This window comes from Nansenia antarctica (assembly GCF_963989245.1).
Source record: "Nansenia antarctica genome assembly, chromosome: 7".
Taxonomy (NCBI): domain Eukaryota; kingdom Metazoa; phylum Chordata; class Actinopteri; order Argentiniformes; family Microstomatidae; genus Nansenia; species Nansenia antarctica.
The window spans coordinates 33,021,493-33,093,581 of NC_137677.1; the positions used below are offsets into that span (position 1 = coordinate 33,021,493).

The 72,089-nt window shown below is 44.2% G+C and overlaps 2 protein-coding genes across 2 annotated transcripts in view; one reads left to right on the forward strand and one right to left on the reverse strand.

Moving 5' to 3' along the window:
- Window positions 1-18,398: 18,398 nt before the first annotated feature.
- LOC308162528 (beta-1,4 N-acetylgalactosaminyltransferase 1-like) lies at window positions 18,399-33,780 on the forward strand (the record flags this gene model as incomplete). The annotated part of the gene is made up of 10 exons (XM_080536675.1): window positions 18,399-18,508; window positions 18,950-19,093; window positions 19,525-19,631; window positions 19,891-19,928; window positions 22,368-22,545; window positions 30,618-30,704; window positions 31,555-31,736; window positions 31,917-32,060; window positions 33,155-33,383; window positions 33,596-33,780. 10 exons carry the CDS (start codon window positions 18,399-18,401, stop codon window positions 33,778-33,780), a joined length of 1,404 nt encoding a protein of 467 aa, XP_080392801.1.
- Window positions 33,781-69,781: 36,001 nt separating this feature from the next.
- Window positions 69,782-72,089, reverse strand: part of LOC308162529 (CMP-N-acetylneuraminate-beta-galactosamide-alpha-2,3-sialyltransferase 2-like) — a gene marked incomplete at both ends in the record, with an annotated part of 2,838 nt that continues 530 nt past the window's right edge. The window contains one exon of the mRNA XM_080536676.1: window positions 69,782-69,932. Within this exon, the coding sequence (XP_080392802.1) occupies window positions 69,782-69,932 (151 nt within the window). The remainder of the gene's footprint in view (window positions 69,933-72,089) is intronic.

A 72,089-nucleotide genomic window follows, 5' to 3' on the forward strand; every position in this document is an offset into this window, starting at 1 on the left:
AGGCTCAGAGACGTTTAATGTGACAGGCTCAGAGACGCTCGTTTAATGTGACAGGCTCAGAGACGCTCGTTTAATGTGACAGGCTCAGAGACGCTCGTTTAATGTGACAGGCTCAGAGACGTTTAATGTGACAGGCTCAGAGACGTTTAATGTGACAGGCTCAGAGACGCTCGTTTAATGTGACAGGCTCAGAGACGCTCGTTTAATGTGACAGGCTCAGAGACGCTCGTTTAATGTGACAGGCTCAGAGACGCTCGTTTAATGTGACAGGCTCAGAGACGTTTAATGTGACAGGCTCAGAGACGCTCGTTTAATGTGACAGGCTCAGAGACGCTCGTTTAATGTGACAGGCTCAGAGACGTTTAATGTGACAGGCTCAGAGACGCTCTTTTAATGTGACAGGCTCAGAGACGCTCGTTTAATGTGACAGGCTCAGAGACGCTCGTTTAATGTGACAGGCTCAGAGACGCTCGTTTAATGTGACAGGCTCAGAGACGTTTAATGTGACAGGCTCAGAGACGTTTAATGTGACAGGCTCAGAGACACTCGTTTAATGTGACAGGCTCAGAGACGCTCGTTTAATGTGACAGGCTCAGAGACACTCGTTTAATGTGACAGGCTCAGAGACGCTTGTTTAATGTGACAGGCTCAGAGACGCTCGTTTAATGTGACAGGCTCAGAGACGCTCGTTTAATGTGACAGGCTCAGAGACGCTCGTTTAATGTGACAGGCTCAGAGACGCTCGTTTAATGTGACAGGCTCAGAGACGCTCGTTTAATGTGACAGGCTCAGAGACGCTCGTTTAATGTGACAGGCTCAGAGACGCAATCGGAGGACCGCCGATCCCGTCGGAGGGGCCGTCGCAGGGCTCCAGATCTTTTCAAACATGTTTCATTTTATCGGCCAACGGAATCTACAATCTGCTAGTCTGACATGGGCAACGACCCGTGTGGACAGCACAGCCAATGAGAGGTCGAGGAAATGCAGCGCGGAGGAGGCGTGAAAGTAGAAATGGCTATTTATATAATAGTAAATAGCCTATTATATAAATAGCCATATATGTATATATATGTATATATTACATATAGTAATATGGCTATTTTCTAGTAGAAATTAGCTCCATCTTTTTTTGACAGCTGTCAACGTCTCGTCATCATGTGCTGATATCGCGACACTACAGCTTGGCGAATCGTCCTGACCAAGTGAAGAATCTTGTAGTCTGTGAGCCCCCGTCGTTGCCACATCCTGTAGTGTGCGCGCCGCTGCAACGCGGACACCAGCACGACGAGAAGGGTCCAGCTGCAGGCATCAAATCCATCACCCGGAAATGTGATGTACCATACGTCATCATACCGCGCCTGCATATTTGCATAGACTACGTCATCGCCTTACTACGGTGGAAACTACGGTGGAAACCATGAATCGCCTTACTACGGTGGAAACTACGGTGGAAACCATGAACACATTTCCAGCAATGGATTTGGTCACAGACAGAATTTGTGTTATTAGTGTGATCACGATATCCGACCTCATGTACAATCCTCATAGCTTTTTTCTGTAGTGTAATCAATGGGTTTAAAGTGCTTTTATATTCATTTCCCCATATCTCCACACAGTAACTCAAATAGGGTAAGACAAGACAACAATATAGAGTATACAACATCCTCTGTTCCAGAATATGTTTTGCCCTGCACAATACTGCAATACTCCTTGATACTTTGGATCTAACGTATCTTATATGAGATTTCCAACAGAATTTACTGGGCTTAAAGTGCAGACTCTCAGCTTTAGGTTAAGGGTATTCACATCCAAATTGAAGGAAGGGTTTATGAATTATAGCTCTTATATATAATAACCAAAAGTAATTAGACAATTGACTCAAAAGCTGTTTCATGGGCCAGTGTGGGCTATTTATTCCTTCATTATTTCTTTATCAATTAAGCAGGTAAAAGGTCTGAGTTGATTCCAAGTGTGGCATTTGCATTTGGAGGCTGTTGCTGTATACGCACAACATGCAGTCAACAGAGCTCTCAATGCAACTGAAACAGGCCATCCTTAGGCTGTAAAAACAAAACAAAAATCCATCAGAGAGATAGTGGGAACATTAATACTGGCCAAATTAACTGTTTGGTACATTCTTAGAAAAAAAGAATGCCCTGGTGAGTGTGATGACATGGACATGCATGGCTTCCAATGGCACTGGGTCACTAGTGTTTATTGATGATGTGAAGACAGAAGCAGACAGATGAATTCTGAAGTGTTTAGGGATATTCTGTCTGCTCAGATTCAGACAAATTCAGCAAAGTTGATTGGATGGTGCTTCACAATACAGATGGACAATGACCCAAAATATAGTGTGTAAGCAACCCAGGACTTTTTTTAAGGCAAAGAAGTGGAATATTCTGCAATGGCCCGAGTCAATCACCTGATCTCAACCCAATCAAGCATGCATTTCACTTGCTGAAGACAAAACTAAAGGCAGAAAGACCCACGAACAAACAACAACTGAAGACTGCTGCAGTAAAGGCCTGACAAAGCACCACAAAGGAGGAAACCCAGCATTTGGTGATGTCCATGTGTTCCAGACTTCAGGCAGTCATTGCCTGCAAAGGATTCTCGACAAAGTATTAAAAATGAACATTTTACTTACTGTATGATTGTTAATTTGTCCAATTACTTTTGAGCTCCTGAAAATAGGGGACTGTGTATAAAAATGGTTGCAATTCCTAAATGTTTCATACAATATTTTTGTACAACCCCTTGAATTAAAGCTGAAAGTCTGCACTTCAATTACATCTTGATTGTTTCATTACAAATCCTTTGTGGTGGCATACAGAGCCCAAATTATGGAAATTGTGTCACTGTCCAAATACCTCCAGACCTAACTGTATATAAATAAAAGAATGTCAATGACCCCAGGTGTGGGACTTTATTAGGTCAAACAGGTTTGAGGGGTCAGGCAAAGGACTTGGTAGAGTCAGGCAAGGGTCAGGCGATCATCGTTGTAATCCATGGAGCAGGGCAGGATCCGTGGTGCAAGGTGCTGGGCTGGAGGTGTCCATGGTGCTGAGTGCCCACTGATGAGCTAAATAAAACATTATATTTCTGATGAGTCAACAGCACTAGGGCTCCTTCACAAAACCCTTACTGGAATCTTCATACACTCTGTGAATTAGTCTTTACTTTCTGATGAGTCAACAGCACTAACCCCATCCAGTGCGACATGTAGATAGCATATATTTAGAATATGTAAAATGCAAACACCAGAAATGCAAGAAAGTTTGAGGTATACCAAATGGAATTAATAACAAGTGTTATGACCCTTCTGTCTAGAGTAAAATAAGGGCCTAGGGTAGAGTGCACAATGTACAGGTGTGTTGCAACACAAATGCCCCAAAAAGTGTACAAGGGATCAAATCAATTCAAGTTTTATTTGTATAGCGCATTTCTTACAAGATGCGACTCAATGCGCTTCACGTAATGACAGATGTTCAGTGTCCAGTGTAGTGTAGTGTTCAGTGTTGTGTCCAGTGTCCAGTGTAGTGTTCAGTGTTGTGTCCAGTGTAGTGTAGTGTAGTGTTCAGTGTTGTGTCCAGTGTCCAGTGTAGTGTTCAGTGTTGTGTCCAGTGTCCAGTAGTGTTCAGTGTTGTGTCCAGTGTAGTGTAGTGTTCAGTGTTGTGTCCAGTGTCCAGTGTAGTGTAGTGTTCAGTGTTGTGTCCAGTGTCCAGTGTAGTGTAGTGTTCAGTGTTGTGTCCAGTGTAGTGTTCAGTGTTGTGTCCAGTGTCCAGTGTAGTGTAGTGTTCAGTGTTGTGTCCAGTGTCCAGTGTAGTGTTCAGTGTTGTGTCCAGTGTCCAGTAGTGTTCAGTGTTGTGTCCAGTGTCCAGTGTCGTGTAGTGTTCAGTGTTGTGTCCAGTGTCCAGTGTAGTGTAGTGTTCAGTGTTGTGTCCAGTGTAGTGTTCAGTGTTGTGTCCAGTGTAGTGTAGTGTTCAGTGTTGTGTAGTGTTCAGTGTTGTGTCCAGTGTCCAGTGTAGTGTAGTGTTCAGTGTTGTGTCCAACCCACAGTGGTCAGACACGGACAGCTCCGTTGGTGGCCAGTCGTCCCTCTGCTCGGGACCACAGCTCGGCGCCTGCAAAAAGTCAGCTCTCAAAAACAAGAAAACAAGCAATAAAAATAGGGGGATAAGTAATCGGTAGACATCTGAGAATGTATCTATTGTGAACTTTTAAATTACATTAAGTGGTTGAAGACAACGCAGCATTTTTTAGCCCTGCCAGCTGTACATCATTACCTTTACCTGTCACTATTTGCACTTCTGGTTATATGCATAACTGCATTTTGTTGTTGGTACTTGTACTCAGCAATGACAATAAAGTTGAATCTAATCTAATATCTCTCTAATATCTCTGATAACGCTAAACCACATAGGATTACCCAATTAGCCAAGCCAGATGAACAAAACTACGTGCGAAACAGCCGCGTAACACATGCAACAACCTAAATAATAAATACACATCTGAAAACTATAACATGTTCATTAATAATATTTCGAAATTCTCACCTGAGCTGCATTTGCCATTGTATTTGTAATTCTTCTTCTTCTTCTTCTTCTTCTTCTTCTTCTTCTTTTCTTCTTCTTCTTCTTCTTCTTCTTCTTATCAATTGCGTGTTCAAATTATTGTTCGTTAAAAATGCCCTATAAAATGTCGCCGTGTTTTTAGGATAAGATCCTTCAAAATCTCGCGGTTTCTCGCGGTTACTTACCGACGCGCTTACGATGACGCGCTCCAACCAAATGGTACATCACGTTTCCGGGTGATGGATTTGATGTCTGCAGCTGGACCCTTCTCCAAAAATCTGCCTCTGTTACTCGACAAACGCTCCGAAGCGTCGGCTTCATCTCGCCATCACTATTGAAAAGTCGTCTAGTGTGTAGCCGCCTTAACAGGCGCGCCCCTGCGCTTTCAGAACGAGCTACCCCAATCTCACGTCGGAATTCGACGTTTGGATGCGATGGACAAACATCGAATTCTGACGTCTGCCGTGTGAGACCAGGTTGGTGTGTGAGGGAGAGGGAGAGAGGGAGAGGGAGAGAGGGAGAGGGAGAGAGGGAGAGGGAGAGAGGGAGAGGGAGAGAGGGAGAGGGAGAGAGGGAGAGGGAGAGGGAGAGGGAGAGAGGGAGAGAGGGAGAGGGAGAGAGGGAGAGGGGGAGAGGGAGAGGGAGAGGGAGAGGGAGAGGGAGAGGGAGAGGGAGAGCCCGCATGTATGATGTGTCTCTTTCTGGTTCCCCAATCATCTTTTTTGGCTCTCAGTCTCCGACTGCCCTAGCAGGATCCGGGTCTCATATCCTTCTCACCTTTTTCACCCCGACCTGTTTTCATGCCTGCTATTGCAATGGCTCACGCTACTAAAGAGAAATATCAAAAGAAATGCAGTTCTTGTGGATATGTGCTACCAAATGCATTAAAGCAATGCGAATTCTGCAAAACAATGCAACCCTTTAAAAAATATCACAAATTGAGAGCCAAGGCTCTGGATAAAAATGTAGGGAGTTGGGCTGAAGCAACTACGAAGCACGGCAATATAGCCCGATTTTTGGATTCTATATTTTTGATGGTAAGTGAAGTCCAGTGTTCTTACTTTGTTCATCTTGGTAGTGATATTTAACTATTGTATTTTTTAATATTGCTATTATTGCACTTGCCTTTGCTAATATTGCTCTAAGACCTAGGTGATGCTTTTAGTCACTTTTTTTTAAAAAGGAGATGCACTTGTGTGTTCTTCTGGCAAATAGTAGGCTAGTAGCCTATATTGGATTTCCCCACATTAAATGCAATTACAGTCGCTTTGGATAAAAGCGTCAGCTAAAAGTCTGTAATGTAGGCCTAATGTAACGTATGTAGTTCCGTATGCTTTCACAATCAACGCTAGAACCACAATCATTGCTAGAACCAAATGCAAGAAATTCAGGGACCTTCATTGACGTTACATGTTTAACAATTAGCTAATTCTAACGTTATAGTGGCCATTAGACTGTTACAGGCACCAGCTATTCGGTTAAGTCTGACGTCAAACGTGACGTTTAGCAATTTCCGGGTCCAAACCAGAAATTCCCAGTACCAGAGTACCAGTGTACTAAAGCACCAGAGTACCAGTGTACTAATGCACCAGAGTACCAGTGTTCTACAGCGGTAGAATGACAGTTCAATCGTTTTTTAGACTGGGATCTATTCATACAACAAGGGACACAGAGCAGCACTTTCCAGTTTTTCCCATATTTGTCAGCGTCTTTGAGCCTCGGAAAAGCGCTATACAAATATAATGAATTATTATTATTACTGAGGCATTTCGAAGAGAGCGCCTCAGCCAACTTTGGACCCGGAAACACGTCACGACTTAACAACCGAATAGGCAACAAGTGATCCGACAGCACTTCCGTATTCCGAAGTTGCTAAAGTAGTGGTGGTCTATAGTGAGTTGGACTTGTGATCGGAAGGTTGTGAGTTCAAATCCTGCCTGAAACCACACCACTCCTAGTGTGCCCTTGAGTAAGGCACTTAGCCCTCAGTTACTCCAGGGGGAATGTCCCTGTAATTCGTAATTGTAAATGGCTTTGGATTAAAAGCATCTGCTAAATGGCAAAATTTAATAAAAAATTAAGTCATTGGTTTTGTTTGTGTGCACCTCTGTTTTTTTTAATGTGATATGTTCTTTTTTATTTGTTTATTCAAATGGTCTCTCAGTGTGGACATTTTGCCTTTTTAATTCTTCTTTAGCAAAGGAAACTCCATGCCCTGGGATTCCAAAACATATTACTTGTAGGGAAGAAGACACGTGGGGGAAACTGGGCAGCAGATGTTGTGTCCCCCATGGAACCTCAGCCAGGGCTAGAAACGGAGTGCCACCAGAAGCTAAAGCTTTGCTACGAGGACCTCGTCAAGAGTATGTATATTCCTCTTTGAATCATACAGCTCATTTAGTTCTGTAATAGATAGGCTATTATACAAAAAGTGCTCTTATATGTCAGTGTTCACTCAACTGTGAGTTTGTATTTTCGGATTCTAAACTGCCATTACAGGCATGTGTTGAAATGTTTTCTTTATTTTGATATTTAACAGATGTCCCTGCAAGACAGTTCACTGCGGAAGCAGCCAACCAGGAGCCAGAAGGAGACGAGGCTCAGCACGGAGGAGGACGAGAGGAAGTTGGGGAGGAAGCCCAGCACGGAGGAGGACGAGAGGAAGTTGGGGAGGAAGCCCAGCATGGAGGTGGAAGTGAGGAAGTTGGGGAGGAAGCCCAGCACGGAGGTGGAAGTGAGGAAGTTGGGGAGGATCAGCATTTCTTCACCCTGAATCGGTGTCCGATTCAGATTGAGAGAGGTAAGAAAACAATATTGTTTGATGTTGGTCTTATTTGGTTAATCCACACTAGCAAAAAGACCACAGACATAACAGATTGAACCTATTTTTAATCTTAATAGCACACACCAGGCGATTAAATCAAGATGCAGGACCACACACTAAACAATTTCAGAGTGGCGATTCCCCCTGTATTTATTTATTTATTTATTACAAACAGGGCTAGTGCAAAGAACAGTTATTGTTATTTTGGCTTTTACAGCATGCCTACTGTCAATTGCTGGGTAGAAAAACATACAGTAATGCATGCATTTTTTCAGCGCCTGGATGGGAGTCTCCCTGATTTAGGTTTGAGATTTACACATCAAAATTGGAGAGACTGTAATCCATTTTAGACTATTAAAGGTTTGACTTTTAGCCCTATAAACCCTATTATAAGGTTATTTACAATAATTAAATGTATTTCTACAGACACCATTGACCACTCGGTGAGTGTCTTTGCTTTGAAAACAAGTGTTTATGGTATTTTTGGAAGGATTGTCTCCAGGCCAATGCTAGCCTCGCATAACCAGACCTATCTCAGCTGGAGATAGTCTGGTTCCATCCTTTTGTCAGTCTGAAGCATGTCAAAAAATACTTTAATTTCTTAAAAAACAATCACAATCATTTCAAACTGTTTAATGACAAAACGTATTATCAGTATTATCACACAATAGAAAAACTAGGCGATGTGCTGCGGTGCCAGCACAGCTCTCTTGCTTGACTCAACTGTGCATGACATCACTTGCTAACAAAATTCAATGAGACAGTTGTTTTTGTACTTATCTATGGCTACTACTGATGATGTGATCCCAAATGTAGACCTTTTAATCCTCTTTACTTTGACCTTTACCCACAATACTTTAACTAGCCTACAATGTCTTAATTAGTTTACCAATAATTACAAAGTTTAGAGTCCTTCATATCCTCAATATTTTAATTGTTTCCCCCTACCCCTAACCATAATCTGCAAAAATGTACCTACCTAAACCACACTCCACTAAATAATTAATAATAATAATTTTGCCATTTAACAGACGCTTTTATCCAAAGCGACTTACAATTACGAATTACAGGGACATTCCCCCTGGAGTAACTGAGGGCTAAGTGCCTTACTCAAGGGCACACTAGTAGTGGTGTGGTTTCAGGCGGGATTTGAACTCACAACCTTCCGATCACAAGTCCAACTCACTATCCACTTAGACCACCACTACCCCTTTAACCACTAACCCTACCCGAAGTTATATACACTCTGCCAACAATAGTTATACACTCCACTATCCCTAACCCCATAGTCACATACAATCCACCATTCCTTATGATTTTTGTGAGGGAGTTATTGAGTCTTTCTTGGTCAGGTACTCTCTCTGGGTTGGTACCAGTGGACGTAGCCCTGGTCTGGTTTCATCAGCGAGTGCCCTTTTTGTTCACACTACTGTAACTGTAGTTGTGACTGCGTCCCACGGGGTGTGTTCAACATTCAACATTAACCCAGAAAGGAAAGTGTTGGAGCTAGTGACTAAGGAAAGTGTTCCAAGGACCCAAAATAGTTTGAGCTATTTTGTCTATTTATTTATTGCCTTTGTGCACCTGTTTTGTAATACCTGTGTTGTACACTCTGTGGCATGTCTAGGATGAGAAGTTACACATAGTAAGTAGGAAGTCTACACACAGGTAGTTTGGTCTTGTGTGATGGTACTGTACAAGGCAAGCCCACAGGTTTTATGTTATGCTGTGTGCTGTGTGTAGGCTTACAGCTTGCATTTGGTACAGGTTATTGATGGGTATTGCTAGATTCATGTGAACTTGGTGGAACTTCCATATACTGTTTGTGGTGAGCAATGAAGAAGCTGAGCAGAGCTAAAATGTTCACATCGGTGTGTAGGCTACATTCATAAACAGGTCTCTGGATAACGTAACAATTGGCTTAAGAAGGCACTGGAGCACACGTTGCTTCTTTTAGTATAAGCTGCAACATAGTGTAACATTTTGATGGTACAAGTATCTTTATCAGTGCCAAACACAAATATATCTTCTTTGGATTAAGTCAATTTAAAGTTTTACAAACAAACAACTTCGTCACGCAGCCAGTCCTACTCTCAGAGTACTGGGTCCCTTTGTGCAACCTGGTCTCACACGGCAGACGTCAGAATTCGATGTTTGTCCATCGCATCCAAACGTCGAATTCCGACGTGAGATTGCATCCAAACGTGACATTGGGGTAGCTCGTTCTGAAAGCGCAGGGGTGCGCCTGTTATGTGCGCCTGTCGGGGCTTCTCTCGGGATTATTCCATTTTGAATTGCACTTGCATTAATTAGTTAGGCCACATTTAGGGTTAGGGTTAAGGTTAGGGTTAGGGTTAGTTCTCTCGGGATTATTCCATTTTGAATTGCACTTGCATTAATTAGTTAGGCCACATTTAGGGTTAGGGTTAAGGTTAGGGTTAGGGTTAGTTCTCTCGGGATTATTCCATTTTGAATTGCACTTGCATTAATTAGTTAGGCCACATTTAGGGTTAGGGTTAAGGTTAGGGTTAACCCTAACCCTAACCTTAACCCTAACCCTAAATGTGGCCTAACTAATTAATGCAAGTGCAATTCAAAATGGAATAATCCCGAGAGAAGCCCCGACAGGCGCACATAACAGGCGCACCCCTGCGCTTTCACGTCTCACGTCGGAATTCGACGTTTGGATGCGATGGACAAACGTCGAATTCTGACGTCTGCCGTGTGAGACCAGGTTGCAACGTGGTGAAGCTGAACCTTGTGATCCCTCCACTGATATGAATACATTTTCTGTATGTCTGGAAATAGTTTGTAATAGTATTGTTCATGGTTTGTGTGCCCAATTGCTATTATTGTGACAAGCTAAAATGTGACCTTTGTGTCTTTTTTAGGTGCAAGAATGGCTAAACAGCCACATAATGCCATGCCATGCCAGTCCATGCCACTAAAGAAGATGAAGGTGGATGTCCAGTTGCAAGGTGATAATGCTGTGGATAAATACAGCCAGCTTAAGAATGTTTAGATAGCAAGTCTCTGATGTATGGTAGTGATGTAATAAGAAAAAAAAACTAGGTAAATGTCCAGACACTCTTCTGGTTATTGACAGCATTTTAACATCAATTGGATTCATTTCACTTTTCAGTACTTTGTATTGCTGTGGAGTGAAATGGGGCAAAATGCCTCCTAACCCACTCTCCTTGAAAACAACATTTCTAACTCACATTCCATAAACTGCCAGTTTTAGTTGTAGTGATTTTAAAATTAATCATCAGTCTTGCTAAAATAGGCCTTACAAGGGCTATATGTAGCTAAATTCCTATTCAGTTCCACTAGCTAACTCCCCTTCATGACGCAATATAGTAATGTCATTATGAAATAAGGGAATTGTAAAAATATATTTTTCTGATTACATTTCTGCAAATAACAGGTAGCTTGCCGCATTCTGACACAGAGCCATATATACATTCACATAATGACTAATGTATGGTTCAGCTCACTGTGCTAGCACAAAAACACTGTAGCACCCAAAACAAAATATCAAATTCAAGCTATTGTACTTTTCGCTGCGTCTGGAAGCACTATAGCTCGCTCCGTTGGTTGGTCCCCAAATGGCTCCCCACCTCTAGCAGTCACATTTCCCCCCTAAAAGGCTGAAGTTTGGCATGGAGGTCAAGTGTGTGTGTTTATGTCAATTGGCAAAAGGTGGTATGCATGGCAGTTTGAGATATGAGTGGCCTATAACAAAAAGGTGTATCATTTCAAAACAGATTCACACAACTGGCCAAAGAACACGCACACACAGATAGCCACACATACAGGTACATACACTCACACACACCATTTAGCCACGCCCCCTTTCATGTAGATTTTGTCAGACTTCCTTGTTCATTGGTGAAGGTTATCCCTGCCGCCTATACTGCTGTCACACCCTCTTCCATAACTCTTGAACTGTTCTCATAGACTTGCAGGAGGGGACCCAGTAGAGAGTAGCCACAGGTCCTTTTTAAAAACGTGTTAACTTTAAGAAGCATGTTTGGACCCAGCAAAGGTCCGCTGTAGATATGCTCTTACAGTTGTGTTAAGCTCAAAGATAATTTGAGGACACCTGAATTTGATGTCATTATTACTGTATGTGTATAACTCTTTAAAGGTTGTCTTACTATTGTTTTTTATTTTTCAGAATGCAAACATGGGAATGACAAGGTGTATCAGTTTGATAGAGTTATTAGAAAGAGAACAATTAAGGTATGCACATTTTACTTGCTTACATTTCACATATGCACTTTGATAGAGGCAAGACTGCTGAAATTAACTTCTAAATTAAAGTATACCTTTAAGTGGTCTAAAATACTTGCCAGTTGTAAAATCAGTCCATGGTTGGACTTGTTGGTGGACTCCGAGTAAACAGGGAGGTTTCAGACAGGCAGCAGACAGGCAGCAGCCATGCAGCGTAGGGTGGCACGGTGGTGCAGTGGTTAGCACTGTTGGCTTTTTGGGGGGGAGACCCCATTTGCTGCCTGTCTGAAGCTTCCTCGTTTTCTCAGAAAATGCCCAAATCTCCAACCACAGAACTCTGTAAGTAAGCTAATGTTTATGCATTGTTTACAATACTTGTAAGTAAGCTAATGTTTATGCATTGTTTACAATACTGGCAAATATTTCATACAAATTAATGTAAAGAATGCTGGGCTATCAGAACTATCCCTTTAAGGTGGTACCTTTACTCTGGCTGTTTGAACATAGATACATATTGCTGTCTGTTTACCCCATCTCCCTTTTTCTTTTCAGAATGGCAAGAGAGAGGTCCTGGTGAAATGGCTACCTTGCAAGAAATGGTCATTTGGGGGAGAGCCAGTAGGAGCTAGGCTCTGGTATTGAAAAGTGGTGATACATTCGCTATAATTGTAGCAGATTACATTATTCATGTTCTTTACACTTGTATATAGGGAGGCAAAGTTAACATCACCAATTATGGTTTGGTTTTTGACAAATATAAACCATGCGGGTATTTTCCTCATTTCCCAAAAGCATGATAATACTAAGATGATGGTAAAATGCATCTTATGAAGCTTCTTCATATGGATTGTTCCTGAAGCATATATGACCTACTGTGACTTCTAGAATAATCACAGCCACATGTTCCAACAACAAACTAGAGACATAGGTCATTCTGATGACCCTCCCTCTTTTCTTGATCAGAGTGGATGCTGTTATAACACTATAACCATTATGCTGTTATAACATTACAACCATTAATTAGTAATGGTTTTGGAATGAGATGTTGTACAAGCAGGGGTCCACATATTTTTGGCAATATGGTGTAATTCTTTGACATCAGATTTGGGGTCGTTTGAATGTTCACCCTGACTTAATGGCACAAGACATGGTTACATCACCCTTATAAAATGTTCCTGATATTCTGCTGCATATTCTATTCACGTTCAATTGCCTTCTCCTAAGACTTCTGTGTGTCTGTCTTTCAGCAACAAGAAATGGGCAAACACCTGGGAACCAGAGGAACAGTTCCTGTCATAAGGCAGTGTCTGGTGGGGGGGGGGTCTTTAAAATGTACAAATGTTTTTTCATTTTATAAATAAAAATGAACTACAAAGCCTAAATAACACTGTTTGGAACATGATTATCCCCAGTGCAGTGCTACCTCTTAGAACAGATTAAACAATTCCATTCTACTGTAAATCAGTGTCGATGTATACAAGTCATTTTCAGATTATAGTAACATTTATTTATTGTTATTTTTTTCTTGGCTGAAGGAATACCTTTTAATTAAATTTGATTTGGCAAATTGAAAATGACAATGTAATTTACATCACAGTAGCACTTCAGGTCCATCTCCTGAAGTCGGGGTCGGGGGGGGGGGGGGGCAGGGGTTGGGAGGATATCCATATCCTACGACTAGTCAAGATGAGATAAAATAGCCTTAGTATTAGGGTAAATGGGAAATGCTCTGTACCTGTAGACAGGTGATGTCATCACCAGACATCTAGTGTAGAAGTTGGTGGAGGCACGGATACCTGGGAGCATGGGCAAGGAGGATACAGGTCATACAGAAAAACAACAGATGATAGCCTACTTCAAGATTGTAACCTAGTACCATTTTTGTTGTTGCTAGCCAGTTAGCTACCTTGTCACTGATAATAAACATATAATGTCAATCATTTAATGAAAATAATCGCAAGGGGAAATCATGGTTGATCTGGAAAGGCTTTGGAAAGGTATCATTCGCAATGCTTTATGGGATGGGTAGTTCCTTCTTTCTTAAAATAATTATGTACAGTCTTGTGTACCCTTGCCTTTTTTCAGTTTTTCCCAGTGTTTTTTTGCTCAGAATCAAATGTATTAAGGTCATGAGTCATCAGATCCCCGGTTGGCTTGGTTCCAGGTTTAAAACAATTTATATAAGGATTTTCGGAAATGTCAATGGAGAAAATGAATGCGAAATGTACTTCCGGATCCGAAGCCCCCTCAAAAAAGGGGGGTCACTGTTGCGCGTCTGGTGGTCGCACTAGCTTGTGGGTAATGTAGTATTTATCCTTGACATGTCATGGCGAATAAAAATGCTAAAACGAGCTTGATATCAAATGAACTTGTGGCTTCATACAGACTTTTGGAACACATCATGCTAGCCTAACATTAGTCATTATTAACACGTATCATTTAGACTGGCTATTATCACTTATCATTTTAGACTATATAGTGACTATATCTAGCTATATATATCTAGTCTAGCTATTGCTGGCTAACGTTACACGTATGTTATTTTAGCTCTCACCTTGTAACAATTAGCTGTAGGCTAGGCCTATCAGTATCGCAGTTCCAACTGAAGATTATTGACAGCGAAGAAAACAGTGACGATGACAATATTGTTTCTGTTGTTGTTATTAAAATATGTTCTCCGTTGGTTGTTAAGTCGTGACGTGTTTCCGGGTCCAAAGTTGGCTGAGGCGCTGTCTTCGAAATGCCGCAATAATAATAATAATAAATTATATTTATATAGTGCTTTTCCGAGGCTCAAATACCCTGACAATATGGGGGAAACGGGAAAGTGCTGTGTCCCTTGTTGTATGAATAGATCCGACCGGTCTCAAAATGTAGCCTATAATTAATGCAAGTGCAATCGGTCTAACGTTACTCATTCTCGCAGTTCCAAATGAATGAACGTTGAAGCGCACTGCCGTCGGGTTGTAAAATAGCCTAGTTTGATAGGCCTATTGACAGCGAATAAAACAGTGAAGATGACAATTGTTTCTGCTGTTGTTATTAAAATATGTTCTCCGTTGGTTGTATCTCAAAATGTGGCCTGTGCAATTGGGATAATAATTAATGCAATAATAATTAATGCAAGTGCAATTCAAAATGGAATAATCCCGAGAGCGCACATAACAGGCGCGCGCTTTCAGAACGAGCTACCCCAATCTCACGTCGGAATTCGACGTTTGGATGCGATGGACAAACGTCGAATTCTGAAGTCTGCTGTGTGGTTGCATAGGGCTACTCCATAATACTACAATCTACACAGCCACCACTGTAGTGCTTATTTGATTCATTATCAGACGTGCTTCCTACAGCTTTTACATTTCTACAAATATCTCCAAATAGTATTCACAAATTCGTGTGTATACCCATCATTCACCCAAGTCCCATGCACATTGTCCCTGCGGTGTCTCAGATAAACCGTGTGAACGCGACGGGACATTATTTTGTCACATACGAGCCGACGGAAAATCAGTCAATTACAGACAATTATACAATCGGGCCTATACAATTGAACATGTTAATAACTTCACTTATAAGACCCCCCTTTTTGAAGACTCATTTCATTTGTATTCACATTGAATAAAACAATGTAGGTTATTTTAACATCTTTATGGGCATACAATCGTTAGGTTTTTCAGTCATGAATTCATGTTATGTTAAGAGTTACGAGAAAATTAGCTATGCTTTGAGAAAACGTGTTAAAGCGATAGAGAAAAACTGTCATTAAGAATGAAGAAAGGGGATAATCAGGGTCGTCTTATATTCAGGTCAATACGGTTGTCTCTGATCACTGCACCTGCTTTTAAAATGACCTCCCTCTGGTCCCTGCTGTTTTTATATACTGTTTTATATACTGTATATTATTGTAATGTTGTTGTATTTGTTAGGATGATTTTAAATTGACCGTTGTTGTTTGTATAGCCTACTCATGTTTTATATTGTATATACTGTGTTGTGTGTTGGACTGACTTGCCTCTCTTTTGCCTCTTCTTTACCAGGTCGTTATTGCAAATGAGAAGCGGTTCTCAATTGACTTACCTGGTTAAATAAATATTAAATCGCCGACCTCAGCCGTTGTCTGAATGGCAACCTACAATAATACTATTATTATTATTAGCATTAGGTTAATCATTGACTTATTAAGCTGTATAGCCTAAAGGGGTGTGATCCTGTTGAAAAATCACCATGGACGTCTGGATATTGAATCGCCGACCTCAGGCGTTGTCTGAACCAAACACGAGGTTGGCAAGTGGCAAGAAACGACATGTGGTATGTCTCTCTGTCTCTCTCGCTGCATGATTTAAACCGGTTCGGCTACATAGAGTAAATAGACCGATGATCAAATACCATCTGTCTAAATAGTCTATTACTGTAGCCCTACTGTCATTTCCCATCTGCGCAATCTTCCAAATTCGATCAAACATTTTTCATCGCAGGTGACTACAGGTAGGTCTAAATACGCGCTTTAGTTCAATGAAGATCTTTATAATGGTTAATTGTTTTGGTTCAGGACAGTTTTGAAATGTCACAATAACTCTGTCTTATCCGACATGTAGAATAGTTTCGGGACTTTAAAACAATAGGCTGTTTTCCTAATGTAATGCATTATTGTCTTGACATGTTATATTTAAATGTAAAATTGCATGTGAAAAAATAATTTTCAAGATGCTTAGCAAGTTGTTTTTTAATTAGAAAGACAAGGTGATTGTGTTCATTTTGGCACTGTATTGGAGAACACCAATACTTATTCAAAGTTGTTGTTGTTTTTATCGCAGCTGAGACTAGGCCTAAATATGCGCTTTACATTGATGTATTTATCATGGTTAATTGATATCATTGATTGTCAGTGTTTGTTTCAGGATATATGGGCTCTTTACATATCCTACATCATAGACTTACAGTCGTTTTCGTAATGGATATAATGCATTATTTTCTTGATATTCTAATGAGTCATCACTAAGCAAGTCGAATAAGAAAGATAAAAAGGTTAACCAGAATTGTGTTAGTTTGACACTGTATTGAAGAACTGTGAAATTAATTCCAACGACTGTATAAAGTGTAAAGCTGTTTGTAGGTCCATGGAAGATTCATTGTGTTTCCTGGAAGAATCTTTTCAGGATAATTTTCTCTTAACTCTTAACACACATCCCAAAACTCACACACAAAGCACTAAACTCCACAAATCTGTTGCAAAAGCAAACACTGCATTCAAAATAATGTTATGTCTTCTCAGAATGAAAATGTGTCATCAAATGGCACACACACGCACACACACACACACACACACACACACACACACACACACACACACACACACACACACACACACACACACACACACACCATCAAATGAATAGACACTTGTAAGAACCAATTGAACACTGATGTGCACAATGGAAAACACTATGACCAGTGGAAATATAAGACTATGATAAGATTATCAGTAGGCCTTTTGCATTTTCAGTGTTACACTACATGTACAGTAGCCTATTATGAACTGTTATGTTTTCATACTCAAATATAAAACACACAAATACAACAATTACACTTGAAATACTGAAATACTGTACACATCTCAGCAATGACAGTTGGATTTGTAAAGTCTTCTTCATACAGAACAAACAATAGAAAAAAGAAAATAAGCCTTGTGCATATACACAAAGGCCACAAGACCAAGTCGACATCACAGGCAATGTTCTCCCGGGCCAAGCAGAGGGTAAAGTATCACCTGGCATGACAAATCCAGCCCTGATATACTTAAGATATATTTCAACAATGGAGAGCTCATCTTGACATTGCTACATTGGTGCCAGAAGTGGGATGGCGTCTGTGAGGCCATTGGAGAGGTGTATACACATGAGGGAGTTGGTATAGTGAAGCGTGAGGGCACGCTCTCCCCAACGGAGGGGATAGTGTAACAACCCGGGTAAGGCCCGTTAGCAGCTCCGCCAAGGAAATTAACTCTCTTGGTGTTGTAGCTAGCACAGCCGGTTTGTAAGCGGAAGGTCGTGAGTTTGATACCTGCTTAGGGCAAACAACTCTACCCCGTCCTTTGCTACAATAGTTCCGCCTGGGTGCTATCGGCATTTGGTATTCCCCCCCCCCCCCTGTGCTCTAGACTCTGCGACATACCAGCGTCATGTCCAGTGGGTGTACTTGTACATCAAGCTGCCTCACGCTACTGAAACAGGAAATAGGCACCTGCTCCTATGGGCCATTAGGCTCGAGAACCATCGTTTTTCAAGGCTACTTACTCTACACTTAATTTCTCTCTGCCATCCCATCTTCCTGTGCCCCCCCCTGCAGTACTCTCATGCCCCCCTAGGATGGTGCACCTCACAGATTTTTGAGTAAGACTAACTGTTAAATTAACTAGCTTGCTAGTCCACATAGGCTGTTGTATGTTACTACCGTATTATAGTAAATAAGAATCAGTTAGCTAGAAGGTAGCCAGTATGCCGGTTGTCTTTGTAACAAATTGGGTAACAGAAAATGTCCTGAATGATTGTATCAGACTAAATTCCACAGCATTACCTTTTCATTAATTGAATTTATTGTCATTGAGATAGGGAAGCCTGGTTAATGAGGAATGAATGAAGAATGCTAAACACATGAAGGGTTGAACAAAGAAACTGTGTCCGTATCAGACTAAAGTCTACAGCATTACAGTAATAATTTTAGAAGTTAGCTGAAACCTGTTGCATTGCTTTCGTTCCTGACAGATGGATCGACGCAGCAGGCTGGTGGTCCGTCTCCTGTGTCTCCTCTCACTACTGGGGGTGATGTACTACTCCTGGATGTCTTACCCAAGTCAGGTGTTCCCCCAGAGCAAGTCAGAGGAGGACACATCAGTTACTCATCGTCTCAGGTGGAGAATGTCAATATGAGTGTGTTTACATAATCCTTAAAGGATCATGTCAATATGAGTGTGTTTACATAATCCTTAAAGGATCATGTCAATATGAGTGTGTTTACATAATCCTTAAAGTCCCCAAACTATTCTACATGCCGGATAGGACAGAGTTATGGTGACATTTCAAAAATCAATATCCGTCACTAATCGTCTCAGGTGGATGGTGTCAATATGAGTGTGTTTACATAAGGGATCGGCCGTCCCTGTGGAAGAACCCTGTCAGTACATCTCATTATGGTTCTAGGTAGAACTGCATATAGAGGAGTTCTTGGACAAAACGTAGTACTACTTTAATAGCTACTGAATACTGTGAAGGTAAATCTATGTCATGCTGTTTAGCTCATACCTGTGTATTTCCAGCGCCATGCCATCCACCACCTCCACACCACCGTCCCCGTGCATCTGTCCAGCACGCTCGTACACACTGAGAGATCACCTTCCCAAAGGCCAGTATGAGGACCTCGTCCAACGGAGAGCAGAGGAGTACAGGAAACACCTCCTCAGGTGGGAGAGATGGCATTTATAGTGTCACAGAACATTCCTGGTTAAAGGAAGGCCAAAGCTGATCATTATCAACCACCAGGAAAATCTTTGCCATTTAGCAGACGCACATGACCTGTGTGTGTGTGTGTGTGTGTGTGTGTGTGTGTGTGTGTGTGTGTGTGTGTGTGTGTGCGTGTGAGTGTGCGTGTGCGTGTGCGTGTGCGTGTGCGTGTGCGTGTGCGTGCGCGTGCGTGTGCGCGTGCGTGTGTGTGTGTGTGTGTGTTAACTGTTATCTGTGTTAACATGTCTGGTTGGAGGAGAGATAATTATTTGTTTTCATTGTTTTACAAACCATCAGACAAGTAGCTGAATTGCATGTACAATTTACATTACAATTATAGAAGTATTAAAACTTCAGAATCTACCAAATATATCATGTCTGTCTCTTGTAGGACCAAGTCCAGTCTGAACAGGCTGCTCTTCGCTCCGTCTAACTCCCCTTTACAGTACCCCATCCAGGGATTCACTGTGGTCCCTCTCCAGAAGAGCCTCATACCAGGTCACACACGCACACACACACACACACACACACACACACACACACACACACACAAAAACACACACTACTAGTCAGCGCTACTGTATATATATATATACTTATTGGGAAAAATAACAGTATGTTTTGAGATTGTTTGTAAAGAAGATGCATTTACTAGTGCCATCAGCTCATTTCCAGCTCAGATTCATATTTATTGGTTAAGACATTTGGCAATACCCTACTTATTCAGATAACTTTATTGTTAACAACATTATTTCAGGTTTAGCTCTGCATGCAACAACAAGAACAAATTACCAGGTTGGTTGGAAACTCTTTGATATGACTGGGGGCTTCAAGGGTCTTCATCGCTACCTGCTGCGAAAACAAAACGCTTGTTGGTGTTGGTTCGGAATCCTTTTATCAACAGTGTTCTATTTCAACATGGATACTGAAAATACACTGGTTAACAATGAATGATCAATAAATGCTTTTACTAAAATGAATGAATGATCAATAAATCCTATGTGCAGCAAGAGTCACTATGAGTGAGTCACTATGTCCCATAAGGATGCCTGCACAGGGATGCAAATTGCAGTAATCTTCAAACCTGTTTATTCATGTTAACTTCTGCAACTCATATGATTGATCCTTATTGTACAGTGCTTCGCTTTTCCCTCTTTGGGTTAAAAGGACATTACACTCCAAAATCAAAGTGTGTCAGATGCTTTCAGACCTCACTGGTAGTTTAGTAATGTCAATATGAGTCCCACGTTTGCAGACCAAGAAATACGGTCTGGGGGATCGGATCTTCTGGCTATACCAGTGTTTCACCACCTGTTTTGACGTAAGATACATCAAGAACTTAAGAAACGTTGTGTAAAAGTTATGTGAATTACGAATTGCAGGGTAGTTAGGCATTAACTTCAACTGGTTAAGGTTAGGTATTACCTTCGACTGGGGGAAGGCATTAGGAAATATTATAATAAGCAACAACAATTAGCAATAATTGGCACCAACAAAAAAAACAGTGACCCCAGCGTGATTCGAACCAGCAAATGTGGGGTTAAAACTTGGGTGGTTTCACCCGAACATAATCATTGGATGTATAAGGTGTCTATGGTGGGTCTCATCCCGGGAATATAAAATGTCTATGGTGTGTCTCATCCAGGGAATATAGGATGTCTATGGTGGGTCTCATCCAGGGAATATAAGGTGTCTATGGTGGGTCTCATCCAGGGAATATAAGGTGTCTATGGTGGGTCTCATCCAGGGAATATAAGATGTCTATGGTGGGTCTCATCCAGGGAATATAAGGTGTCTATGGTTGGGTCTCATCCAGGGAATATAAGATGTATATGGTGGGTCTCATCCAGGGAATATAAGATGTCTATGGTGGGTCTCATCCAGGGAATGCAATGTTGCGTCATTTTGCTGTGCTTGCTTATCTTGTATTGTCTTGCTTTGTCTTGTATTGTCATGTAGTGTATTGCCTGTTTTGTCGCTTTGTTGTGCTTGCTGATGTTTTAATGACACTACACCATTCATTTTGTAATAGCCTGCTCAGGGACTACAGATGAAAATTAGCTCATGAGCTAACTCTGCCACATTTACATTGATGTGGAAACTGATTTGTTGATTAATGTGCACTTTATTTAAAAACAAATCATCCAGGGTCCTATAGGTTCTCTCTTGTGCACTCTCCTCTTCAGCTCAGCCCACAGGTTTTCAATGGGGTTTAGGTCAGGGGACTGAGATGGCCATGGCAGAAGCTTGATTTTGTGTTCAGTGAACCATTTTTGTGTTGATTTGGACATTATGTTTTGGATCATTGTCCTCCTGGAAGATCCAATGACGACCCAGTTTTCGTTTCCTGACAGAGGCAGCCAGAGTTCATGACGCCAGGTTCCCAGAGCCTTTGGCGGAAAAACAGCCCCACAACACGGGGATCAGGTTCTTTTTTGGTATAGCCATCCTTCTTTTTACACCAAACCCACCTTAGTGTTTGTTGCCAAAAAGCTCGTTTTTGTTCCAATAGCATTTAGCATACTCCAGGTGCTTATGTTTGTGAGAGGGAGACAGAGAGAGGGAGATAGAGGGGGAGAGAGAGGCATACTCCGGGTGCTTATGTTTGTGGTGAAGTGACAGGAAAGGCTTTTTTCTGGCATGGCTTCCAAATGATTTATTGGCATGGAGGTGGCGTCTAATGGTAGTTTTGGAGACTTGGTGACCCCGAGATGCTACTCTCTTCTCTAATTCTCCAACAGTGATCCTTGGGGATCTTTTTGCCTCTCTTACCATCCACCTCACTGTGCATGGGGGCAAAAATAAACTTGGGCCCTCTTCCAGGCAAGTTTGTAACAGTTCCAGTTGCTTTGAACTTTTTAAGTATTGCCCTCACGGTAGATATGGCCATTTTTTTTTAATAGCCATTCCCTGATTTATGAAGCTCAACACACTTTTCCATCATTTGATTTGTGTGTTCTCTTATCTTTCCCATGTCTCTTCCAGTGAAGCAGGAAGTCATGGATTACTGCTTGAAAGTTCCTAAACACTCAATCAAATAAAAAAAGTTTACCTACTTCAATTAAAAGTAGGATGTTCGTAATTTTTTTCAGTGTGACATTAAGCTATACAACTGATTTTTTTATAACTATTTGTACTCGTCTTTACCAGGGGTAAATGGTGTGATTTTTTTATAACTATTTGTACTCGTCTTTACCAGGGGTCTATGGTGTGAGCCCTGTTCTCTACCTGCAGGTGAGTGTTCGTGTGTCCAGCGGTGTCCTGGCTGTAGAGGCCCCTGAGCCTGGCCAGGTGGAGGGTCAGGGTCAGGGTCGGATCACTCTCCAGTCCCCCAGCCTCGCTGACCTCAACAACCTCCTGGAACGACTCACCTACACCAGCACTGTGTACCGCGTACACACCGGAGACCTGGGTAAGACCTGGGTTAGAACTGGGTATGACCTGGGTTAGACCTGGGTTAGAACTGGGTAAGACCTGGGTTAGAACTGGGTAAGACCTGGGTTAGAACTGGGTTAGACCTGGGTTAGATCCGAGTTAGATCTGGGTAAGACCTGGGTTGTACCTGGGTTATACCTGGGTTATACCTGGGTTAGACCTGTATCATGAGTCAGCTACTGGCATCTATAACCCTTGGTCATACTTGTGATGACTGTGATAAGTAGTTGTTTCGCTTCCTCTAGACAAATGCATATGACTCAAATTAATGTAAATGAATGAATGAATGAATGAATGGACTTTATTGTCATTGCTACAGTACAGGTACCAAACAACGAAATTTAGGAGGGGTGGCTCCCCTGGTGTTAGGAAAGAAAAAAAAAAACACTTTTAGAAAAAGAATAAAATCACAAGAAGGTAAGGAGCTGGTTTACATAAATAAAGGCTATGTACACAATCCACTGTACTATACTGCACAGATAGTCAACTAGGGTTGTCATATTGCACAATAGTATTTTTTCACGTTATTTAAAGTGTCACAGTTTGCAGGCTTGAAATGTACATGTTTGTGCCTCAGCACTAGCTGCCATACAATCCGTCCGGACTGTCCTGGGCCCAGAACTTAGGTCTTTGCTGTGTTCAGGGCCTTGACGGCCTGTGGTAGAAGCAGTTCTTCAGTCTGTTTGTCTTAGCGGCCGGGGTCCTGTACCTCCTTTTCGAGGGCAGCCTGATAAAGTGTACGTGCCCAGGGTGGGTCGGGTCCCTGGAGATCTTGGAGGCCTTCCTGAGACAGCGTGTGTTGTACAGCTCTTCCAGAGAGGGGAGGGGGGCGCCGGTGATCTTCTGTGCTGTTCTCACGACTCTCTGTAGCGCATTTCTCTCCGCTGTTGTGCAGCTGTAGAACCAGTTGCAGATGCCGTAGGTGAGGATGCTCTCCACTGCGCCGCGGTAGAAGGCCACCAGTATCTCCTGCTTGTTGTGTTCTTTGGTCAGTCCCAAGATGGCCGCGCGCTTAGACGCTGCAGCTGGGGGGGGCTACCACACTGGTGTTTCATTGTGTTTTTAAGTACATTTGTATGTTCACTTTTTTTTAGTACTTATAGGGAACAGTTGTGTATATAGTACCTACAGCAGGCTCGACTTATTAGAAGTCGGCACGCAAAACGACAAGATAGTTACGGCGGATTTCCTGGAGCAATACAGGATTAACAAGGACATCGCCCGGCTACCGGGAGAGCCCTGGTTCACAGTCCCCTCCCTGAGGCGGAAACGCCGGCGCCGAGACCGTAGGAAACGACGTGGCCGCCGGGGAGGCCTGCTAGCAAGATTAAGACGCAGCCCAAACAAACCAGCTTTGCCAAGCATTTTCCTCTCCAACGTCAGATCCCTGACGAACAAGATGGATGAACTGAGACTACAGGTTGCTAAAAACAACATCGTAGGGGATAGCTGTGTGATTATTCTGACCGAAACCTGGCTAAATGACAACATTGTGGACGCAGCTGTTAGCTTGGAGGGGCGCACGCTACACTGCGCTGACCGAACGGAGCTTAGCGGTAAGTCCCGCGGAGGTGGGATCATAATATCGACGAAGGATAGCTGGTGCTTAAACACGAAAACTGTAAGTAGCCACTGCTGGAAACCAATGTAAGGAAACCAGGGGCCTCATTTATAGAAAGTACTTTGGATCAAATTTGATCTTACCTGTGGCGTACGTAGAAAACTACGTAAAAGTAGTGATTTATACAATTTCAACGTGAGTCAATTTGACCTTGGAAACGATCGTAGCACTTGAACACGTTAATGCCTACTGTAATTCATGCAAAGTGAAAGTGGGTCGTAATAAAATTAACAATGTTGTTATCAGCCGAGAAAATGAGTTTAATTCAAGATTTAAAGGGAACTGATGTTTATGATTGTATTTCAGTCTTCCTTTATATGCCATTAGGCTATTGTATGGTGTAATCAGAGCGTTTGCGAGCGCGCGTCTATTTCTGATAAAAGACAGTCGATCTCCTCCTCAGTAAAGTTTTTCTTCTTTTGTTTGTCTACCATCTTGTGAACTCGTCAAAGGTGCTGCTCAACACCACAATCAAGCCTATTTATAGCACTTGGCTTAATTTCAGCCTCTATAATTATAATAATCACAGTGCGTAAATACAAAGCTCATTCACCTGCGTTCAATTTCAAGTATATTTGTTATTTATAGACGGAAGTACGTATGACAGACGTACGCAATTTTAAACAAGCGCAGCCCATTTAATAAATATTGTTTACGTCCATTTAGAAAGATTTGCTTACGTGCAAGTTAAAGATGACGTTCAAGTACATTTTTATAAATGAGGCCCCAGGGTTAGAACTACGTTAGACCTGGGGTAGACCTGGGTTAGACCTGGGTTAGACCTGGGTTATACCTGGGTTATACCTGGGTTATAGCACATGACAAACTTCAGAGCCAACAGGCTCACAGCCGCAGAGGACGACCCCCTGCTGGCGGAAAAGCTGAACTCCTTCTACGCCCGATTCGACGAGGGGCGAACGGAGGTAACCACAACACAAACACCACTCTCTCCAGCTCTCAGCAGCCTCACCCTCACAGAGCATGAAGTGAGACGCGTGCTGAAGGCGGTGGACCCCAGGAAAGCCTCAGGGCCGGATGGCGTCCTGGGACGGGTGCTGAGGGACTGCGCCGACCAGCTGGCCGGGGTTTTCACCAACATCTTCAACCAGTCCCTGTCCCAGGCCACCATCCCACCCTGCCTGAAAACCTCAACTATCATCCCAGTCCCGAAGAAAAGCACGGTGAGCTGCCTAAACGACTACCGCACGGTGGCACTCACACCAATCATCATGAAGTGCTTCGAGAAACTAGTCCGGGCCCACATAGTCACACGCCTCCCGCCCAACCTGGATCCATACCAGTTCGCCTACAGAGCCCACAGGTCCACAGAGGACGCCATCGCGACGACTCTCCACTCCACTCTATCCCACCTGGAGAGGGGAAACAGCTACGCGAGACTGCTCTTTGTGGACTTCAGCTCTGCCTTCAACACCATCCTTCCAGACAGGCTAGTGACCAAACTACTAGACCTGGGACTATCACACTCTATATGTGCATGGATCAAGGACTTCCTGTCCGACCGCCCCCAGAGGGTGCGGGTGGGCTCCCACACCTCCACAGCCCTCAGACTCAGCACTGGGTCCCCCCAGGGCTGCGTGCTAAGCCCCATCCTCTACAACCTCTACACCTACGACTTCACCCCTGTCCACCCCAGCAACTCCATCGTAAAGTTTGCAGACGACACCACCGTGGTGGGCTGCATCTCGGGGGGGGGCGAGGCGGCGTACAGGGATGAGGTAGAGCAGCTGAGCAAGCTGTGCAAGGTTAACAACCTGCTGCTAAACCAGTCAAAGACCCAGGTAATCATCGTAGACTTCAGGAGGAAAAAATCTGAGGTCCAGCCCCTGCTCATCGACGGAGGGAGCGTGGAGAGAGTCTCAACCCTCCGATTCCTGGGGGTGCACATACAGGATGACCTGTCCTGGAAGAACAACACAGCAGCCATCATCAAGAAGGCACAACAGCGGCTCTTCTTCCTGAGAGTCCTCAGGAAAGACCACATCGGACAGGAGATGCTGGTGGCCTTCTACCGCTGCGCAGTGGAGAGCATCCTCACCTACTGCATCTGCAACTGGTTCTCCAGCTGCACAGCCGCAGAGAGGAATGCGCTACAGAGAGTCGTGAGAACGGCCCAGAAGATCACCGGCGCCCCCCTCCCCTCTCTGGAAGAGCTGTACAACACACGCTGCCTCAGGAAGGCCTCCAAGATCTCCAGAGACCCATCCCACCCTGGGTACGAAGCTCAGCTTCTACCCCAGGGCCATCCAGGCCCTGAACACAGCAAAGACCTAGGTTCTGGGCCCTGGACAGTCTGGACGGATTGATGGCAGCTGCTGGATTGAAAATCAGGTGTAGTGCTGAGGCACAAATGTGTACATTTCAAGCCTGCAAACTGCGACACTTTAAATGAATGTGCAATAACACTATGTGCAGGGGTGCACATAACTGGTGCGCCAGTGCGCATGCGTCGCCAAAATGCATGCTGCGCGGAAGATCAGCGGCATGAACGCGCTCTTCCGCACCAACAGCTGGGAGCGCTGGGAGAGGAATTTACTTCCTCAAAATCCACCTGCTGACTGCTGACTGCTGCATCACTGCAAGCGCCGTAACGCCATCACAACGACCACGGCGACTCCCCTCACGAAAACATTCGGAAAGTATCGTAACTTGTACTTTCATTCCGCGTATCGCGTATCGCACGGTTATCACGCTGACACGTGACAATTCAGTCCCGAACGACTCGTCGCTAAAAGGAAAAACAACACCAAGGAACTTCACGTTTCTTTTCTCTGAAGCTTTCAAACGTTCAGACGTTTGTTTTACAGCTTAATTATCGCACCTAGACCCCTGACCCAGGGAATATGGTTGGGAATTCTATTAGGGAAAAAAAAATACTTTAAAGTGATAGCCTACAACAGTGGTTCCCAAACTTTTTCAATCAGGCCCCCCTTGGGTAATTGGAAATATTTTCGAGCCCCCCCTAACCCGGTTCCCACCTAGATTGATATCATTAATTGTATAAAGTTGTAAAAACATTACATTTTCTCTTCTAATAATAACAAGACACATACAGTATATCCAACTATAGTTTTATATTTTATTATGGTTTGAAAAGGAACATAAGTGCTTGGCAAATGATCCTGTGCCACTGAAATATTCAACATATCAACATTAACTAATTTCTACTGCATCACTATTCTTACTCCTCACATTTCTATCACAATTACGATCAATGACTTGTGTGTGCTTGCTTTGCCTTGCAAATCTTCTCAAAGCGGGGTTGTTGTTTTGAGACTGCCACTCTCAGTTCATTCTCAATGTTCAACTTCGACCTGTATTTGCTTTTGATAGCAGCAACAGCAGAAAAGCCTATCTCACACAGGTACGATGTTGCAAAAGGCAGCAGTATTCCCACAGCTTTCTGTCCAATGAGAGGGTAGTCCTTCTCCACTCCAATCCAAAACCCAGCCAAAGTCGTGGATGTGAACTGCAGCCTCATGGTTGACTCTGAAGTCATGTCGATGTACTGTTCCTCTTCCGCAGTGCTGAACATGGCAGGTGGTGGTGCAACAAATGGATCTCTAATCCAGTCGTATTTGGCACTGTCATCCACAGAGAAGTATTTCTGGAAGCTTTGTTTCAGGGCTGAGATGTGCTCTCTCATACATGGAACCACTGTGCTCTGCAGCTCATTGGTCTCGATGAATGCCTTCAGATTCCCAAATGAGTCGATGTCCCCCTGTTCAAGTCTCCTGCCCCACATGTCCAGTTTCCGTGTGAAAGATTGTATCCTGTCTGCCAGATGTGGAAGGTGTGTGTTGTTGCCCTGCAACTGTAGATTCAATTCATTGAGCTTCTCAAACATGTCGCTTAGGTAGGCCAATTTCATGAGGAAGTCTTCATCATTAAACTTGCTGGCAAGTTCGTTCCCTTCCTCCTCCAAGTAGATTCGGATCTCATCTTTCAGCGATAGCACCCTGGACAGCACCTTTCCGCGAGAGAGCCAACGCGACTCGCTGTGAAATAGCACGGCTGTGTGCTCGGAGCCCATCTCCTCGCACAAAGCGGAAAAAATGCGAGCTTTCAGTGGTCTTGTTTTTATGTAATTGACGGTGGTGATAACATGAGACAAAACGTCATTCAACTCTGGACTCAGCTGCTTTGACGCGAGTGCCTCCCTGTGTATTATGCAGTGAGTCCACACTGCTTTCGGTGCAACGCGCTTGATGAGCGTCTGGAGCCCTCCCCGTTTTCCTGCCATGGCCTGGGCACCGTCGGTGCATATCCCCACACAGTCCTCCCATTTCAGATCGGCTTCACTCAGGTATTTGTCTATGATTTTGAACAGTTCATCAGCTGTTGCTCTGTTTGGGACATAGTTGCAAAATAGCAAATCCTCGCTCAAACCCTCCGCATCAATGTATCTGACATACGCTATTAACAGACAGTCCTTGTTACTATCTGTGGCCTCGTCTACCTGGAGCGCAAAGCGTTGGTCTTTTATTTTCTCAACAAGCTGCTCTTTCATGTCTTCTGAGATGTCATTGATGCGTCTCGCAATAGTGTTGTTTGACAGGGGGATAGCTTTGAGTTTTTGGGCTGTTGCCTCGTCTATCATATGTGAAACCATATCTATTGCAGCAGGGAGTATTAACTCCTCAGCGATGGTGTGTGGTTTTTTAGACTGGGCGATACGATATGCCACTTTGTAGGAGGCAAGTTGAGCATTAGACGTAACAGATGCTGTTTTAACGAAACGGCTCTGCTGACCACGGTATTCTTGGAGTTTTCTCTTGAAGAAATCGAGGGGCTTCTTCACATCAGTCGGGTGTGTGGTCTCCAAGTGACGTTTCAACTTGCTAGGCTTCATGCTTTCTGCCGCTAAAGTTTTGAGACAGAGGACACACAGTGGTCGTTCCTCCGCACCGACCACATTAGACGTGAAGCCCAGGGAGAGGTATGTATCGTCATACTTTCTTGACTTTGGCTTTGGGACGTTTGTCATGGGCTCCTTCGCTTTTCGTTTAGCTTCTGGCTCTTTCATAAACGTATCCATTGTTGTTGTTGCTGCTAGATAGCTGGAGGAGGGAGTGCGCGCGTCAATGACGTGAATGGAGCGCGCGTCAATGACGTGAATGGAGCCCCCTCGCTGCCTCTTTGTTACAGTTTATGGCCTGCGCTCCATTCAGGTTCTCATTTTTATCATCCAACGCCCACAACACCCCCGATGGTAACCTTAAGCAAGCAGTGTTTGTTTACAGCTCTTGTGTGTGCATTTTTTTCCCCTCCCATTATTTCTGCGCCCCCCCTGCAGTACCCCCGCGCCCCACTAGGGGGTCGCGACCCACAGTTTGGGAAACGCTGGCCTACAACATCCTCTACCATGGTTGAAATTGAGGACAGTGATAACTTACAGCAGTCAAGAGAGCAGTGATGATGATGATTAAGCTTGTAGCATAAATAAATGCTTAGGCTGTAACTTTTAGTTGAAAAGTTGATTTCAGTGTTTACAGAACAGAGCAGTGCTTAAAGAGATGTCAGTTGATTTCATTGTGTTTAAAGGAGTCTGACAGACTTTCATGCTTAAAGAGCAGTCATTTGATTTTGCATTTGTTTCTTTTGTTTTGCACACAATCATTTGTTCGTTCATCTTTATTTAGGAATAAATGTCGTTTTGCTAATATAAGTTATCCATGTATCCCTTTTTTATCCATCCTGTGGGACGGGTCGTGACTCGCGAGCTCGGGGAGCACCAAGCAGCATCCCTAGGTGCTCCTCTGAGCACTGGCCCCAAAAAGTTATGTGCACCCCTGACTATGTGCAATATGACAACCCTAGGGTACATAAGGTTGCAGAGAATAGGAAATGTTAGAATAGGTATAGCATAGCATAGAGTACAGCAATAGGTTAGAATAGGTATAGCATAGCATAGAGTACAGCACAGTGTTTTATGAGTACAGTACAGTATAGTATAGTGGATAGTGTACATAGCCTTTATTTATGTAAACCAGCTCCTTTCCCTTCTTGTATTTTTTAGTTTTTTTTTCTTTCCTAGCACCAGGGGAGCCCCCCCTCCCAAATTCCGTTGTTTGGTACCTGTACTATATCAATGACAATAAAGACCATTCATTCATTCATTCATTCATTCATTCATTCATTATAGCTGGGTTATACCTGGGTTAGACCTGTACCACGAGTGAGCTACTGGCATCTATAACCCTTGGTCATACTTGTGATGACTGTGATAAGTAGTTGTTTCGCTTCCTCTAGACAAATGCATATGACTCAAATGAATGTAAATGTAAGAGAATGTAAGGCCTGGAACAGTTTCAATACTCAATATATCCTTCTGTACATGGTTAGACCCTCTCTATTCTCCTCTCTTCTTTCATCACTCCATTCACCTCTGTTCTCTCTTCTCTCCCCAGCTCACTTCACATATGAACAGCACGAGGCAGTCTTCCCCATAGTCATCCAGCGACCATCAATTCCTGTCCTATACAACATGGGGAAAGGTCAGATTGTCTTTGAATGAATGAATGAATCTTTATTTCAAACATGATTTAAAAAAATAATAAACGAACAACTAATAAAGAAAAGTACAAGTATCACTGTAAAAGGGAGTAGGATGAAGCCTAAGCTTATCATGTCCTACCCCTATCCGTCACTTCCAAGTGAGAACAATAATACTTACAATTATATAATCCATTAATTAATACATAAATTACAGTATCCACAGTACTGATAATTTTCCATTCTTAATATTGAAACAACACAAAATAAATAAATAAACATACATTTTCCATTCTTAATACTGAAACAACACAAAATAAATAAATAACAAACATCAGTATCCGCAATGTAATACAAAAGAAAAAGACAAAGAAAACCACAGCTTAGAATCCAGAAGACTAACAATAGTCACCTTCCCTTTCCTCATTTTGGTAGTTAGCGAGTCTTTGATTTCTGAATGATAGAACTGGTGACAGGGCTCAGCCATGGAAAAACGTCCATTTCGCTCAATCAAGTTTCCTCAGTGGATTGTGAATAGCCGCTACTCTCGAAATGAAGCTTTTGGGTCACGCTGGATTTAACCTCAATTCCAATACAGCTGCCATAATACCATTAAATTAATCATCCATACAAATATATGATCAAATACAATTTCCAGAGTTGTGTTATACCTAAGCCCATCTAGCTGCATCTAACCAGAGTGATAATCTGTCCCTGTAGACATCACTACAGCATCTAACCAGAGTGATAATCTGTCCCTGTAGACATCACTACAGCGTCTAACCAGAGTGATAATCTGTCCCTGTAGACATCACTACAGCGTCTAACCAGAGTGATAATCTGTCCCTGTAGACGTCAACTCCCAGGTGACCATCGTGATCAAGACGTTCCTGCGGTACAGAGAGCTCCAACGCCTCATCAGCAGCATCAGGACCTTCTACCCAGTCATGAAGATCATCATCGCTGACGACAGCCTGAAGCCTCAGAAAGTCAACGGATCCAATATAGAGCAGTACATCATGCCCCCGGCACAGGTACAAACCACAGAAATGTAGTTTCTTGTTTAATTGTCGTTCATTTTCTTTTAAACACAATAAAACTAGTAGGTGTTTATTTTTAATTTGAGTAGTGACATAATAATAGTAATAATAATAGTAATAATAATAATAATAATAATTTATATAAACTGTTTCCTGGTTGGCTGTTGTCTTCAGGGCTGGTTCGCTGGCAGGACCCTGGGCGTCTCCCAGGTAACCACAAAATACCTGCTGTGGGTGGATGATGACTTCCTGTTTACAGCGCAGACCAAGATCGAGAGTCTGGTGGAGGTGATGGAGGCGATGCCTGAACTGGACGTGGTGAGAAGAACTGGTCTTTACTGGACTTTACTGGTCTTGACTGGTGTTACTGGTCTTTAACAGTCTTTACTGGTGTCTACTGGTCTTGACTGGTGTTACTGGTCTTACTGGTGCTTAAAACAAACCATCATGAGACATTTATTGTATTGTTGTAATAAAAATGTTAATGGTATCTACTAGAATACCATGACAAAAACAAACTAAAGCGGGGTACACACAAGGATTTTCTGGCCGATTTTGGCCCGATTTTCCCCCTTCCGACCAAAGACAGAAAACGCCCGATTATCAGATGGCTCTAAAGATTTTCCTATAACAAAATCCTGTGGTGTGAGGTGTGTTAAGAGTCAATCTCTCCCGACAACCTGCTCGGAAAATGGTTGTGGCCGGCAATCGTAAATGTCAAATGGGTTCAATACTTACGACCAGAAATCCTAGGGTTGCCAGATTTTTGGGTGGAATTAGTGGTTTTAGACTGTGGTTAGGGTGGAAAATGTCAATCCCATCTGGCAACCCTGCTCGCGAGTCCGACTATGACGTGAATGGAATGTAGCCAATCAAGAAGCGAGCTGACTTCTTCTTTTCGTTATTCGGCACTTTATTTGCCCTGTCGCACATGGTTGCCTCGTGCAGGTCAGTCAGGGTACTACGTTAGATAATAATAATAATAATAATAATAACTTTATTTGTATGGCGCTTTTCTTGAAAACGTTGCGGCTCAAAGTGCTTTAATCATTATATAATCTTAATTTAATTATTTTGTAATTTAAAGGCAATATTAAAAGGATGGGTTCAAGCGAGATTTCTGGCGTGGGGAACGAGACTCTAGAGAGTCTGGAGTCTGTCGTAACGAAAATCTTTATCTCTGTGGGGTGCTGAAATGGGAAAATCGGCGCACACCACGCACAATACGATCAAGGCTGTTCAATCCAAGAATTTGTATCTTCATGTGTGGGGTCTGTCTCAGATAAGAAATCAGTTAAGATTTTGAAAATCCTTGTGTGTACCCCGCTTAACCCAAATTCAAACCCAGTCTGTCTTGCAAGCATTGACCTTTTCATCAACTCAATCTGTTACCTCTCTCTGTGTGTGAGCAGGTGGGCGCGTCTGTGGGCGACAACACCTTCCACTTCTCCCTGGTCTACGAGGAAGGCGACGGGGAAGATGGCGGCTGTCTGAGTAGGAAGTCAAACATCACATACCAAAGCCTTCCTGGTTTCCCACAATGCTCTTTCACAGATGGGGTGGTCAACTTCCTCCTGGGTCGCACAGACGCTATAAGGAGAGTTGGCTTCGACCCCCTGCTGAAGAGAATGGCACACTCGGGTGAAATATAATTTGTATTTGTTTATCCTCATTATCTATTACATAAGGAACAGCAGGACTGCTCTTCCTGGGGTCCACACAAATCATCTAATTTAGTTGCACTCTCTTCCCATGCAAACAGTTCAATCTGAGATTCAAAAAAAGGGTTAAAAAGACTAACCCCTCATCCCTCCATCCATCCTCCTTTCTCCTCATCCCTCCCTCTGTTTCAGAGTTCTTCATGGACGGCCTGGGCAGCCTCCTGGTGGCCACCTGTAGTCATGTCAACATCGCACATCAGGGCTTACAACCAGGAAACAAGCTGTACTCTACCTTCCGTACTCAGAAGAAGGATGATGTCGAATTCAAACTGGGCCATCACTTCTTCAAGAACCATCTGAAATGTATTCATTACTGATAAGATACTGATCATCTCATCTTGACTAATGACTTATACTGCAATGCACTCCTGACCAGGCTCCCCGCCTCAGACCTCTCATCCAGAATGTTGCCGCCTGTCTGGTGTTCAACCTCCCCAAATTCTTCCATGTTACCCCTCTCGTTCTCACCCTTCACTGGCTCCCAGTAGCAGCTAACATCAGATTCAAGACCCTGGTGCTCGCCTACTGGGTGGAAAAGGGAGCTGCCCCTTCCTACATGCAAGCAATGGTCAGCCCCCAAACACCTGCCCGTTCAATCCGCTCTCCCACCTCTGCTGGCCGACTGGCACCACCGCCTCTACGTGGATGCAGCAGCCGCACTACCCGGTCACGGCTTTCCATTGTCCTGGTACCCCGCTGGTGCTTAATAACTTCACTTAATTCTTCTTAATTAACTTAATTCTTCCTCCTTCTAGCATTTTGACTGCCAATGGCCTCTGGCCCGAACATAGATGACCTTTTCTTGTGATGGATAGATGATTCACTTACTTACACTTACACTAACAAATGATTTAGTTATTTATATTATTAGTATTTGTTATAAATCGCTTTGGATGATTTTGCTACATGCCAAAAATGTAAATGGTTAGACATAAGTCAAAGTGGCATCCCAGAAAATGTTTATTTATGTATAGTGCGTGTGATAGATGAATGGACAGAGAGTGACAGGGTTCAGTCATTAATCCCTGTAGTTTTGAGCCAGAAATGGGATTAGGATTACTTGAGGAGGGAAGCAGCTCGAGGCTAATAGGGTCAACTGTGATCCTCCCTCAAGTGTTCACTCACCCTCATGCGTTTGCTGGCATTCGATTGGTTCAAGCAAGGGCTTTGGAGCGAGGGTTTCCGACATATGTCTTACACCAATCCCTATCCTTTTTAAATCCATGAGATTTAGGAGTGAGTGAGTGAGTGAGTGAGGGAGTGAGTTAACCTCAGGGAAAAGTGGAGAATCTTCTTGCAGCCTGTGTGCAGAAGATTCTAGAGAAACAGCAGCTGTAGACCAAGGTCAGCTGTAATAAGACAAACATGGGATTAGAACTGATCGTGTGTGTGTAGCGGAGGTTTTAGAAGCAGGGTTTAGAATCATGCTGTTACAGTAGGTAGACCTGCCCGAGGCCTAGTCCAGGAGACTAGGGATCAACCCCTACCTGTGACATACGGAAGGTCCAGAAGGCTCGGTTCTAGGATTGTCTTGAAACCAGCCAGTAAATCATTGCACAGTGAAACACTGTCGACAGTTGTCAAGTAGAGTAGAGAAGGCCGTAAGATTTTACAACAACGGTCATTCATATCAATATCTGACAACAATGTATATTACTCTGGTGAATGTGATATCATTGATTTTATCGCCTGATCAATGGTGATTTAATTGTGTCATATTGTCTGTCACCTAGCATTTATTAAATTAGCCATGCCTTGACCCCAGTTCCCCACAAACCGAGATGTGCCTACTTTATGCTAAACCTGTAAGGTAGTTCGCCATGATTCCTTTGTCAAATCTATCAGGTGTTTAACTGACTTGCAGGAAATGGGGGTGTGATTAGCGTCTCGTCACTGTTGACTGCAAGTCTATGCGCGTTGCCTAGGCTAAAGCACTCAAGAAATAATTTGCATGAATGAAATAAATGATGCTTCTGTTCCACTGGTTGTTGTGTTCCACTGGTCCTCTCCCACGCAATCGTCAACACACATATTTAGTATTATTTGAATAGTCTACGTGTTTCTTATTCTATAGGTAAAATCAAGTAAACTACCCTGTCCTTAAATACGTGATAACAATCTGTTTAAAACATGGTGGTGGTGTTGTGGAGGTAGTGTAATAGTAGTGTGGAGGTAGTATAGTAGTCGTAGTAGTAGTAGTGAGGTGGTAGTGTAGTATAGTAGTAGCAACAGTGACAGTAGTAGTAGTAGTAGTAGTATTATACTAGTAGTAGTAGTATTATACTAGTAGTAGTAGTAGTAGTAGTAGTAGTAGTAGTATTATACTAGTAGTAGTAGTAGTAGTAGTAGTAGTAGTATAGTATAGTAGTAGTAGTGTGTAGCAGTAGTAGTAGTAGTAGTAGTAGTATAGTAGTAGTAGTAGTAGTGTGTAGCAGAAGTAGTAGTAGTAGTAGTATAGTAGTAGTAGTAGTAGTAGTAGTAGTAGTAGTAGTAGTAGTAGTAGTGTGTAGTAGTAGTATTAGTAGTAGTAGCAGTAATAGTAGTGTGTAGCAGTAGTAGTAGTAGCAGTAGTAGTAGTGTGTAGCAGTAGTAGTAGTAGTAGTGTAGTAGTAGTAGTAGCAGTAGTAGTATTAGTAGTAGTAGTAGTAGCAGTAGTAGTAGTAGTAGTAGTAGTGTGTAGCAGTAGTAGTAGTAGTAGTAGTAGTAGTGTAGTAGTAGCAGTAGTAGTAGTAGTAGTAGTAGTAGTAGTAGTAGTAGTAATAGTAGTAGTAGTAGTAGTAGTAGTAGTAGTAGTAGTAGTAGTGTGTAGTATTCACTAAGTAGTCCTTATTGAAACCTCTTGGACCACTTAGAGGTTCTGATTGGATCTCAGGAGTGTTAACCCTGAACTACACAGGCCGGGCTGTTTTAAATGGTTCTGATTGGACTGCAAGAGTTCCAGCCAACATACTGACTGACTGTCCCCAGTTGCAGCCTTGCTGGGGGGTCAGCTCAGTATTCATTTCATCAACCACTTAGGCGTGAGTGCCAGTGTAAGGCCTATTAGCTAGTGGGCTTTTTTAATGGTAAATGGACTGCACTTATATAGCGCCTTATTCCGAAGCGCTTTACAACGGCCTCTCATTCACCCATTCTGACACACATTCACACACTGATGGCGGCAAGCTACCATGCACCGGACCGCTCACTGGGAGCAATTTGGGGTTCAGTGTCTTGCCCCGGGACACCTCGATACATGGCCAGGCAGGGATCGAACCGGCGAACCGGCGAACCAGCGACCTTGCGATCATTAGACACCGGCTCTACCTCCTGAGCCACATTTCAAGGTGTCCTTGAGCAAGGCACTGAACCCCTAATTGCTCCAGGGTCGCCCTCTATTGCCGACCCCTTGACTAAAGCATAAAATACCAAATTCCAACAACTGACTGACAATTTGATTGCATGGCAATAAAACAATTATAATAATTATAATTATAAATAAATATAGGTATCGATAGACCTAAATGGGCGTTAACCAAAATAGCATAGAGTTTCTATGTAAAGAGTATGCAGATCACACACAGAGCAAGGTCCTGATCAGTGTTTACCCAGAAGTCACTTAAGACATGTACAAGTCTTTAAAAAGGCCATCATCCCATTTACCTATTAGCTTGTTGACATCACTTCCTTCTGGCACAGACCCAATAGACTCACCTGTAATAAAGTGGAAAGGTGGGAGGGAAAAAAATAAAGTGGAAAGGTGGGAGGGAGAGATGGTGTTCCCTTGGTGTATCCAGTAAGAAAACAGACTTAATAATAATAATAATAATAATAATAATAATAATTCATTCTATTTATATAGCGCTTTTCCAAGGCTCAACGACGCTGAATGGGAAAAACATTATGACGCAATATGGGAAAAACGGGAAACACAGAAACAACAAGCAACAGATAACATGAGCACATAGAACACAGAGTTAATGAACGGGGAGGGGGGTGGCAGGGTTAGGGGAGATGGTTAGGGGTAGGGGAGGTTGTATGCATGTCCAGGGGGGGGGGGGGGGGGGCGTGGCAGAGTTAGGGGAGATGGTTAGGGGTAGGGGAGGTTGTATGCATGTCCAGGGGGGGAGGGGGGTGGCAGGGTTAGGGGAGATGGTTAGGGGTAGGGGAGGTTGTATGCATGTCCAGGGGGGGGGGGGGGGGGGCGTGGCAGAGTTAGGGGAGATGGTTAGGGGTAGGGGAGGTTGTATGCATGTCCAGGGGGGAGGGGGGTGTGGCAGGGTTAGGGGAGATGGTTAGGGGTAGGGGAGGTTGTATGCATGTCCAGGGGGGGAGGGGGCGTGGCAGGGTTAGGGGAGATGGTTAGGGGTAGGGGAGGTTGTATGCATGTCCAGGGGGGAGGGGGCGTGGCAGGGTTAGGGGAGATGGTTAGGGGTAGGGGAGGTTGTATGCATGTCCAGGGGGGAGGGGGGTGTGGCAGGGTTAGGGGAGATGGTTAGGGGTAGGGGAGGTTGTATGCATGTCCAGGGGGGGGGGGGGGGGGCAGGGTTAGGGGAGATGGTTAGGGGTAGGGGAGGTTGTATGCATGTCCAGGGGGGGAGGGGGCGTGGCAGGGTTAGGGGAGATGGTTAGGGGTAGGGGAGGTTGTATGCATGTCCAGGGGGGGGAGGGGGCGTGGCAGGGTTAGGGGAGATGGTTAGAGGTAGGGGAGGTTGTATGCATGTCCAGGGGGGGGGGGGGGGGGGGCAGGGTTAGGGGAGATGGTTAGGGGTAGGGGAGGTTGTATGCATGTCCAGGGGGGGGGGGGGGGGGGGGGGCAGGGTTAGGGGAGATGGTTAGGGGTAGGGGAGGTTGTATGCATGTCCAGGGGGGGGGGGGGGGGGTGCAGGGTTAGGGGTTAGGGGTAGGGGAGGTTGTTGTTGAAGGTTGACTTCATATAGTTATAATAGATTAGATTCTACTTTATTGTCATTGACCATGACACAGTACTAAGACAACAAAATGCGGTTTGGCATCCAACCAGTGCAAAAAGACATGAATTATGTACACAGTGCATGGTATGACAGTACACTGTACATATTACCGTGAGTATAAGTAAATGAATATAAAGTCAATATACATGCAATGGATATGAATATTATTAGTTATGTCATGAACTGGTTTGCCTACAATGAGTTGAAGTCACCTGATGTGAGTGTAAGTTATGAGATCTCAGTTAAATTCCTGTAACCCCACTGGTTACAGTGTAGGTCATCTGATGTTCGACCTGTGGTTGGGGGGTTATCAGGAGAGTCATATAATCCCTGTTATGCAGCAGAGGATGACCTCGTCTGTTTCTACAGGGGATTGGAGGTTGACATTTGGCCTGGCTGATTAGCCCCTGAACGCATAATCTTATCAGAGAAGCGAGGGAATAGAGGTGTGTGTGTGTGTGTGTGTGTGTGTGTGTGTGTGTGTATGTGAGTGTGTATGTGAGTGTGTGGGTGAGTGTTTGTGTGAGAGAGTCTCCCCCCTCCCCAAAATACACAACTCACGAGCACCCTGCACACACACCACTCATAATGCTTTACCATAAAACACATTGTGCTTTAATAACATAATAATAATAATAATAAAAAAGGTTCAGTGCATTAAGGCCAGGGCTGGACTTAGGGGGGTGGGGGCCCCTGGGCTTGAGTCATTGTTCGGGCCCCTACCTACACCAAAAATGATAAGCTACAACTACACCAACCAGAACCTATGACCAGAAACACACGTATCCCAATGGAGTATGTTATTGGCATAAAGCACATGAAGAAAAAGCAAGGCCGTTCTGTGAGGACAACAGAAAAAAATTAGGAGTAGGCTATACTTGAATAGCAAGTGGTCCCTCAGCAGAGAGAGAGAGAAAGAAAGAAAGAGAGAGAGAGAATGCCATGTCAAACCTTAATGGGTTCTTTCTTATGGAAAGTGTTAGAGCAATTTATTCAATAATGGCAGCCTGTTTCGTTTCAAGATGTATAAGAAAAGATATTTAATATTCTTCTGCAGAAGGAGGAAGTTTACAGGTCCGTCAGACGCATCTGAACGTTTCAAAGGTTCCTCCCAAAAGTGACGATCATTCATTATATGTCAGTATTTATACAATCAGATTTCCACAGGTAAGGGGTCCGCCCTCGGGTGAGGTTTAGACCAATCATGAGCAAGGGGTGTGAGTTTGTACATGGATGAAGATGATTTTGATGAAGGTTAGGGGGGAATCGGCCCCCACTTTCTCCTAGGGAGACAAAGGTGAAAACGGAACACAATAGCCACAAACTGGTTCAGTCTGGTCCCAGAGCACCGGGTCTGGGCAACACAAAAAGCCCAAAACTGCTCCAGATGGTAGGGCAATCAGGTCTTTGTAATCATGTAAATGTGTCTGTTGTCTTAGCCCATGTCAAGCTTCAAGTAGAGAAACTGGTTCTATTGTGTGACAACAGGAAATCATCTTCTACAGCCCGCTGCAGACATTCAACCCAAGATGATGTTTGGTTCTTAAATGTAGCTTATTACATATAATAATTTTCTCTCACAAAAGAAACACTATTCATTTATAAATATATATATATATTCATAATATTTTTCCTTTAACATGAATCAATTAATTAAATTAAAGTAAAGTATACTGACTTGAGCTGCTGGTCATCTTTTCTTTAACATGAACGAAAATTAAATTAAATTAAAGTGTACCTTTCTATTATCATACAATATTTCCTTGAACATGTAAACTCTATAATCATACAGTTGTCTTTCTATTAGTTGTCTCTGTCATACTGAACTGTTTGTTATCATCCTGAACTATCTCTGTTGCTCACCTCACCTCAGTTCTGTCTCTATTGCTCTCCTCTCCTGTTGTCTGTCTCTCTGTTACTGTCCTGTTGTCTGTCTCTCTGTTGCTGTCCTGTTGTCTGTCTCTCTGTTGCTGTCCTGTTGTCTGTCTCTCTGTTGCTGTCCTCTCCTGTTGTCTGTCTCTCTGTTGCTCTCCTCTCCTGTTGTCGGTCTCTCTGTTGCTCTCCTCTCCTGTTGTCTGTCTCTCTGTTGCTGTCCTGTTGTCTGTCTCTCTGTTGCTGTCCTGTTGTCTGTCTCTCTGTTGCTGTCCTGTTGTCTGTCTCTCTGTTGCTCTCCTCTCCTGTTGTCTGTCTCTCTGTTACTGTCCTGTTGTCTGTCTCTCTGTTGCTGTCCTGTTGTCTGTCTCTAGCGACACCCGACCCAGTGCTAACTGCTTCATGGCTCTCACTCTCAATATTGGTCGTCGCAGCTGCATTATTAAAAAACAAATATGCTTGTTGTAAAGAAAATGTCTATAATGCATTGAAATGACATTAAACTAAGATAATACGATGGTTTTATCGTATCATCGTCATAATAATTATTAATAATATCTTATCATAATTTTTCAAATCTTTATTAATAAGTAATTACAGAAAAAGTAAATGACATTTCTGGCATGGCTTCCGCATTTTGGCCTACGAGAGAGTCGGAATCATGTTGGAATCATGTGCTACCAAGCGGACCAATCACAGTGCTTACGGTCTGCGTAGGCAGGGGAGGCTGGTTCATTAGGGGCAATTGGACAATGCCCCACCAAAGGGAGAAGAGAGAGATTTTTTTTCTATGACTTCTAGACAGTGTTGCTTCTGAATATCATAGTCCAATCAGCTAGTGTTCTGTGGAGTATATCATAGTCCAATCAGCTAGTGTTCTGTGGAGTATGTTCCAATCAGCTTCAAGTCCCGCCCCTTTCGGGGCAACTTTCAGTCTACTCGAAGTTGCACTAGGCTGTTCTCGTAGACTTGCATGTAAAATCTATTTTGGTAACTTCAGGCCATTCGGTCATTTGTCTATGGGGTTTTGGGACATGCACAAAGAATCGTACGTGCTTACGTCATGTCCGGCGTAGCTTTAGACGAGCTAGCCAATTAACCTTCATTTCAGATCACGTTCGTTCACCATGGCAAAACCGTCGTTCACCATGGCAAAACCGTCGTAGCAACCAGGAGAAATTAACAGTAAAGGAATTAGGACCACCCAGACCAAATTTTATTATAAAGCAAGTTTATACAAAGGCAGGGAAAATTGGAAAATCGTATAACCGAGGATTTACGAGGGGTTGACATTGACGCAGTCTTCATAAAACATGCCGTCCACAAGCAGCATGCAGGCCATAAGGTAAGATCAAAAAATATAGTTTGTACCTTCTCCGTAATATAGAACTTTGTAATAATCAAATGTATGCATGCTATGATGAATGGGAAAGGCGCCGGTAAAACTAGTAGGCTTATATAACAATGAGTTGAATTAAAATTAGGGCTTGCCCGAGTAATTGGAGTAGGATATTCCACTATTCATTTGGTAGGTTGCTATGCGAAGCTTCTTTTTTGCAACAAAACTTTGCATTTAATGTATTATGTTACAATATATTAATATGTAGTTACTTAATGTAATGTAGTATATTACATGTATCAAACAATACATTTTGTCAGCGAATTACAACTAAGCATTTTTTTTTGATATATGTATTAGGCTAATATATAGAACATGTCTAAAAATGTCTGAGGTTTAATTTGTGAATAGATAGACCTACATATTTATATTCAAGAATAAGCATATCTACCTAAATAGCTCCAAGATATCTAAGTGGTCGGGAGTGACTCATGTGCACAGCCTGTTAAAGCTAAAGTCAACTGTTATACTTAAAACAGATCCCTCTCTCCTGGAGACCTTAAATCATCGTTAGACTACATTTCAGAAATTACTGTAGATACAATTACAACTACAAGACAGCAGATTGTTCAGCTACATTTTCTTATTTGAAATCTTAACACTGTTGGTCTGTCTGCCTTCAGGGACCAAAGCTCATCTCAAGAGCAGCAGCAAGAAGCCACAGGAACCAGAACATCAAGGAGGGTCTTGGGAGAAGAAGAGAAGCAGAGGCTGTCTAAAGAGGTAGGTCCAAGTTTTGAAACACAGTGTTGGAAAATCACCACCAATCAGAGTTACATTCAGGGATGGGATGGTAGCAGTCTTTATTCAGTGTTGTACTTCCAAAGTGCTTATTTCCACATTTTCTTTCACACCCCATACTTTTGACAGATCTGCGACACAATCCTGGCCCACTCCAAAGAAAGGTTTTCTTTCACCAACCACCTTGTGAGTGCCACGCTGCTCCAAGGAGAGATGTTCCAACAGCACTGCCATGCATTCCCTGTTGAGGCTCTGAACACCACTGTCAAGGCATACCCCATGCTGAACCAGGTGAAGCTCAAGACTGAGCTGTCCCTTGTCTATGAGAGTGCTGAGTTCAAGGGCTGCTCTGGTGCACTGGCACTGTACCAGGTTCTACACAGTTACAACCTCCAGGAGACTTTCTCTGAGACTGTAGCTCTGTTGAACATCCTAATTACTACTCCCATGACAACAGCTGAAGCTGAGAGGTGTTTCTCGACCCTTAAGAGAATCAAGAACTTCCTGCGAAACACAATGGGCCAGGAGCGCCTGAATGCACTGGCCATGCTTTCAATGGAGAGGGAACTAGTCAGGAAGATGCCTGATTTTAATGAGAGGGTCATTGATTGTTTTGCTGCTTTGAAAGAGAGACGAGCTAAATTTCAATACAAGTGAGCAGTATGTATGCCGTCCATATTTTGTATTTTGTAGTATGTAAATAGTTTTATCCATCCATTGCACATTATCAGCCCCTGTGCCACTGCCCTTTATCCTGGATTTGCTGCACCTAAAATAAAATATGTGATAACTGAATACCAATGGCTGTGAGAGTCAATTTATTTAAGCCCGCTGATTTAGGTGAATTTACCCTTGAACGTGTCACCTTAACCATCAACGCAACAATTGCCCCCCCTGAGAGATTTGGCAGGAGCCGCCACTGTGCGTAGGCACTGCCGCGGAGTTACATTTTTGGAGAGGTGCGCGTGAGCCTACGCCTCCGCTTCATTTTTGCAGCTTACGAAGCCTAGGCTATGCGTAGCCTACGTCCTGCGTGACTCAGTAACGTAAACTGGTGAGATGAGATGCGCGAGATTTCTTCTCTCGAATCAAACTATAGAAAACCTGGATTCCGCAGGCAAAAAGTTGCTACACCCTCATGTCCATATCCAGCTTTTAAGTTTGCAATTATTCTGCGACGGGTCTCAGGATATGACTTCTCAGGGTATGATTCTCTGAAAGCTGCATGCCTTGTATAATTGTAACGGCGAAGATTGTATTGTTTTTCATCAGCTACCGTTTCAGTGCAGATGAGGCATACAGGTTTTGCGTTACTAAATGTTGGCAAGATGAATGCGTACTTGTCAGTCCATTCCTCATTAAAGCTGCGTTTTTCCACATCAATTTTACGCTTCAGATTCTCTTTTTGAGAATGACACTTTGCTTGATTGATAACTGAAAATTATTACAATGAAGTGAAGACAAAATATCTTGATCGCCCCCTGGTGGCTGGCTGCAGTATAGGTGTCAGGAGTCTGTTAACACTGATAAGCCATTAATAACATACATTTTGTAAGAAAGTGAAAATATTAAACAATAATATGCTAATTATGCTGAAATAAAATAAATAAATATATATAAGTCCGGCCCCCACAGTGTATGCTTCGAAAAATTCTGGCCCTTGGACAAATGTAGTTGGTGACCCCTGCTCTAAGGATAGCAGCTTGCCTTTAACCACACCATAATCTTGGGTATTTGGACAAAGTGATGCATAAACATTCTGTGCCTTTCCTGTAAGCGCACTCTGGATAAGAAGTGTCCAGTGATCCTTAAGCCCAATTTATACTTCTGCGTCGAATTTACGCGCGGCTACGCCGTAGCCTACGCAAGGGCTCTCCCAATTTATAGTTCTGCGTCGAATTTACCCGCGGCTACGCCGTAGCCTACACAAGGGCTCTCCCAATTTATAGTTCTGCGTTGGTCGGTGTACTCATAGCGGCATAATAGCGATTTTTTTTGTTATGCTTGTTGTAAAGAAAATGTCTATAATGCATTGAAATGACATTAAACTAAGATAATACGATGGTTTTATCGTATCATCTTCATAATAATTATTAATAATATCTTATCATAATTTTTCTAATCTTTATTAATAAGTAATTACAGAAAAGTAAATGACATTTCTGTCATGGCTTCCACATGTTGGCCTACGAGAGAGTCGGAATCATGTGGGAATCATGTCGGAATCATGTGCTGACCAATCACAGTGCTTACGGTCTGCGTAGGCACTGCCGCGGAGTTACATTTTTGGAGAGGTGCGCGAGCCTACGCCTCTGCTTCATTTTTGCAGCTTACGAAGCATAGGCTATGCGTAGCCTACGTCCTGCGTGACTCAGTAACGTAAACGATAGTTATGGAGATAGACTCCAGTTCTATGAGTGGAGCGGAGCCCCATAGGGGAGCTCTGCTCCTATTGGTTTACCCGCTACCTAAAGTAGCCAATGACTGAATTTTTCAATGCCTGCGTCCGCCTGGGGTGCTATATAAAGGGGCGTACTTCGCTCCATCATTCTCCCAAACATACAAAACAGCCGGGTTTGAACGAGTCGAAGTGGGCCAGCAGCCCTATGGGGCTCCGCTCCACTCATAGAACTGGAGTCTATCTCCATAACTATCGTTCTATATCGTGGAGCTCCGCCCCATAGGGGAGCTCTGCTCCTATTGGTTTAGGCGGAGCGAGCGAGGCCAAATGTACCCCCACTGAGACTATTAATCTGAAACAATCTCAGCGGCACCCGGAGCCACCGCTGGACTGGCCATACAATCTTTCTGCCCGCTGGCAGATGGGCCGCGCTAGTTTTGGGCCGGTCGGGCCGCCTTGGCCCCCCCCCCCAAAAAAAAAAACTAGCGCGGCCCAAGATAGCGCGGCATCAACTAGCGCTGAATCAAGCGGCGGCCCCCGTTTATTCTAACACATGGGCTGGCCCAATCACACACCTGCTGTCCATCGGCCCCCTCCCCCACTCTGATCCCTCGGCCGACAACCCAAGTACAGTGTCATGTCCGTAGATAAGATAGTGAAAGGGGGTGCCCAGAAAACTAGGGAGAAAAAAAGTAAGAAGCTAGCAGAGGATGCCTCAAAATGTCAGAAACTGACAGATATGTTCTCTGCATCGACTGTGGGGGCTAGGCCTACTACAGCTGCGGCTGCCACAGCAAAATCTTTACCGCTAACTAACGTTAGCAGCAGAGGCGCCCCGTCCATAGAGGCAACCATGGCAATTGCTTGGGGCCACCAAACAAAAAGGGCCTCCAATTATTTTTTTACCCTCATATTGTTTAGCTTGTCAAACTAAAACTGTCCTTGGATGAATGTATTTTCAATGGAAATCATGGCATTCAGCGTTCAGTCGCTCTGAGTCTGCTCGCGCTGCGCTGCGCATACATTAATCCAAGGACAGTTTTTAGTTTGACAAGCTAAACAATATGAGGGTAGTTAAGAGTTTAACTACTTTTCATTGTGAAATAGCTAGTTTGGTAAAGTATTCCCTGCAATTACGGCGTTATTATATGATCTATAACAACACGGACATCCATATCCGTAACCACGGCAGTATCCACGCAGCTGCCCCAAAACCCCCCTAGTGGGGCCCTGCCCCCTTCTAGCTTGAAATTGACTTCTAGAACGGATTCTATGTGCCGCCCGGAGCGAGCGGCAAATCTAGGACACTGATAGGCCGGACGATGGGAAGCACCGCCCCCCCGTCCTTCTCATTGGTTCAGCGGGACAGTTTTTTTTAAGTTAACTATTCATTTGTTACGTATTTATTTGGCATCTGGGTACAAAATACAAATAGTTAATACATCATGTAGCCTATATTAAAGCCTTTAAAAAATGATTCATGATAAGATCCATCATTTACATGCATTTACATGCATCATTTACATGCTCCATGTTGCATGTAATTTGTATGCTACTTGTGGTCCAGTATGTCGCAATGTGTACTAGGTGTGCTACTGTACCTGTGGTCATGTACTGTTTTTACTGTTTCTACTGTTTTTACTGTTTTTATGTCATGTGCTTTGCATGTTTTTATGTGATTTTATTATGTCAAATGTAATTGTTGTATTGTGGCTGTCTTGGCCAGGGCTCCTTTGTAAAAGAGACGCTAGTCTTTCAGACAGTTTTTTTACTTACACACACGAGCGCGCGCATATGCGCGAACTTCGTAAAACCGTATTATATTTCAGTGTCAGGGAAATAAATAAATTTAAACATTTCCACATCGTCACCCGCCTAAGACCCTTACCAGGGGCCTCCTAATGTTGTTTGCTTAGGGCCCCCAAAAGTCTAGGGGCTCCACTGGTTAGCAGTAGCACTGATGTGCCGTTAGCAATTGAGGAGGAGACAGAGGACACAGCTAGAGAGGTAAGCAATGTTGTTACTTGGTTTTACAAAAGCAAAGTTATGTTAGTCGCTTGCATTGGCCAGATTAAGGGAGCAGCAGCAGAGAATGTCTTATGACTTATGCTAACCCGTACAGGCAGCATGATTGCATTGCGCTTCACCAGGACTTGGCTGGAATTCATGCACACACACAGTGATCTCTCTCGTGGTGTAACGTTAGTGCTGCTTGGCTGTGGACTCTATAGCTAACGTTAGATGGGGGTGTTCTGCATTTTGTGACTTTCTATTTTGTTGCTAGCTAGCAAGTTGAGGTATCACTGTCACTGACATAAATGCAATACCAACAATGGGTGTTAATAATACTTTTTATTTGAAAATAAAAATATTTAAAAAAAAATCTACACTCGCCTAGTTCAGAACTAATGAATGCTTTTTATTGCATGGAGAAATAAAACTCATGCAGTCTGCAACACAATAATGTTGTCTTGCAACCTTCCATTTGAAATGACTGGGCTTCTGGTGTAACATAATGCAATCATGCAGCCTGTGTGTACATGTAAATGAGAACTTTGCTGATTTTGACAACCAGTTAGTTTACTTCTCTGTCCATGTCTTGTTGAACCAGGTTGAGCTGCTGCTGCCCTCCCCAGAAAAGCAGAGTGTCAGGGAAAGAGAGGAAAAGGAGAGAGAAAAAGATGAAACAGAGGAAACAGAGTGCCACGTTCAGGACTTCAATTACTTTGCCTGTCCTGAGCCTTCCATGCTAGATCACTTTTTAGATTACCACCCTCAGCAGAGAACCAAAAATACAGCGGCACAAAAGTATGTGCAGATGGCACCAGTAGGAAGTGGCTCACATATTGCGAAGAACAGCATACATTGTTTTGTTTTGTCTGTATGGCATTTGGCAATAGCACTGACCCCAGAAAATGTATTACTGGAATGACAGGATGGAGACGTGCGCAACAGAATGTGGAGGAGCATGAAAAGAGTGCTACACACCGAAAGTGTGCTGAAGCCTATTTTCTAAGAAGTAGAAAAGGAGATATCCAGAGCAAGTTTGCTGGCAGTCAGATGTCTGCTCATAGGCAGCAAGTAAGAAAGAAACGCCAGGTTTTGGAGTGTGTTGTGGATGTGGTGAAGGTGATAGGCAAGAGGGGCTTGAGCTACATAGGGGGTTTTACAAATGGTATATTCAACAGACTGCCAGCATGTTGATCGGCGGTGTCGGACCGATTGTGTTGGGCCGGTCTGAGCCACATGGCAGGGCCTAATTTTTGTCCCAGTCCAGCCCTGCCCGGAGCTGACCACTGATGTTGGTTCAAGACAACCTTAAAAAGTTGGCCCAACCCACACCGAGTCTGCTCCACTGATCTAGCCCTTACGTGAGCACGCAGGGTTGTAGATCTAACGGAACATGTCCTGGAGGAGGGTCCCCTCCCCAGGCACATCCGTAATCATCCTGACAGCACTTGAATAGCATCCCCAACCAGGGTAATCCAAGTGCCATCCCCACTACATCAGTCCTCAGCAAACTGAGGACAGAATGAGAAAAGGATGAGGAAGAAATATCACTTACCTAACCCTTACGTTGGGTTGTTGATCTAACAGAACATGTCCTGGAGGAGGGTCCCCTCCCCAGGCACATCCGTATTCATCCTGACAGCACTTGAATAGAATCCCCATGACCAGGGTAATCCAAGTGCCCTTCCCACAACATCAGTCATCAGCAAAACTGAGGACAGAATGAGAAAGGATTGAGGAAGAATATCACTGACCTAACCCTTACGTGAGCACGTAGGGTTGTTGATCTAACGGAACATGTCCTGGAGGAGGGTCCCTTCCCCAGGCACATCCGTATTCATCCTGACTGCACTTGAATAGAATCCCCATGACCAGGGTAATCCAAGTGCCTTCCCCACTACATCAGTCATCAGCAAAACTGAGGACAGAATGAGAAAAGGATGAGGAAGAAATATCTTTCAAGTAATACCGTATAAAAAGTGATGGCGACGACCAAGACGCCGCCACACATATCTCCTCCACTCCCACTCCCCTGAGAATGGCCACTGATGTGGCCATGCCCCTGGTGGAATGAGCCCGAATGCCAGTCGGCACGGGCTGCCCCTTCGATTCGGCTAATAGCCTCGCAAATCCAAAGGGACAGCCTCTGCTTCGAGAGTGGTGTCCCGGCTTTCTGTCCGCCATAGCAGATCAGAAGCCGGGGAGAAGATCTCAGTCCTGCCGTGCGCTTCACATATTGTGCCAACGCGCGCACCGGACAATACAATGTAAAACGCCTCTCCCTCTCTCCGTCGTGAGGAGGAGGGAAAAAAAGGCGCTCAGAGCACAGCTCTGAACCCTAAAAACCCACGATTAACCGTAGGGATAAAAGCCGGGTTAGGGCGTAATACAGCTTTTGTTTCGTCATCAGATATGATCAAACAATCTGCCCGTGACGAGAGAGCGCACAAATCACTCACTCGCTCAGCTGTAGTCAAGGCGAGAAGTAGACTCGTCTTGAGAGACAATAAAACGCAACGACACAGTGACAATGGGTTCGAATGGGGGCACGCACAGCGCCTCTAACACAATCGACAGGTCCCATTTTGGCATTAGAGTCCTATGAGGGCGTCTAAGCCTACACACTCCAGTCAAAAAACGCTTAACCAGCGAATGACTGAAAAACCAGTGTCGTTGTCGCAAAACCCTCATGACAAGCTGAGATGGCAGCCGCGAAAACTTTAATAGTTCCCGCCGCCAATCCCTTGTCAACAGCGACTGTAAGAAGCACAAGAACGTTTCGACCCGACAACAGACAGGGTCAACGTCCTGTCCCTCACACCACTGTGTAAACTCGCCAGCGCGCCGCATATCCCTTTGCAGTGGATTGCGCACGCGCACTCTGAATGGTCTGAATGACCGCGTCTGTCAGACCCCTGCGTTCTAACAATCCCTCTCAGTAACCAGGCCATGAGGGGCCCCCCCTCATAGGCGGCCCCTTCACCAAGCCTCCGGCTTGAGAGAGTGCATCTTGTCGATGAGGTATGGGCCATGGGCCCTCTACCAACATCTCCATCAGTTCCGGAAACCACGGGGCTCCGGGACGGTCCGGGGCTACAAGAATTAACTCTAGCCTCTCTGACCTCACTCGTGCCAACAGTGGGAGGATAGATGTCAGGGGTGGGAACGCGTATAACAGGACCCTCGGCCATGGGTGGTGTGCGAATGTATCGACTCCCAATGGCGGGTTGTCCTGTTCGCGCAGTGAGAACCAAAGGTGACACTGCGCATTCGTGACGCAAACAGAACCACTTCTGCTTGCCCGAACCGTGCCCAAATCAGCAACACAATGGAGGGTGTTAACCTCCAGTCGTCGTCCCTCGGGCCTCCCCGTGATAACAGATCTGCTCCTTCATTGAGCAGACCTGGAATGTGGAGAGCTTTCAGCGAACTCAGGCGACTCCGCGCGCGATGACGCGCGGGTCTCTCCAGTAGCTCAGGTCGGTTTTGACCGATCTCTGTATTACAATCAACTTGCGACGGCATCTCACTGGAACCAGTCGCAGTCGTGCGAACCGCCTCTGCAGTCTGCGCATGTGCAACAGGCCTAAGGGGACCACTACATGGGCTGCAGACATCAGTCCTAGTAAGGACATCCTTGACAGAACGGTGATTGTATTTGTCACTCGACACACCCGGAGAGCTGACGTCAGTGTCGCTCTCCGTGGTGCCGATAAACTGGCCCTCATCTCGGCAGTATCCAACTGAATGCCTAGATAGGAAAACTGTTGAGCCGGCCACGGAGCACTCTCTGTCCAGTTTACAGCTAACCCCAGCTGAGTGAGGTGCTGCACCAGTGAGGTTGCGTCCCGAATGGCTCGATTTGGGCATTGGGCCAAGACCAGTAGGTCGTCGAGATATGCTAATATGCGTATCTCGTTTCGCCTCAGTGGTTCGAGTGCTGTCTGCACGCATTTGGAGAAAAAACGAGGAGCAAGCGCGTACCCGAAGGGCAGGCGCGTGTACTCGTAAACCTTCCCTTGGAAAGCAAAACGTAGGAATTTCCTGTGCCACTCTGTGATTGGCACACGAAATACGCGACCCTCAGGTATCTACGAAAGGGGCATTTCGCCACTCTCTCGTTGAGGACCCTGAAATCTAGTATGGGTCTCATATCTCCCGAATTCTTTGGGACAAGGAAATACGGGGAGTACCATCTCATGTCCCACTGGTCCCTCAGAACCAATGTCACTGCGCCCTTTGTTAGGAGATTCGTAATCTCCTCCTGGAGCGCACGTGTCTTTATCGGGCAGGACAAAAAACAGTCTCTCTCACGCCCCTGAAGGGCGGAGGAGGCTGAATGAACTGTAGTGCATATCCCCTCCTCAATGTCCTGTCTAGCCAGCCCGACAGAATACCTGTCCCTTCTAGTCATTCTGCATAACGCAACGACAGCGGCTGGACCGTCTGTTGTGGTGCAGTCGACAGAAAGAAACTTGAATTTCTGTATGACCCCAGCTGCCGCTGCCCACCGAGGAGGTAAAGGTGGGGCCCAAGGTGGGGTCCTTTCGAAAAGGATGGGCTGCCGTCTGTAAAGAGTGTTTGTTATGTGTAACAATGCTCTTTATTGATGCAGGTTTATTATGCCTGATAATCAAAGAACCGGCCGCACGCTCATGAGCTGGGCCAGGTCTTGATAGACATGGAGGGGTTTTTGATGTAAATAACGGTCCCTCTATACGGCTACATACAGGGGTGTTTAACCCGCTACGTGTCGTGATAGGGGTAAGTCCGTTAGGCAGAGAGCTGGCCACACGCCGGTAAGCTGGGCCAGTCTCCGGTTTGTTTCTAACCGGTAGCGAGTCGACCACACTCTGACAAGGCAGGTCCATCTCCGCTCTGGTAGATAACGGTCCCTCTATACGGCTACAGACAGGGGTGTTTAACCCGCCTCGTGTTGTGATAGGGGTAAGTCCGCTAGGCAGAGAGCTGGCCACACGCCGGTAAGCTGGGCCAGTCTCCGCCTTGTTTCTAACCGGTAGCGATTCGACCACACTCTGACAAGGCAGGTGGGTCTCCGCTCTGGTAGATACCATGGAAAAACCTCCTTAGGGATGGTTTGCCGTCTGTAAAGAGTGTTTGTTTTGAGTAACAATGCCCTTTATCGACGTAGGTTTATTATGCCTGATAACCAAAAAAACGGCCGCACGCTCATGAGCTGGGCCAGGTCTTGATAGACATGGAGGAGTTTTTGATGTAAATAACGGTCCCTCCATACGGCTACAGACAGGGGTGTTTAACCCCCTTTGTGTCGTGATAGGGGTTAGTCCGCTAGGCAGAGAGCTGGCCACACGCTGGTAAGCTGGGCTAGTCTCCGCTTTGTTTCTAACCGGTAGCGATTGGACCACGCCCCGACAAGGCAGGCGGGTCTCCGCTCTGGTAGATAACATGGGAAAATCACCTTTACTGAAAAAGTAAGGTGGGGATTTTCCTTCCTTTGCCTCTTTATGAGGTAGCAGCCATGAAGAGGAAACCGGTGGTGGGGTCATTACCGACCCCTCCGCCAGTGAAACCGGGTCACGCTGCCGTGGGGGCCGTAGCGGGCCCTCCCAGTGGTCAGCGGCGGGGGCTGGGGATGCCGAGTGGGGCATCCCCAGCGAGCTGGCCACACGCCGGTAAGCTGGGCCAGTCTCCGCCTTGTTTCTAACCGGTAGCGATTCGACCACACTCTGACAAGGCAGGTGGGTCTCCGCTCTGGTAGATACCATGGAAAATCCTCCTTAGGGATGGTTTGCCGTCTGTAAAGAGTGTTTGTTTTGAGTAACAATGCCCTTTATCGACGTAGGTTTATTATGCCTGATAACCAAAAAACCGTCCGCACGCTCATGAGCTGGGCCAGGTCTTGATAGACATGGAGGAGTTTTTGATGTAAATAACGGTCCCTCCATACGGCTACAGACAGGGGTGTTTAACCCCCTTTGTGTCGTGATAGGGGTTAGTCCGCTAGGCAGAGAGCTGGCCACACGCTGGTAAGCTGGGCTAGTCTCCGCTTTGTTTCTAACCTGTAGCGATTGGACCACGCCCTGACAAGGCAGGCGGGTCTCCGCTCTGGTAGATAACATGGGAAAATCACCTTTACTGAAAAAGTAAGGTGGGGATTTTCCTTCCTTTGCCTCTTTATGAGGTAGCAGCCATGAAGAGGAAACCGGTGGTGGGGTCATTACCGACCCCTCCGCCAGTGAAACCGGGTCACGCTGCCGTGGGGGGCCGTAGCGGGCCCTCCCAGTGGTCAGCGGCGGGGGCTGGGGATGCCGAGTGGGGCATGGCTCTGTCGGTAGAGGTGGAGCCAGTGCCGCATCACGCCGAAAACTCTGTTTCGCAGCCGTTGACGGCCTAGTCGTCACCACGGCGGAAGAAGAAGAGGTGGACCAGGTACATCGTCGCGGCACTGAGCTTGCTCAGAAGCTCCGCCTCTGCTGCAGACAGACCGTTGGGTCGGTCTGTGGTGATTTTCGCAATGGCGGCGTTAAACACGGCGATGTTATTCGCCGCCGCCGCCGCCGCCTGCGCACCGAGCTCATCAGAGCTTTCTGATTCTGACACCGGCACCGACCACTCAGCTGGGTGAGGGCGGCGTGATGTCAGGGCCGGCTGAGCGGGCGGGACCATCCCTACTTGGGGAGGTGCCTGCCCAGAACGCCGCTCTGCGGCCTGTCCGGACGCATCATCGGCAGAGCTATTCGAGTCGGATAGCATCCCCGAGATAGCGCCCGCCAGGGGAACGCTCTCCTTGAACCAGGCCATCCCCTTTCGCCTTTCCGCGACGGAAAGGAGGTGGAAGGGGAGGCAGCTGGGGGAGGGGACCAACGCCGCCTCGGCATGTTCGGGGCCGAGGCAGACGTGGCAGAAGTCGTGCATGTCCTCCGCTGCTAGGAAATCGCAGCGGCAGGTGTCCCGGAGGAACTTCTTCGTGGTCGGCGGCGGACGATCCATCGCTGAAGGGAAAAGTCTCCTCCGCTGAAAAGTGTCCTCCGCTGCTTGGAAGTCGCAGCGGCAGGCGTCCCGGAGGAACTTCTCCATAGGCGGCGGACGATCCATATCTTGAAGGGAAAAGTCTGGCGGGTTCTCCAGTCTTAGTAGTCGTCCTTCTCAGTCTTCAGATATAAACCTGTGCTGAACTTTTTGGGAGAATGATGGAGCGAAGTACGCCCCTTTATATAGCACCCCAGGCGGGCGCAGGCATTGAAAAATTCAGTCATTGGCTACTTTAGGTAGCGGGTAAACCAATAGGAGCAGAGCTCCCCTATGGGGCGGAGCTCCACGATATAGAACTGTCGAGATGAGATGCGCGAGATTTCTTCTCTCGAATCAAACTTCTATAGAAAACCTGGATTCCGCGGGCATAAAGTTGCCTCAGGAATTAATTAAAACTGCCCCGCTGAGCCTGTGGGGGGGGGCCTCAGGATTTATTTTATTTTATTTCCAGAAGCAGGCTGTTCCAGAAGTGAGGACCAGAGACACTAAATGGCCAGGCCTCGTGGGGTCGATTTGGGATGGATGGGGTAATCCTTTCTTTGAACTGGCTCCTACTGTAAATGAAACATGGGCTGGGCCTACTTAGCGGGGCACCATTTTGTGGTCAGATACAAGAAATATATGATGTAGAACATTAGATTACCGTAGCCACCATGCTTTAAATATCTGTATTTTTTGTCTTTTAGAGAGCTCCATAATGATGTTATATTCTTGACTTCTCCCATGGTTTGAATGTGCACGTTGACGACGCTTTGGCAGTGGATCCCAGTAGTGGTTCCAGTTTCCAAATCTGTCTGCCCGAAATCCATAAACATTCACCTGAAAATATAAAAGGAGGGCTTCATATAATAATAATAATAATAATAATAATAATAATAATAATAATAATAATAATAATAAAATAATAACTTAAATCTATATAGCGCCTTTCACAGACCCATGGTCGATTTACAAGGGAATGGGACAAACAGAACAGAGCCAGAGAGACAAACACACAAAACAAGAAACAGTGAAACAGCTACTACAGGTTGAATGCAATGGTGAATAGGTGGGTTTTAAGGGCAGTTTTGTCCAGGGTTGGAGAGTCGCGGATATCCTTGGGTAGAGAGTTCCAGAGGGTGGGGGCTGCCACACTGACGGTTCTGTACCCAAGGTCCGGAGTTTTATTATATGGATCTAGATTTATCATATAGATCTATATACACTAGAGAAACTGAATAGGGGGATGGAGAGGAGGGACAGTTAAGGTGTAGCCGGAAGAGATGGGTCTTCAGTCTCCAGAGGAAGATAAGGAGTGATTAGTCAGTGATTTGCTGACTGCTGCTTGGTGTCAGTGTTGTTCTATTCCCAGTGCAGGTTGGATACATTACCTTATTGAGCTGAGCTGGACATATACATATTACTGGCAGAACATTGTTACTGTTATAGAAAGGAAGGCTTACCTCATCACATATGTGTATGGCAAATATCAGTGTCATGAATCCAGTGGATGGATATCGGCCATGTTTTTCAAGCCAAACCTCATGAACATATTTCATGAAAGAAGGATTCAGGACCATTGCCTGCATGAATTATGAATTACATAGTTATCTTAATCAGTGTAGTTATGTCACAGACAATATATCCACCCTAAAATGTCTGTGGATGTGCACAACATGAGAATCATGGACATACATGTTGCATAAACATGGAGAACATTCAGCGCCCTGAATAAGTTATGGGACAGTGAGGAAAGCAGTACGAACAGTGCCGTGGGCTCGGAGGATATTCTCAAAGCCATCCTCGACATGAAAGCTGAATTCTCCGGTAAACTTGAAAAAGTTCTGTCTGTAATGGACAATATCAGCAGAGAAGTCAAAGAGTGTGCTGGCCGAGTCTCACAGGCGGAACTACGCATTTCGGAGACCGAGGACAACATCGGAACCCTGAACGCAACTACCAGCGCTCTGGAAGAAAAAGTTATTAGGCTCACCTCCAAACTAGTTGATCTAGAAGGCCGCAGTCGGAGATCGAACCTGAGGCTGGTCCACCTCCCGGAGGGTGCGGAGGGAAAAGATGCTTGCTCATTTTTGGAGCAGTGGATTCCCGACGCCCTGGATATGGGGTCACTACGCTTTCCTCTGATCATCGAGAGAGCTCACCGAATCTCTGGCCCAAGGTCCAATCCCGACGCACCACCGAGGGCTCTGATAATGAAATTCCTAAACTACAAGGATAAGGAGCGCGTCGCGAATGCAGCCAGTTCTCTACAAGAATCAGCACGTTATGTTTTTCACAGATCTACCCATGGAAGTTCATAAACAGCAGAAGCGATTTGACGGCGTTAAACTGCGGCTACGGGCCAAGGCTATCCGATATGGAATAATCTTCCCGGCGCGCCTGAGGATAACCCACAACGACCGTTCATATGTGTTTGAAACACCGACAGAGGTAGAGCATTTTTTGGAGACACTAAGCAATGATGGAGTAGCAGAACAACGATGAACAACGCACAGTAAGACTCTTTTTTTCCCCTTTTCCTGTGTGTGTACGTCAGATCAAGACTGATCTCCTTTGACTTTGTTTGAAGAGGAAAGTTATGGCTGGAAGTATATTTCCATATTTTTTTGTTGTAAACATCTGACTTTTTTCAAACGCCTAACTCTTAGCCTATTTCAACACGGCGAATAATAACGATTTATGCCGGCTTTGTTTGAAGAGGAAAGCGACGTCTAGAACACTACCTCCATCCCCTTTTTTTTAAACGTATTTGTATTTCTTATTTGTGTGTGTGTGTGTTCTAGACACCTGTCCTTTTTTTCACAACGTTTAGCTGTACGGGACTATATGAACACGGCGAACAATGTAAGATCTTGGCTTGAATTATTTCTATGAAATTGGTCCTTGTTTAAAATGATATGCTACGCTTTCGTTTAATGCATAGACGATGAAATGTATGATATATACTTGTTTTGTTTCATTTGCTCACTATGCTTGGGCTGTCATTAAAGTGAGAATAGAACTATGTACTTGTGGCGGGGCTGAAGATGTATAGAGGGTGTACAGAGAGGACAGAACCGCTGTACACGGAGGTGTCGTCGACAAGGGGGGAGGGGGCGTGTCTGCTAGAGACATCGGGGGGAGAGGGCGTGTCTGCTAGAGACATCGGGGGGAGGGGGCGTGTCTGCTAGAGACATCGGGGGAGAGGGCGTGTCTGCTAGAGACATCGGGGGGAGGGAAAGTGTTGATAATTTTATACTTAAGTAGGAGTTCTTTCGGTAGGTTTTTGTTGTTTTTTCTTGTCTATCGGATAGTTGCCAGAGTAGTTAGTGAGTCGCGAGCGACTATCGAGAGCTGAGATGCAGGGGTGGATAGTTCTTCCCCTCATTTCTCTATCTGTTGTTTTGTCTTCTGATGATTTTCAAAAATGAGGAAAAGTTCTGAGCAAAGATTAAGACTGTTTATTCAAAAAAGTCAGCAATCAGGTCATCACAGGATCAGGTCATCACACAAGGCATCACGGTGGGGGTTTCCGAGGACAAAGAGAATGATCCTTGTGTCTCTTCAAGTTTTATACCTCCCCAGCTCACCTTTGAGCCAACCACATCACAGTATCAGTTCAATCCTTGTTTCATAGTTCTTGGCCAATGATGACCCTTCCTCCTCAGCCTTTGCCCTAATAAGGAGCTGATCGATCGTTCCTCAACCTCTGTGTGTGTGTGTGTGTGTATGTGTGTGCGCGTGCGTGTGCGTGCCTGTGTGTGTGTGTGTGTGTGTGTGTGTTTGACCATGTGGTCTGTCGTAAGACCCCCTTGTTTCAGAGAAAGGGAGCGGTCAGGCAAGTATTGCAAGTATTTACAAGAAAGTTGCCTTGAGACAAGGCGTCTGCCAAATGCCAACAATGTAAATGTAAATATTACAAAGCCTTATACAAATTCATGGTATGTGTGTGTTTCAAGTAATTTAAACTTAGTCAGGAGGGGTGAGACTCAAAGTATGTGTGTGTGTGTGGTTGCTTACAATCGGTCTCAACCCCCCTGGGCGCCTTGCGTTCTCTGGCTGCCATAAAACCCCCATTTGTTAGAATACAACATGCCCTTGCAGGCCTTCAGGAGAGGTCAGACTTTTACAAAGCCTTACATATAATCCATGTTATGTGTGTGTGTTTCATGTAACTTAAAATATACCACATATTCCCCCCTAACTAAATGATCACATAAAACAAAACAAAAACACAAACCTCACATACCGCAGCTAAGAAATAAAAAATAAAAAATAACAACAACAGACAGAAAAACTACATCAACACATAACACAAGAAGCACAATAACACAGACCAACCCAGGACCAGTATTAGGAACCAAAGATATCATATACAAAAAATAGAAAACAACCAATAATAAAAAGAATCTTGAAAATAACAATCACAATTTAACTAAACACAGTTCATCATGCACAAATCAATACAGAAACTTCCAACGACCGATGTTTTCTTTGTCCTTGAAGCGTCAGGGTCAGAGGTTACTAGCACGTGACCCCAGTTGGAGAACAGCCTTTACCGCTGTCTCAGATTGATAACACTTTCATAGTCAGGAGCTTCCATTTTCGTTGCGCCAGGAACAGAACCTCTCTCCTAGCTTCGCGTAACCATTACATCACTCCACAACCGACATCAATCACATGATATAGAAAGAAACAAACAATACACAAATAATGACATTCAGTTATCATAACACATAATTCTCCAACAGTAAGCATAGGACAAAGGGAATGCATTAATGCATAGATCTTCACCTCAGGTGAGGACTAGTCTTCTGAAAAGTTCATCAACGGGGACTGAGTGACTGATTTTCCAAAAACAGTCAATGAGGCCCTGTCTCCTGAGAAAGTCAAAAATCATGTCTGCTATAATAGGTGCTCCTATCTTAGCAAAATAAGTTTCCCATGCCCCTAAGACCGTTTCCAGCCATGCTATCATCTGCTGTCCATTCCCGTCGTTCCCTTTGATCTGCTGCTTCACTACCCTATGCGTAGTCTTTAATCTCTTCTTAACTGGTCGTCGTCTGTCAGTGTCATTCAGGTTCAGGCAGTCGTCTGGTCCCCTCCCACGCTGATCAAGGTCTGGGGAGTCGCCCTCAGCATCATCTGAAGCATGATGCAGGCACTCGCCAGCATCCCCAGTAGCACAGGTGTCCAGGCTTTGGACACTCCCAGGCTGGACCTCCAGACTGTCAACACTCTCTGCTTCGTTGGTTTCTGGTTCATTGGCATCTGGACAGCTTTCCACTGTCCCCTCGGCTTCAGGCATTGCCGGTAATATCACTGGCTGTAACGCTGGCATTGCCACTGGCTCTGGCAACACCACAGCATCTCGTCGTAGCTCCTCCTTCTCAGGTTCTCTGGGGACCTCGGCACCTGTTGGCACAACATCCTGCCTACTCTGTACATCCACCCCCCTGTCCACCACCCGTGGCCCTATTGGGGTAGGGATACGCCCAGACACCACTGGTGTACCCACTCTGATGTTGTTTCTCCAACAGACCCCACATTGACCTAAAGCATGGTCAATCTGTTCCATCAAATATGGACTCCAAAACCCATATTCCTTGGTGATCTTGCGTCTTACCTCCCCCCTAGCCACATGTGCTAATCCATGAGCTTCCCGTATTAACATGCCTATTAAATCTGAGGGTGCTACAACCAACCCCTCATGATTCCTCCATAGACCTGTGTCATCCTGACTTGCCCCCCTTGCTAGCCAAACGTTCTTGTCTAACGTAGTTACTCTACTCTGTAACATCAATAAATCCTCAAGTGTGACCATGCCCTGTAATTGCTTTTCATGTGCGACCAGAAGACCTTTACCTGCCTTGTCTGCTCCTGTAATGGCTTTGGCTGCATCTTCTGCAGCCCTGTTACCTTGTGTGACATGTGATGATTCAGACCTGTGTGCGGCACACTTCACTATGGCTAATTCCTTTGGCTTCATCATGGCCTGTAACAGCTTCATGATCTGTGCGTGGTGCTGTATAGGCGTACCATCAGTTCTCTTAAAACCCCGCCCCCTCCATACAGCTCCATTAAAATGACAAACATTATGTGCATAGGCAGAGTCGGTGTACACTGTCACTCTTCGTCCGGTTCCTAAGTTGCATGCTTCTGTGAGGGCAATCAACTCAGCCAACTGAGCTGAGCAAGGCTGAGGAACTGCCTCAGCCTGTTCTACAATAAACTTTGAATTCTGTGCTTTAACTAAGGAATACCCAGCGCACAAAGTTTCTCCTACCCGGTAACAAGACCCATCAACCCAATATTCTATATCAGCTCCCTTTAAAGGCAAAGCTTGTAGGTCTGTTCTATGCTTAATCACTCTGGCTGTCGATGGAATCTGAGCACGGGATGGCACCGTCACCTGACAGCCGTCAGGTGTGCATTTTACTGTACAGTTCAATTGGCATTGAGCATCTCTCCCTAGCAGCCCTGTTGGCGTGTGTTCTGACACAAGTGTTGGCAGAGTTGCTCTCTGTCCCTTGTACTCTAAGTCTACAAGCTCAGTTGTAGGAATCAGCTGTTTAATTCCCTCAAATCCGATTGTCTTCACATATTCTCCAGACATAGGAAGGTGCGTGGCGTCTTCAGGCTTCTTTGTCACCACCAGCTGGCACCTCCCACTCGGATCTTCCGGGCACCCCTATAGGCCAGCTGCTGGGCCTCCGTAAGGGTTCATCACTCCTGGAGCAGGTGTAGCAGGAGGCCAATATCCTCCTCCTTGGCTCCCCCCTGCGCCCCCCTGGGGCCTGTTGTAGCAGGTACAGGCCAGATGTCCATTCTGGCCGCGTTGGTAACATGGTCCTAGCATCTTCTTCCCTGCTGCTGTCCATCCCCCTGGTGGTGGTCCTTGGCCAGGCTGTGTGTACGGCTGGTATGGAACCGCTTGCACCCCTGGTGGCCCCTGTGGGTATGGCTGGTAAGTAGCAGGATACCCCCCTTGTGGCCCCTGTGAGTAGGACTGGTATGTAGCAGTCTGCACTCCAGGTGGCTGTTGCTGTGGCTGAGATGGGACCTGTCGAGCTAAAGCCTGCACTCCCTCTATGTTCCTCTTGCTTTCAGTCAATTGCACATGAGTCAATATTCGGAGTGACTCTTCGTCTTGTGTCTTCTGTATCTGAATATTCTTTCGATATAACTCAACTTGATGAGCTACGTGGTCTATATAAACAGCTTTGTTCATGTGTCGTAGCCCCACCACTTCTGCTAGCTTATCCTTAACTGGGGTAGGAAGACCTTCGTGTATTTTTTCCCTGATTATGGATTTTTCTAAGGGGTTATCTTCAGCATCCTTCCCTGTCACACTTCTCCATTGAGAGTGCACACGGGCAACAAAACCCCTGGGATTCTCATCTCCCCCCAGTGGCTTCACAATGATATTGTCTGGGTGAATGTGAGTAGGGTAGGTCTCTCTGATTGCCTTCCACAGCCTGCCTCTGTTTGCTGCGAAGAGCTCTGGATCATAAACTGATGTATTGATATATCTATGAAGTCCTGCCTTCATCAATATTTCCTGCATTGTATCCAATCCTGCAATAAAAGCTAAGAGTCTTTTCAGGTCTCTCATTGCGGCTTGCGTTCCTGTCAGTCTCACGTCGACTTCCGTCGTCCATGGGTGTCCACCATCTTGGAGAACGGGGAGTTTCTCTATCACTTCAGACAGATCTGTATGATTCCAAGGATGATATTCCATCTTGTTACCCCGAATCAGCACTGGACAGTTCTTTAATGTATTTGATGACATTCGATGACAATCTTCCTCTTCCTCTCTTTCTCGTTGCTCCTTCAGCCGTCTGTGGTGTCTTTCTCCCTCTCTTTCCGCTTTCTCCCGGCGTCTTCTCCCACCTTTCTTTTCGGCTGTGGCTATCATCTTCCTGACCTGAGCGTTGTAGCCTCCATCTGCATTGTCGTCATCACTTGAGTCTTCACTGCCATCTTCGCTGTCATCTTCCTCGTCACTCCTGTCGTCCCCTTTTCCCCTTGGCTCCTTCTTCTTCTTCTGGGAATGGTCCTCCAGTGCCTTAGCATATGGAGGGGGACTGGAGACTGGACACATGTTTGTGAATGGAATGTTCAATTTCTGTTCCAGTGTTCTGGCCAATTCATTTTTCTTTTCCGGTTCCATCTGAGCTATTTTCTGTCCCTCTACCTTAAATAGATCTAAAATAGCTAACTCTAACTTGCGTTTCTCTGATCTAATCTTTCCTCTTTGATGTGCCTTGTGCACATTGATAAGTATTTCCAATGTTGCAATTATTTGTAAATTAAGGCTGCCCTCTTTCGGCCACGGCTGTTCAATGTATGCCCAACGGCTATTCCATTTCGTAGACATTTTGCTAATTTCCCTAACAAGAGGATTCATTTTTTCCACTACAGCCATAGGGGATAAAGTAGCCAATATTCCACTATGTTCACTAATATCTTTTAACACCTTCGTTGAATTTGACCCCATTCTACCGCTCAATATGCTGACAATATTCTATATTAGATAAGGTGTACTCTTCTTACCCACCTTCCTATTGCCTTGTTTGCTAAACAAATGCTAGTCCAATTTAACTGTATTAACCGCCCCCACAGAACCCTACAACTCAGAATAACAGATTTGCCTCTTGTGTATGTCAGTGCAGTATTAACTTAAATCTAATATCTGTGTAAGTACTTTATACTTAAATGTGTTTCCTAATTGTTTATGAATATGTGTCACTTAATACTCATTCAATACTAATTACAGTTCTGGTCAACACAATTATTAAATCACAAAGGCTGGTCAACACCTAAGTATTCACTGATTTACAAAAACCCTTTTACTGCTTAATTATCAATACAAACTATTCTGTTATTCCTAATCAAAAGCTGTGGACATGACCTAACTAAAATAAAAGATGTAAATTACAAATATTAATTATAACCTGTAAAGAAATCGACTTGTTATTGGGAAGGAATGAATGATTAATTATTAATTACAATCTGAGTAATTAATTAAATTAATTAAAGTAATGTAATATATAACAATCATTTACAACCATCCATCAATGAACCATTCATCAACTTACAGAGCCAATGTTTTAAAAAATGTCTTGTCGTGTTTCGGCCAGCAGATGGCGCCAAGCAACCGACTTGGGTATCGATTGCTTCAAAACACCCTGTCGTGATCTCAAGTCACAACCTATTATTTTTCTCCTATCAAACACAATGCTTCAGCGATCACAATATGCTGAAAAGTAACTTACAAATATTAATTACAATCTGTAAATAAATCAACTATTAAGTGAAAGGAATGAACGATTAGTTAGAATTATTCATTATATAATCATATACATTGATTTAAAACCTGTGGAGTCAATTATCTGCTATCAAAATATTAAACAAAATGAATGGTTATTCAGAATGGTTTTCATTAGACAGTCACAGACATTTGACCAAACCTGTGGAATCAATCAATTGTTTTGTGAAACAGACAATGAAATGATCTGAATAATTAATTCAATCAATTAGTATTTAAACAAGTAATGTAATATTCAACAGTCATTTACAAACATCAGTCACGAACGATCTCTATAGATCCCTCTCATTTTATGCAAGCAGGCAGACAGAGAGTCACAGAGCCGTTTTATTGAGGGTAACGACTGGCCTATTCGCTTCGCGTGCTCTCTGTGTGTGTGAAATGTGCCTGCGCGCGTCTCCGTGTGTGTTACACATGCGCGCACTTCTACTAGGGGCTCGTGAATGAATCCTAACAAATATCTTTAAACTACTTTAAAATACCCCAATGATCAATTCACTATCTTTCTATCTCTAAATTACTACAATCTTTGTATGAATTTATCTTTATTCGTAATGGATGAGTGATGTAATCAATGAAATACAGGTTCCCTTTGTAAAGGGGATTTTCAACTCCGTGTGTGCATGTTTGAATGAATGTGTGTACAGCCCTTGCGCTCGTGCACGTGTGAGCCCGGACCAACAGGAGAGGAAGGAGGAGGGGGAGGGGCAAGTCCTGTCCTTACCTCTGGGGGGAAAACCTGTGGGTTTAATCTTACAACATATATTTTGCTTTCCACAATAACTTAACACAACTTTGTTTTCACAAACAAATTACATTCTCCACGACACAACAATTTCAAGATTATCTTTCAATGCAAGTTAAACTATTAGTTTCCAAACCAAATCTTTCTCATATGTTTTTCACTGTTCCTCTAGAAGGTCTCTGTGTGTGTGTCCTGCGTGTCTGCGCGCGTGCCCGAGCGTGCGTGTTATTGCTCCGCTGACAATGGCGTCAGACACACTTCTTTGCCACAGTTCTGAAGATCTTTTACTACTTACAAAACAGACTTCACAGTCCAATTACACTTTATCAAAACACAATTTTACACACACACTCACGATATTCCGTAATACCATCCAATCAAATCACTATACTTACAAATACAGATTTCTAAATCCGGCTAAATGTCCAGCCCCACCCAATCCTTTAAGATTTTATACTTCAACACATCAAGATTCTTTTGAATATAGCTTAGAGAGTCACAGCCAGTGTTTGCACACGCTTCCTCCGCCAGGCCTAGCGGAAATTCAACGGAGAGGGGGGGGAAAAAAATCCCTCGAGACTCACCTCGTTTTGAAATGAAGGGTTTGAAAAACGGCGGTGATTCAAAGCTATGTATTCTTCTGGGTCAGGCTCGCCACGTATGTTGTATATTTTCGTCTTCTGATGATTGTCAAAAATGAGGAAAAGTTCTGAGCAAAGATTAAGACTGTTTATTCAAAAAAGTCAGCAATCAGGTCATCACAGGATCAGGTCATCACACAAGGCATCACGGTGGGGGTTTCCGAGGACAAAGAGAATGATCCTTGTGTCTCTTCAAGTTTTATACCTCCCCAGCTCACCTTTGAGCCAACCACATCACAGTATCAGTTCAATCCTTGTTTCATAGTTCTTGGCCAATGATGACCCTTCCTCCTCAGCCTTTGCCCTAATAAGGAGCTGATCGATCGTTCCTCAACCTCTGTGTGTGTGTGTGTGTATGTGTGTGCGCGTGTGTGTGCGTGCCTGTGTGTGTGTGTGTGTGTTTGACCATGTGGTCTGTCGTAAGACCCCCTTGTTTCAGAGAAAGGGAGCGGTCAGGCAAGTATTGCAAGTATTTACAAGAAAGTTGCCTTGAGACAAGGCGTCTGCCAAATGCCAACAATGTAAATGTAAATATTACAAAGCCTTATACAAATTCATGGTATGTGTGTGTTTCAAGTAATTTAAACTTAGTCAGGAGGGGTGAGACTCAAAGTATGTGTGTGTGTGTGTGGTTGCTTACAATCGGTCTCAACCCCCCTGGGCGCCTTGCGTTCTCTGGCTGCCATAAAACCCCCATTTGTTAGAATACAACATGCCCTTGCAGGCCTTCAGGAGAGGTCAGACTTTTACAAAGCCTTACATATAATCCATGTTATGTGTGTGTGTTTCATGTAACTTAAAATATACCACAGTTTTATTTGGGTTTTATTTTTCACAGGGACCAGGGGTTACTCATTCAGATAATGACACTCGTTTACAAAACGTAGCAACGTGTTATGACTAAACTCACGATTGTGAGCCTGAATGTCAGGGGGCTCAATTCGCCAAATAAACGTACAACATTTTTGGATTTCCTCAGAAGAAAAGCAGTTGATATAGCTCTAGTACAGGAGTCACACCTTCTATCTAAAGACACCCATCGTCTGGCTAACAGACATTATCATGTGATTGCTTCATCGGCTGCCAACACTAGATCTAAGGGCGTTGCGATCGTCTGTCGCCGTACTTTGAAATATGACATCCTGGGAGATTGGGCCGATCCGGAGGGTAGAATAGCTTTGACTAAAATTCAACTAGAGGGGGAAAAAATTGTGCTGACCTCTGCCTATGCACCTAACAATTATGATAAACATTTTTATGATTTGCTGACCAATAAAATGTTGGAATTTCCAGATTTCAAATGTATTGTGGGAGCGGACTTTAATGCATTATGGGATTATAAAATTGACAGAACCACGGCGTCCGAAGCCAGCGACCAGAAACAAGCCTCACATGCTCTCCGTGCGTGGGCCAATGCTTTGTGCGTTGTTGACTCATGGCGCTTGATTAATCCCTCGGTTAAGGATTTTTCATGTTATTCAGCGAGACACAAGATTTTATTTTTGCCTCCAAAAATATTTTTTCTGAAATAGCTGACGTACCATGTACCATTTGCTCCTTCTGATCACAAAGCAGTGGTCTGCTCAGCTTCACTTAGAGTTGGGACTAATAGGGCCCCTAGATGGCGTTTCAATAATACCCTTTTACGTAGTGAATCGTTTGTTTTGCAATTTAAACCACAACTGGAAGAATTTGTAAACATAAATAAGGGTTCAGTTGATGACCCGAGAGTGCTTTGGAATGCCGTCAAAGGTTTCATAAGGTCCAACACAATCCTGTTTTCCTCAACCCGCAATAAGGCCAGAGCAGAGAAATTAAATCAACTTGAATCTGAATATGCTCGCCTGGATAATTCACTTCAGCTTAAGCACAGCGACAACACCGCATTACAGCGCAATTTGGTTAAAAAAGAAATAAACTCTTTACTCAAACAACGATCAGAATTCCTTATTCACCGGGTCAGACAAAATTACTATTTTAACAGTGCAAGACCCAGCCATTTATTGGCCTTGAAGCTTAGGGTTAATGAGCGGTTTGCGGATACTGCTGTTAAGACAAGTAATGGTGTTATTTGCACGGATCCATTGCATGTTAATTCATCCTTTAGGTCGTTTTATTCTGACCTCTACAGCTCTGAGATTGTTCATGATAAAATTGCTTGTGATTCATTTCTGAATGACCTGCAATTGCCTAGTCTCGCAGCAGATGAATCTGCATCTCTCGACCGGCCTATCTCCCTGGAAGAACTCAGAGGGGCAGCTCAAGATATGCAGAGGGGCAAGTCTCCGGGCATTGACGGCATACCACCTGAGTTTTACCTTCTCTTCTGGGACATTTTAGGCCCGCTTTTGCATGAAATGATTTTGTTCTCTATTGAGAAGGGCTCCTTTGCTAGAGATGTTAATATAGCGTTGATCTCCCTGCTGCTGAAAAAAAACAAAGACCCCTTGGACTGTGGGAGCTATAGGCCGCTCTCCCTTTTAAACTCTGAAATTAAAATTTATGCCAAGGTTCTTGCACGCCGGTTACAGTATTACATGTATTACACGGTTACATGCTCAAATTGGTTCACTGCGACCAGACAGGCTTCATCAGGACCAGATTGGCTTCAGACAATATGAGGAGACTCTTACACATCATAGATGGTGCTACCTCATTTAATTCTCCTACTGCGGTGCTGTCGCTGGACGCTATGAAAGCATTCGACCGTTTAGAGTGGTCCTATTTATGGACGGTACTTGAAAAATTGGGTTTCGGTACGATGTTTTTAAATATGATCAAGACGATTTATTCTAATCCTTCTGCAATGGTAATGACTGGGAGGAACTTCTCATCACCATTTGCGATTGCTAAAGGCTCCAGACAGGGAGCCTTTAGCAATCTTTGCTGCCGTCAGACCAGCAAACAGAATGCGTTTTTTAGTTTGGGGGAGGAGTAACAGGGAAAGATCATTGAGGATCAATACAGAAGGAGAAGGGGGTATAGTCACAGAGAGCAGAGCAGAAAGTTTAGAAGCGACCATTACCCAAAACTCTGTAACCTCTGGACACTCCCAAATCATAAATGTGCCCACAACCCCCAGAGGACACAGAGTACAATTGGGGTCATTTATGATTTTCATAATACACATCTTCCGAGGAGTCATATAAGTCCTATGAATAAAATTATAATGAATTTGTTGGTGATCAGGATTCCTTGATGTTTGTAGGACATCTGACCACACTTTATCCCAGTCAAATTCTATAGGTCTAAGTCCGGAATGTCCACCTTCCATACCGATCCAACTGCCAATGGGAGGTATGTTTTCTGCTAGAAGTACCCATATAATGTGGAAACTATGCCCCTCGTACTACCCACCCTGTCCAGAACAACAAGCACCGGGTGCCTGTGAAGTGGCTCCTTCCATGGGACCCCATAGGTTTTCATGGCAGCCCTTAGTTGTAAATAAAAGAAAAAGGAGGAGCGTGGTAAATTAAACTGAATTCGTAACTCTTCAAAAGAGTGAAGACCTTTATCCCCAATAACATCGCCCAATGAATGAATACCCCCGTCAGCCCATTGTTGGAATCTAATCGGACGCCCCCCAATTAAGAGTGCATCATTATTAAATATTGGTGAGCAGGGGTTCCATCCAGAGGGCAGTTTGCATGTTTTCGTCATTGCTCGCCAGACACTGATTAATTGAGAAATGATTAGGCCAAACCGTCGCCTACACTGAGCAGGTGGAGTGTTGGAAAACAGCACCTCCTTCAGAGTGAGAGGGAATGTCAATCCCTCTTCCAAAGCACGCCAAGAAACCTCAGCCATGGGATTAAACCAAGTTACCAGAGGACGCAGTGTGAAAGCCCAATAGTAAAGTTTAAAATTAGGTAGAGAAAGGCCTCCATCCTGTCTCTCACGCTGTAATATGGTCAATTTAATTCGGGGTCGTTTACCTCTCCAGATGAATTTAGTAACTGCAGATTGCAATTTGTTCCAATAAAGAGCGGGGGGAGGAAGAGGCAGCATAGAACTTACAAAATTAATTCGGGGGAGCACATTCATTTTAACTATGGAAACCCTAGCCCTCAGGGAATTCGGCAGTGCCACCCATCTGTCCAAATCCTGTGTTATATTGGAAAGGAAATTCTTGAAATTGGTATTAGCTGTAGTCAGCAGTGAGGGATAGATGTCAATGCCTAAATATTTAAATTTGGTAACTATCGGAATCTGGGAGGGCACAACTGCACTCCTCATGGCCTCATTTAGCGGCAAGAGAGCAGACTTGGTCCAATTTATTCTGTATCCAGAAATGGCGCTAAAAGCATCAAAGATGGACAGAATATGGGGAATGGATTGAGGAGCATCATCTACATACAGAAGTACATCGTCTGCATATAGGGATATGTAATGCTGAGTGCCACCGATAGAAATTGGTGTGACTGTGGTCGACTGGCGGACCCTCTGAGCCAGGGGCTCCAGGGAAAGCGCAAATAGTAATGGGCTGAGCGGACATCCCTGTCTGGAGCCTTTAGCAATCGCAGACGGTGACGCACCTGCTACCAATCATTGGAAGAAAAAGGACACAACAAGGCGCAACAGTTTTCCCTGGACCCGTAAGCGTGAATGTGTCAGAGACTATCGTCCACAGAACATTTCACCGAACTACAAAGCCTACACCGCAAGGTGCAAAGGCGCAGGGACAGGACGGCCAGGTTACAAATTGTAAAAGTACCTAAAAGAGTCTACAGAGCTCTGAACAGATGAGAAGAAATGCTTCACCATCCCATTACTTTCGCAGGGCACTGGATTTTGTCCAGAATGTTCTGTCAGGGAGAAGGTAGTGTAGTACTGTTCACACTCTTGGGTTAAAGTATTGTCAATCATTTCTATTTGCAAAATAAACTTTCAACGTATAAACCATCTTGGGCATTTACCACCTCCATAAATTAAGAGGAGAAGTACTGTATAAACCATCATTTGTTTGACATAAATTCCATGCTTATGTTTCTTATTGACTCACCAGGTCCTTGTTGGCTTTGATCCTTGATTTATTTTGTGCATCTGGACTGTTGAATACAACAAGAAAAGGCTGTAGCTGATGTTGCCATATCCTTTTTTATAATTATGGCTTTTAGTGTCAAAATACCTGTGATAATGTTCTAAAATATCCATAAAACATGTTGTTTACTGTAGACTATCAGAATATGAACTTCCAAACAAGCCAAAGAAAGCCTACGTTACAAGACGTCACTCACGGGGTGAAGATACTACGGAGCCACTGGAGATCCCGAGTCTTGAAAGGGAACAAAACCAGATGAGTGGTGTTGTCCAGGTCCACAGCACTCACTGGGTACATGATGTGGTGAGTGGTTCTGACTGGGTACATGATGTGGTGAGTGGTTCTGGTACATGATGTGGTGAGTGGTTCTGGTCCCCACATCCTCTTCATAGCCTTTGGTAGATCCATTGTTAATTCTGTGTGACACATTGAACAGGGTGAATTATACCCTCTGTTGTGACACATTGAACAGGGTGAATTATACCCTCTGTTGTGACACATTGAACAGGGTGAATTATACCCTCTGTTGTGACTGGAGGTCAAAACATTAAATCACAAGATTGTAGTTGTAAACATGCCACAAGGTCTTTTGGTCGTTCAGCATTATTACAGGTTCTTAAAACCCTTGTCATAATAATAATAATAATAATAATAATAATAATAATAACAACTTTAATTTATATAGCGCCTTTCAAAAAGCCCAAGGACGCTTTACAGGGGAATGATTGGACAGACAAAACAGAAAACAAACAAAACAAAACTGAAACAATGACTAGGGGCCAAAGGCCTTGGAGAACAGATGAGTTTTGAGGGCTAGTTTGAAGGAGTCCAGGGTGGGGGCGTTGCGGATCACTGTGGGGAGGGAGTTCCAGAGGGTAGGTGCGGCCACGCTGAAGGCTCTGTCCCCAAAGGTTCGTAGGTTGGTGCGGTTGTCATTAAACCCTATCCCATTCAAACATGTGGTTACTGTACATTACAAGTATTCTATTAAGGCAAGGCAAGGCAAGTTTATTTGTATAGCACATTTCATACAACAGGGGCAATTCAAAGTCTTTTAGATACATTATAAAGAAATACAGCAAGCGGAGCATAGTAAGAAAATAAAAATGACAATGAATAAAAGCAAATATATGAATAAATAGATAAAACATTTAATAAGATAATAGTTAATGGATAAAAATACATTGATAGAAGTATTTGTGTTTAATCATAACTGCTGCAAAACATGAAGATGTTTTAGCTTAGATTTAAATGTTTTTAGGTTTTGGGCCTGTTTGATTTCTTCAGGGAGTTTGTTCCAGGAGCGTGCGGCAGCGTGACTGAAAGCTGCTGCACTGTTTTGTTTTCACTCTTGGAATGATTAGCTGATTAGTCTCAGCTGACCTTAGGGGCCTTGCGGGAATATAGGGTGGAGTATCTAATCTGATGTATTTTGGTCTAGACAATTTTGTGATTTGTATGCAATTAGGAGTACTTTGAATTCAATTCTCTGAGAGACCGGTAGCCAGTGTACGAATCTCAGGATTGGTGTAATGTGTTCAAACTTCTTAGTTTTTGTTAAGACCCTAGCAGTGGCACTTTGGATGAGCTGCAGCTTATGAACAGCCCCTTTAGCCATTACAATATAACCACATATAATTACCATTACAATAATCAAGTCTACTAAAAACAAATGCATTGATGAGTTTTTCAAGATCTTGTGGGGACATGAAACCTCTCATTCTTGTGTGTTTTTTCTTGTGTCATGTTTTTCAGGTGATAGTAGGCTGATTTAGTTATTGAGTTTATGTGGCTGTTGAAGTTTAGATCGGAGTCTGGAATTACGGACCTAGAGAGAATCAAGTTTTGCACTGACTTTCGATCTTTTGTCAGGTGCACCGAATACAATTATCTCTGTTTTGTCCTTGTTTAGTTGGAGAAAGTTTTGTGTCATCTAGGTGTTTATTTGTTTATCTGCAATTTCAGAGATTGTCGATGGGACTATAGTCGTTCGGTGAGAGGGCTATGTAGATTTGAGTGTCATCCGCATAGTTGTGTTTGGCAATTTTGTTCTTTTTTATTATGTTTCCCAATGGAACATTCACAGATAAAATGAAAGTTGCTAAAGTTATCCCATTATTTAAAACTGGAGACAAGCATTCCTTCACTAATTATAGACCGGTATATCCTTGCTGTCACAATTCTGAAAGATACTTGAAAAATTATATGTTACAAGGCTGGACAGTTTTGTTGAAAAACATAACCTACTAATGGACAGCCAGTATGGCTTCAGAACAGCAAGATCTACCTCCATGGCATTAATAGAGCTGGTGGAAGAAATCACTGACTGTATAGAGAAAAAAAAAAGTGCTGTGGTGCAGGAGGTAGAGTCGCCACCTAATGATCACAAGGTTGGCAGATCGGCGGTTCGAGCCCCGGCTGGCCACATGTCGAAGTGTCCTTGGGCAAGACACTGAACCCCAAAATTGCTCCCAGTGAGCGGGCCAGCGCATTGCGTGGT